The sequence below is a fragment of the Beta vulgaris genome, chromosome 7 (assembly GCF_026745355.1).
Source record: "Beta vulgaris subsp. vulgaris cultivar EL10 chromosome 7, EL10.2, whole genome shotgun sequence".
Classification (NCBI taxonomy): Eukaryota; Viridiplantae; Streptophyta; class Magnoliopsida; order Caryophyllales; family Amaranthaceae; genus Beta; species Beta vulgaris.
In genome coordinates, this window is record NC_079208.1 from 17,055,403 (window position 1) to 17,127,491 (window position 72,089).

The 72,089-nt window shown below is 32.5% G+C and overlaps 4 protein-coding genes and 1 pseudogene across 6 annotated transcripts; 3 read left to right on the top strand and 2 right to left on the bottom strand.

Annotated features, from left to right (window-relative positions):
• The first annotated feature begins 14,433 nt into the window (after positions 1-14,433).
• Positions 14,434-18,349, top strand: LOC125491823 (uncharacterized; annotated as a pseudogene).
• A 2,544-nt stretch (positions 18,350-20,893) lies between these two features.
• LOC130589477 (uncharacterized) lies at positions 20,894-28,032 on the top strand. The gene is made up of 8 exons (XM_057390746.1): positions 20,894-21,414; positions 23,100-23,207; positions 23,296-24,328; positions 24,923-25,250; positions 25,593-25,913; positions 26,198-26,337; positions 27,203-27,539; positions 27,998-28,032. Exons 3-8 carry the CDS (start codon positions 23,501-23,503, stop codon positions 28,030-28,032), a joined length of 1,989 nt encoding a protein of 662 aa, XP_057246729.1. The 5' UTR covers positions 20,894-21,414; positions 23,100-23,207; positions 23,296-23,500.
• LOC130592177 (uncharacterized) lies at positions 27,457-31,155 on the top strand. Its single transcript, XM_057396351.1, has 6 exons — positions 27,457-27,598; positions 27,947-28,643; positions 29,378-29,626; positions 29,837-29,983; positions 30,080-30,280; positions 30,691-31,155. The coding sequence occupies exons 2-6, from the start codon at positions 28,158-28,160 to the stop codon at positions 31,012-31,014; spliced, it is 1,407 nt and encodes a 468-aa protein (XP_057252334.1). The 5' UTR covers positions 27,457-27,598; positions 27,947-28,157; the 3' UTR covers positions 31,015-31,155.
• Positions 31,156-31,863: 708 nt separating this feature from the next.
• Positions 31,864-33,083, bottom strand: LOC130589427 (protein FAR-RED IMPAIRED RESPONSE 1-like). Of its 2 annotated transcripts, none has more exons than XM_057390675.1 (2): positions 32,671-33,083; positions 31,864-32,311 (listed from the first exon to the last, which is right to left on the bottom strand). In XM_057390675.1, exons 1-2 carry the CDS (start codon positions 32,945-32,947, stop codon positions 31,944-31,946), a joined length of 645 nt encoding a protein of 214 aa, XP_057246658.1. In that variant the 5' UTR covers positions 32,948-33,083; the 3' UTR covers positions 31,864-31,943. The 2 variants fall into 2 exon arrangements, with proteins under 2 accessions (XP_057246658.1, XP_057246659.1); XM_057390676.1 differs by having other exon boundaries at positions 31,864-32,308; positions 32,671-33,080.
• Positions 33,084-48,531: 15,448 nt separating this feature from the next.
• LOC104898849 (uncharacterized) lies at positions 48,532-53,692 on the bottom strand. Of its 2 annotated transcripts, none has more exons than XM_010685960.4 (5): positions 52,469-53,692; positions 49,512-49,793; positions 49,331-49,414; positions 49,162-49,233; positions 48,532-48,835 (listed from the first exon to the last, which is right to left on the bottom strand). In XM_010685960.4, exons 1-5 carry the CDS (start codon positions 52,580-52,582, stop codon positions 48,701-48,703), a joined length of 687 nt encoding a protein of 228 aa, XP_010684262.2. In that variant the 5' UTR covers positions 52,583-53,692; the 3' UTR covers positions 48,532-48,700. The 2 variants fall into 2 exon arrangements, with proteins under 2 accessions (XP_010684262.2, XP_010684261.2); XM_010685959.4 differs by having other exon boundaries at positions 49,512-49,796.
• Between the last annotated feature and the right edge of the window lie 18,397 nt (positions 53,693-72,089).

Genomic DNA, 72,089 nt, shown 5'->3' on the forward strand with positions numbered 1-72,089 from the left:
GGAAAGGATATCTTCTATTCATACCAATTTTCACACCTTCTTCTGCCTCGATTGACAAATACATTTTTCTAGGCTGTAAAATCTTTTCCTCCTTTTATGACCATGGGGTTGTTCATAGGTTCTAGAACAAACATAGGATAAATCAAATCCAAGGTTTATACCACAGACATGTTTCAAGATCATTTTTCCTTCATTTTTCTTATCTCCCCTTTACACTCATCTCACAACCTTCTTACTTTCTTTTTCATTTTCCTTTCTTTTCACCATTTTTATTACATGGAACAAAACAACGGAAAACTAATTTTGGAATTGTGCTTTCCATTGTAAATTGTTTGCCTTGAAAAGTATTTTACACCGAAAATGTTTTACACTCAACGAAACGGAGCCTTAGTGATGAATTATGCTATAAAGCTAGAAATGGCCAATGGTGAATATAGACTGGCAGTGTAAGTGCATTGTTTATTGGACATTGTGATCTTATTTTCGACAGATCAAGTGAGCTTTTATAGTTGCATTGCTTAAGTGATAATTAGTGTTAGGAAGTCCATAACTTTTCTTGAATCCTCTAGGGTATCTTCCACCATAAATGGGAATCAAGCTATAATTTCACCGACATTTAAACCATTGAAACATGTTTAGCTTCAGCAAATTACTATTTAGTGATTTTGGACCAAATTAATTGGGATTTTTACAAGAATAATCAGACTTTAGTTTGGTAACCTAACCGCTAATCTATTGTCAAATACATATCCTATTTTTATTTTCAAGAATAATCTTTTTGTAACACCTCGATAATTCTCTCTTTTCAAAATACTTTTTCAATATAAAACTTAGAGAATCATCAAAGCATTACCGCCCCGTGTGATAACTTATCGGCTTATTTAGAATTTTGCAACGGAAAACATATACTTAAACTTTAGAATTGTAATATAATATATAATCAAAGTAACTTCAAAACCAAACAATATTGTTAACTTTATTTCAAACCAAACTTAAATGTAAATGTATCTACTATAAAACAATAAATAGATCAATTTGTTATACAAGTTCTCCATTCACAAATCCCCATGATGCAACATATGCACACCTGTAGATGTCAATGCACTAAAGAATCTGCTCACAAGAATGAGTCATCACAGGATCAATAAGGCAAAGCCATGATCAACACATACAAATAAAACACGTAGTTAGCAAAGTTGAGTACTACATAATAATAAATAAACATCCCTAATATGATACTAATAACTAATAAGAAGGGATAAATAACAACATAACAATCTGCATGTAACTTTTACTGAACTAAACTTTTATAACCTTTTTATTACTTTAGTGGAATAGTCATTGGACCGAGTTGTCTAACTAAAAACCAGCCTTCACATAGGAAGACGAAATACGGGCGCGACTCTGTATTCCAAATGACCTACGATATCGAGAAATCTTTTAAATAAAAATTGGAACGGTGATCAATTATCCAATTCCCAAAAAACGTCATGGCACAACCACCATGAACCCCAACTCTTGATGGTCCAATTTCACACGTGCTCCAGTCTAAAGTTTATTACTATCCAAGTTTCACTTTACATGATTTACCAGTTATTACTTGTTATGACACACAAGCAACACATATAATATATAATCAAACATTCACAACTTTATTCCTTTTTATCATATGATTAAATAAGTGATCATACAACTTACAACCCAAGATTAATTCATTCTTTAATCAATTCCTTCTTATTTGTTGAACCTAGCCAACAACCAACTTACCTTTCAAAGGTAGATTTTATCAACTTACCAAATAAGGCTCACGGTCTTCATAGAGTAGTGAAAATAATAATATAAGGGAACACATGATTCAATCATGATCCAACTGATAAATATATTAATTTCCCCATGTGTATTAATAAATAAAGCTCCCAACCAAAATGCTTGCATCAATATTCCATACAAACATGACATTAATCTCATAATTAAATGTCATACTTAACATGTTAGCACACAAGCATAAAACATGAAAAATTCAATCATAATAGAAATCATATATGAACTCACAAAGTTCCTATACATGATATTACACAACTTTTCCTTCCTAGAATCTGATACTACATCAAACAATACATAGGTATGTATGTAGCTTGTGTAGACAAATTGACAGGCCACTTTTAACACTTTAGAAGTCGCCTACAGTGTAATCTCCACCTAAAACAACCAATAGAATTTATAATCAATACTCCAAATAAATTTCAGTAACTTTAAAACACTTTAAATTTCCTTTAAAGATATTTAAGGTTGTTTTTATCATTAAAACTTCAATTACTCATATTCCAAAACCCATAAAACTCCATTAATAACAACCTTTTTCTAAAATTTAGCAACTTATAAAATTATTAAAACTCTCTTTAAACATACTTAAACATGCTTGAATTCATAAGTTAAATCAATTTCATAGTTTATAACATGCTACTAGATTTTTCAATCTTTAACACCCAAAAACTCCATACTTTGATAATTAAAAATCCAATTAAACATAATAATCAAATTTGAATTTTTATTCTTTCAATATATAATTTATATAATCATGAATTCATCATTAAAACAGTAAATTAAAGCTTCTAATCATAATTAGTAGGGATGCAAATGAAAAGGCTACGTGTACTAATTATGATTAGACTAGGTGAAGAGGCTACATGTCAGAGGCTTTATATTAATTATAATAATGAAAAGCCTACTGCATATAATGGCCTACGTGTCAAGCCTATGACATTATTAACATATAAAGTAGGGATGCAAATAGTTCATTATTATCTAAAGTAAAATCCAAAAGCCTACGTGTCAAGCTCACATTAACCGAGCAATTCTAGAGCTTCTCACAATAAAACTCTCAATGAGAGTGTCCACGTGGCATTTCGGAATATAATGACCGAAAATTTAATGAAAAATGCAAAGGAATTCGAAAATTAATTGATTGATTTTTTAAATTAGGCAATTAATATCATGATCTCATATGAGATTTCCGAAAATCAAGGATATTCCATTTATATATTAATGTGATTGACGTTAATTATGGGTACAATTACGTAATTCAAAATTCAAATTAATATTGGTGTTGGCCGAAATTTTTAATTGCCATATTGGGTTTTTACGAATATTTTACTAACCAACTAAATACGTGAAGTAATTTAAATTATCAATCAATCTTAATTATTGCCTCGCTTAATGGTAATTGTCAATCAATCAGTTAATTTAAATTCATACTATCCGAAATTATATTACCAATCAATCAATAGTTATTCTGATTGTCAATCAACCATAATTTTGGATACTAAGTACCTAAATAACGTAAATTTTCAAAAAAAAATAAACGGAACATTTTTTAGTATAAATAGTGTCGTTTTCTCTTCAAACATCCCAACTCATTTTCGGATTTTCAATTTGCATATTGCTGTCAACTTCTTCCCCTATCTCTACATCGATATTATGTTCTCCTTTAAACATAATAGAAACCGAAAATCCATCAAAAATGACCCGCTAAAGTTGAATATTCGAATCTCTTAGATGTTGAATATATGGTTTTAACACTTTTTCGTGGAGATCATCTTTATTTCCACAATGTGTCCAGTATGTTTACATATCATTTTAATAAAAGCAATGATGTTTGGGCTTATGTTGAAGACGTTAAGACAACAATACATGGTTATCGTCCATATTTTGATTTTTCGAACATGATGTTATATGATCTACAATGCATTCCATCAAGAGCTTACAAGATTGATGATGAGTGTTTTGAAGATTTTGATTTAAACAATACGGAATGTTGTGGCGTTAACAACAAAGTATTAGTTGATTATCAATCAATTGATTAAAACGTAGTAATTAAAGTCACTATGTAGTTGTCATTACCATTTTTATTATCGATAACCTTATTTAATTTCTTTTGTTTCATATTTATTTTTTAGTACGTAGTTGTAATAAGATGATTTACATATCTTTATGCCCTTTATTTATGTACTTATTTCTCTTTTTCTCATATCATTTTCAATTTATTAACTATTTTGTCCAATGTATTGGTTTTGATGATGCATTGATATTTCAATTCAAATACTTTGACCCATATAAAGTCTCCACCATCATTTCAATAAAAACAATGACATACTAAATTTAATGCAAAAGTCACATCAAATGGCAATAAATTTTATACTCAACTACATATCCATCTCTTTATAGATAGTCTAGCTCTATTGTTTTTCAATTCACATAACAATATAATTTTCGGCTCTCTCCTTTTCTAAATAGAATAAGAAGGAATTGAAGTTGCCACATAAGAAGTAATGGAAACGGTTGAGTTTATGGAAAATCAAATGTAGACATTTTGTTGCTAGTTTTAGTTATCGGTAATTTAGATGAGAATTCTACCTACACCGTTGTAAGCACAACTAATGAGCAAAGTGTGATTGACAAGTGGATGGGACTTTACATAAAGATTGAGGTAATTACAACATGAACACAATTATTAGAAGAATTAAATTGAATGAATATTTAATAAGGTATATTCTTATATTAATTTTTGCTGTTTACGTATTTTCTTTTTCATAGCATGACTTATATATGAAGAAGCAAAATGAGGTGGAAAGTGTCAAAGATGGTGGAGAAGAGAAGGTATGTTGAAATTCAAATACGAAAATTTTTATGAATATAGTTTTTAATTATAATATTTAAATAATTTTGGTTATTTTCTTTTTCACATCTCATTCTCTAATTACCCAATGAACGTTTCATATTGTAATGTGCAACTTTTACTAGCATATTAATTTCGAATTTATAGGAATCTATAAATTCTGAAGGTGAATCATCGGCTTCTCAAATAACACCACAAAAACGACTTATCAAGTTGGAAAAAAATGGAGAGAATGATAATGACAAGTTGGAAAAGAGACTATTTCGTAGTAATTAAAGAATAAATTCCGGATTTTTGGATTATTTATTTCAAACCTTTTTTCAATAATTGCTCCGTTCATAAAGACCTATATTATTGTGTGGTTTAAAAATATTTATAATATTTCATATTGTGGTTTACTTGGATGCTATATTCATATTTTTTTTTTGTGTTAATTGATTGTCTAACTAACTGTTTTAAATATTTTCAGTAGAAATACATACATACTCATTAGTCTTCTTATATAATTGTCTCATAATAAATTATGTATATGAAAACATAATCACTTTAGATATATAATTTAAATAATAATTTTGATATATAATTTGTACAAGTTTGATAGGTTTCATATAGAATTATAGGACATGATTACTATTAATTGAATAAGTGTATTTAAATAAATGATTATGTGAGATATGTTTTCTTGATTTGTACTAAATGAAATATGGGGAAAATATGAATCAATCTATACTATAAACCAACATGTAACTAACAAAAATATTATTGGTTATCCGAATTTCATTTTAAATAATATATAGATAATACTTTCCTTATAAGAGTTATTAGAATAAGTTTAATTTTGGTAAAAAAAATTATACGTTTAACTTTAGGCCTTACGGAATTAACTATAAGTACATATACATATATTCTATTAGATCATATATTATTATCAAATATTTTTAGGAAAGTATATCTTTTCGAATATTCATTATTCCGAAAATTTATACACGAAAATCATGACCAATATATTTTGAGTTATATATAAATAAGTTCATTACACAATTTAATAGATTCAAAATTACCTCATCACTTTAGGTAAAACAAAAAACTCATTATTATTATGAAGCATAAGTTAGGAAAAAAAATGTATACTAAAATGTCTTCCCCAAGAAATTATTATAAACGTAATTTCACGTCTTGCAGCTATTTCTATTGCTGATTTATTTAGGTGCAAGATAAGGTACGTTATATGTTTAGCAATTGATTGATATTTTCGTAAATTACATATATATAACATCTACATAATTATTATTCTTTATTTCTAAATGTAGTTGCAAGACACTTAATGATATTTGTGACGATGAAAAAGTTCTACAAAAACTATCTATTATATATAACATCTATATAATTATTATTCTTTATTATTTCTAAATGTAGTTGCAAGACACTTAATGATATTCGTGGGATTACATTGATAAGATTGATGATTTGTTTGCACGATGTTTGGAGTGTAATAATTTTGAGGCTATTGTACGAGTTGGAATGGTAACTGTTTTTTGGTAAATTAATTATATACATCAGTTAAATTATTTGTATACATTATGTTGATAATTAATATTTTATTAATTCTTCCAGATGCAATATTTTACTCAAATGAAGATTAAAGAGGGTATTGCAAGTTTTAAAAAAGCATCAAATGGAGGCTATTTAGTTGCAACTTATTTATTGGGCCTAATAAATCTATGCAGTGAAGATGTGAATTCTAAGGAAGTTGGTTTTTTAATGATACTAGATACACTAATTAAGATGGGATTGGAAGGGATTATCCAATGTCGAAAGAAAATTCGGTATCATTTTTCTACAATATGGATAGAAAATAAAATTACTATTCAATCAGATTTATTTGTATGCTATAACAATATAAAATGTGAGGTGAAAAGGAACCTTTGGGAAGGTGATAATTACAACTATGAAGTTTCATATGAACCTATCATACCATGTAATGCTTGCAAATGTAATCGAGAACTTTATTCTTCCTATCATTTATGTCATAAAAATATTTAGATATTTATTTTTAATAAAGTTTATTATTATATTGTTTACGCATTGTCTCCATATTGTCTCATCAATAATAACGTAACTTTCAATTAAATTTATTAGTTAGTAAAAAAAATTTTAAATAGTTTAATATTTGATTTGATTAGTATCCGATTTTTTCTTTTTCTAAAACAAGTAAGTAAATGTAAAAAACATCTGTCAATTACAAATTGCCTTTTTCAAATTGATTTCGAATAAGTCATATATTTAGTTAACATAAGTATAATTGCACATTTTTTAAATTTCACATATGTTAGGATATATTTTATATAGGAAAAATCAAGATTCACAAAATCAAATCTTATGACAATGTATTTATTGCATAAAATATTGTGTAATATACGTTTAATAAGATTTCGTAAAAAGCAACATATATATAATGTCTTCTCGATTCCTAAATGTGTTGTACTTAAAAATAAGTTATTTATACAACTTATATGATTTAAAATTTTATAAAGCCAAACAGTATAAACTAAATCTTAGTATGAAGTCTGAAAATATATGTATAATAGAACGCCTTCCCACAGAAATTGTTGTTGATATTATATCACGTGTTGGAGCTAATTCTATCACAGATTTATTTAGGTGCAAAGTAAGGTACGAACCATGTTCAACTAATTATTCTTACGTTTTTACAATATCATTTATAAATAATGTGTTAAGATAATCATTCTTTTGATATAGTTGCAAGACACTCAATGTTATTTGTGAAGATAACAAAGTTCTACAAAAGTTATCAATAGAAAGCTTGCTAAGCGTATCTTGGGATTACATAGATAAGATGGATTTCTTATTTACACGATGTTTAGAGTGCAACAACGTTGAGGCTATTGTTCGAGTTTGAATGGTAATTTTTTCTACAAGAATTTATTCATAATATTTATAAATTGATAGGCCTTCACATTCACATTATAAAATAATTGTTATTTGATTTTTTTTTCAAGTATATTTTATATTGATTATTCATATATCTATATTTTTTTATAGGCATACTTTTTTACTGAATCGAGGATAGAAGATTGTATTGCATTTTTCGAGAAAGCATCAAATGAAGGATATTTAGTGGCAACTTATTTGTTGGGACTTATATATCTTTGTAGTCAAGAAGCGAGTTACAAGGAACTTGGTTTCAAAATGATACCAAGTACGTTGATGAAAATGGATTTTAAAGAGATTGTAGAATGTAGGAAGAAAATTCGTTCTAATTTTTCGGGAGTATGGATAGAAAATAAGATGTCTCTTGAATCAGGATTTTATTTATGTGATAGAGAACAAGCATGTAAGCTGGATAGAAATCTTTTTGAAGATCATGAATGCTACTACAAAGTTTCAGATGATCATAGAATATTATGTGATTCTTGCAATTGTAATCGAGAACTTATGTTCTTTTTATCATTTATGTATTAAGTATAATTATATGTTCGTACTTATAATATAATGATTTAATACATTAATAATTTGTGTCTCCAAAATTTATTATAGAGGAAGTATTTTTATTATTTAAAACGTTTTTACATAGTTTACGTTATATCCTCTCACCCCTTATTTCAATATAACTTTGAACTAATCATAAAATAATGTTTAGAGTCGACTAATATAATATATTGAGGACTAATTTCAATTATTTTAACGTAATATATATATATATATATATATATACGTTAGTAGTATTATCTATTTAATAAAGTTTAAAATTGTAAATGGTGTGTATTAACAGGAAGTATGTCTAATTTAAGGTAATATTATCTTATAATATCCATATTCTGATGTTGACAAATAAAAAAAAATATTAAGGTTGTAAACCTTCCATATAATTACATGATAATTTAACCTAATTGTAGCTAGGTAATATTTGATAACTAAAATTAAGGCTAAAATCAGGATTGAAATATTTGCCAACTATTCATAGATATGTATTCCTATTACATAATATATATTATGTATGTATATCAATTCTCATAGTTTATAATATTCATTCAAATAATATATTAAGATAGAGTATGATTATTCATTTTTAATATTTCAATTCATCCACCAATTCGAAATAAATAATGAAAATGATGATCCAAGTGCATCAAAACAATATCGTCATGTTAAGAAGGGAAGGAGTTCAAAACGACATGCATATCATACAGGTATGTATTCATCTAACCGTTTATAGTTAGGTTTTATATATGTATATATGATATTCCATCTTCTTCCCAATAAATACAATATAACTAATTACTCCCTCCGTTTCCTAAAGATCTTCCCACTTACTGTTCCTACAGATACCAAGGAAAATCAAGTTGTGTGGGGCATTAAGTGAGTAAAGTAGGAGAGAGAAAGGGGTTAAGATAAATAAACAAATAAAAAGGGGTTAAAGTAGAAGAGAGAAAGGGAGTAAAATTGAATTAATAATATAATGGTGGACCATATGATAGTGACATGAGAGGGTAAATAGGAAAATTTGTTTTGCCAAATAAGGAATAAAGCAAAAGAGGGAAGATCTTTTGGAAACACCCTTAAACGGAAAGTGGGAAGATCTTTAGGAAACGGAGGGAGTATTAAATTACAATTAAACTATAAACAAATTACAGTAACTAATTATTACATTTAACATTTTCACGATATTGATGGAAAATCAAATATTTCTCATAAAAACTAATTATAAACGGTTTAGTAATCATTTTTTAAAAGCAAAGAAAAATAATATATAAATAGTATAATATATAAGTATTAGGATTCTCACCTAAATTCTTCATATAGCTTGTGCGATGTGTTATAATTTGGCTGATTATACTAATGTTATTCGAATGCATATTCACATGAAAATAACAAAACAAATAAAATATTATTATTTCAATAAAACATTATATTTAAGACATTAATTACAATTGATGTAGTTGTTAACTTTCAGAAATAGCAAACACTATCTAATGTATATGTATTTTATTCCATGGCAATATGTACGTTTATTATTTATACAAGTATTCCTTCTACTAGATTATATTTTTGATTAGCAGACTTACTCGAAATCCAATCCCATACTTTGTCGCCAAGAGTAGAAGAGGATTTTACAAGTCAACGCTCTCATTTAAGCGATATTTCAAATGGTAAGATATTTATCATTATTTTATAACTTAAATTTCATCATTTTCTAATGTTTATAGTTGTGACAAGCTTTGAAATACAAGTGCAATCAAATGAAAATCCATATTCACCAATCATATATGCAAGGGGCAATACGCAAAGAGAGAAGTACAAATTAGCAAGGGAAAACAGAAATATATATTACATAAAAGCGTAACAAAATCATAACATGTTACATGGTATGTATTGTTCATTGTATTTGTCTATACATATTTGCTTCTAATATATCATTTAATTTTGTGGTTATGTGAAATATAACATTTTTTTGATTTTTTGCAGATAATGTTAGTCAAGAACAAGAACTACATTTTCATTCTCAAAGAAGTCAATAAGTTGTATTACTCAAAGAACTCCTTTATGCGACATATCTAATGGTATTTCTATTGCATAATATTCCCATTATAATGTTAAAATAGTTAAAAGCTCATGAATGTTGTTATTTTTTTACTACTCTATATTGTGATTATAGATGACATACAATATGTTATAGTAATAATAGATATCATATTTTTTTTTTGTTTTATTTATCGTTAGTTTGAAAACTAATAGAAACAACATTTTTATCAATTTACTGTAAATAAAAAAATTAATTTTGCTTCAGTCGTATGGAATAACATATTAATACATATCCTTAACAATTGATTCACATAATTTAAGTTGCATTTGAAAATAAAGTTAATCTAATTACAAAAGACACATAAATTTGATTAACAAAAATCTAGATTTTATTTGTATTGCACTAATATTTGTTTCTTCAAATTAAAATAGTTTATGTTAGATTATATTGTGCATATTTAAGTTTTTCCAATTTTAATTTAATCAAGAAACTATACATATGTGCATAAAAATACAAAATAAAGAAATTAATACCTTACATGTATTTTCTTGAAGTCTACTAAATCTCCTTTGCAACATACTGACATGCAACCCAGTTTTTAATTTTAACAATAAATATTATAATCAACCTTCGTTAAATATATATTTATGTACATAAATAAAAAACATTATATATAAAATTTTACCTGAAATTCAATTCAGTTGAACCGAATATAAAATATACCAACTTATTGTTGATTTTCCACCAACATCTATATATTTAAAACCAATAAAATCATATTATTATTCAATAGTACACTTTTTACATTTAAATTAAATTTATAAAAAATATTAGGACTTTATTTCTTATTTTCATTATGTTGAAGATAACATTTTAATTTAAAGAAATATTAACATGCCATCTAAATACTCAATCACATTTGTAATAATAACCAATAATATTAATAATCATAATGAAAATATTATGTAATTATAAATTCATCATGTATAATTATATGTTCGTACGAAAAAAAATTGTATATGCAAAATCTTTTGTTCACTTATTGAATTGACCCATAATTCACCAAATTTTTACATGCAAATCAATATAACAATATAATTTATTGTAGTTATTCATATCTTTTTAAGATCTCTCAATAAAAATTAAAAACTGCATATAAATATAATACAAACTATATCTACATAAACGAAAAAAAAACATGTTAAAATTACCAAAAATATTTGTTTCTTACTTTCATTATACTGAAGATAAGAATTTAATTTTCAATAAACATTAACATGCAATCTAACTACTCAATCATATTTGTATTAATAACCAGTAATATGAATAATTATAATTAAAGAAAAAATTTAATTATAGATTCATCATGTATACTATTATCGGAAGAAAAAAATTATAAACGAAATATTTTTGTCACTTACTATTAAACTTATTTAGCTTAAATTCACCCATTATTCATCATAATTTTACATGCAAATCAAATTTCGAATATTCATTATTGTATTTATTCATATTTTTATAAGCAAAAGCAAAAAAAATATAAAACTACATATCCACATAACATATACCATATAAACAAAAACGAAAAAAAAAGAATGTTAAAACTTACCAAAAATCTTTAATTTCCATCTTGAATATGTTGAGATGATGACATGCAACTACATTTTGCAAGTAATTCGTCCATAACTAATCAACATTTGAGAAATTCCCGAATTAAAACTTCTAAAAAATGGAAATATGTAGCATTTCCATATTATTTTCTACCGGATATATTTCGAACCAAATAAATCTGATTTATTTTTGTGTTGTCATGTTTGATGGTGAATTTGTGTATTTGATTTTGAAAATAAAAATTTTTTAGGACAAAATCGTGAGAAATGAAGAAGATTTTGAAATTTTTGGAGGAGTAGATGAAGAGATATTTGAAGAATCATAGAGAGAAGTTAGAGAGATAGAGAATAAAAGAAGTTGTTGCATGAGTTTGAGAAATGAAATGAAGTAAATGAGGAATGCATGTGAATCATCACAAATATAATAACAAAGGTTGCTTATAAATTTGTTTGACCGAAATATAATCACTACATGTTGGCTTATAATTTGATATTTTGTACATAGTCAAATGGTATGTTACTAATGTTATTTTATGTTTTTAAAAGAAAAAAAATAATATATAGGTCAATTTCATGAAAGCAGTCTATTTTAATGTCAAAAAAACATGAATTTTATAAGTAAACATATTATCTTTAACCCTCTCAATATTAATTTATTTGTGATACTATGAGTACTTAAGATATAGTCATAATAAAATATTATTATTCTAAATTTAATTAATTAGTATAATGACAAATTATCGTTTGTTTGGTTTTCATTTGGCAATTATATTATCGTTATATAACTTCACTTTTTGTATTGTATTGTTTTTGTTTTTTTGCAGTATCCTCAAGATCTCTAAATCAAGTTGTATCAAAACAAATTGAACAACGATGTGCAAGGCAAAAAAGAAAACTAATATTATTCAAAAGACGTGAAAAAGTTTCGGCCAATTTAGGGACGCAGCAATCCGTATTTAATTCCAATTTTTTTGTCGTTCATTGAACGGTATAGATATGTACTATAGAGGCTATTATTATATGAAATATTATCGTACGTTAAATATAAACTTATTTTATCTTTTCGTATTATATTCAGATGGATCCGTTGTTAATTCACCGTCAATAACCACAATATTCAATGATTCAAGTATTATTTGTACTACTCCATTGGGAAGTATAGGTAAATATATGATAAATTCCCTTTATATGGTAATTAAATTTTGATGTTGATATTAAGATAATTAATATACAAATTTTTATTTTCTAGATTTGCAATCATCATCTTCTAATTCGTCTTTTGAGGCACCGCTAAACACAGTTATTGCTAACAATAATCCTACCAGCATTGTTATTAATGGTATACGCTTTACATATATTTCAATATTTAATTATTATTATTTATATTAAACGATTAAATACAATTAATATGCAAAAACACATGAAGATATTTATTTGACATTTACTTTAGCCACACAATCTCCTTCTGATATTGCCAGAAGTAACAGAAAGCGGATTATGTTAGAAAAAAGAGCTCGAGGTATGCATTCTCTACTATTCATCAATGAACTGATTGTATTTGATAATTACATCGATTTTTTTTATTAACTAAAACGCAATAATTAATAGGCAGCTCTATGGTTTCTGGAGACATGTTGGAATCGGCACAATCTCATAGTAATGTTAGATCTAAGAGACATGTGGTTCGAAGTTCAAATATCCTTAAATCAGTTACACGGAGAATTATAAATGGTATTAATTTATTATTTACTTATAAAATAAAAGTATCTAATATTTGAAGTACTTTTCACATCATATCTAAAATGTATGATTTTTTATGACTGTTATATAAAGATGAAAATATTAAATCAAGTTCTCATGACCAATCAAATACTACCGTTCAAGATGAATGTGTTACAGAAGACGATAGTGACAACGACGTCAATTATATGGATATCGTTACAGGTTGACATATAATTTTTAATAACTATTGCAAATCATGCGAAATGTCGTACTTATTATTATGATTTATTGTGTTACTACTTATTTATGTTTATATCGCATATTTATTAATGATTTTGTTTTTTCACAGAGAGCTACTCAGATTTAGGAGACCCAACATATGTATGTGAGTTTTGTGTCGCGGAAATGTGGTTTGATGAGAGAGTCAACAAGAAAACCAAAAACATCAAGCCAAAGTTTTCGTTGTGTTGCATGCAAGGGAAGGTTCAGTTACCTCTGCTAAAACATCCACCTCAAATTATTTAATAGGTGGTCAACTAAAGGTCAAGGTCCATACAATTACAAAATTGGTGGTCAAAATCATCACTTAATAGGTACTTTATTGCCTGCTGATGGTGCACGACCAAAGTTTTCTCAACTTTACATATATGATACTGAAGATGAAATAAAGAACAGGAAACAGCTGCAAGGTACAACATAGTAAATGGATTTAAGTATCATTGTAACTTTAATTGTTTAATTTACATCTTCCTTTTCAAATCCTAACTTATTATTCATTATGTCTTACCAGTACGTCAAACCTAGACAAGTTTGAAGATCGCTTAGTCGCACAATTACAAGATATGTTAGATCATAATAACTCTTTAGCTCATAATTTTAGAATGGCTAGGGATAGGTTTGCATCTAACACGTGTGAGAATTTGAAATTAAAACTTATCGGCAAAAGAGATTCTGATGGAAGAACTTACAATTTGCCAACAACATCAGAAGTAGCTGCACTTATCATAGGAGATATTGATAGTGCCGACAAAAGAGATATAATTATCGAAACGAAGGGTGGAAAGCTACAACAAATTTCCGAACTTCATCCTTCTTACCTCGCTATGCAATATCCACTATTATTTCCATACGGAGAAGATGGATTTAGAACAGATATTATACAGGATAAGACTCCCACAGACGATTCAACAGGAAAGAGGTTTAAACTCACAATGCGTGAGCTTTTTGCATACAGAATACAAGACCGAGCTCTGGAGGCGGCAACAATACTATTATCTCGGAAGTTGTTACAACGATTCTTAGTGATGCTTACACAATGATTGAAGCTGAAAGGTTGTCTTTTCTTAGACACAACCAACAAGCTTGAGAGTGCAATGTCAAGAATTTAAGAGGTGCTGTCGAAGTGTAGAAGGTGAAACAGAGGGATCTTCGACTGGAAGTCGTATAGTATTGCCATCTTCCTTCACAGGAGGACATAGTTATATGAGAGAAAACTATCAAGATGCGATGGCTATTTGCAGATGGTATGGTTATCCAGATTTATTCATAACATTTACGTGTAATCCTAAGTGGCCTGAGATTACTAGATTTGTAAAAAAAAGAGGCCTAAGGCCAGAGGATAGGCCAGACATCATATGTCGAGTTTTTAAGATGAAACTAGACCAGCTGGTGAAAGATCTGAAAGATCGCAAAATATTTGGCAGGGTTAGGGCTGGTATGTTAGACATCGTCCTTATTTCTATTATTATTATATGTTATTTTTAATTGGATTGCTATCGTTATATATTGTATTTAACTTGAATATCAAAACTTATTTGATTGTCTGCTTATTTTCAGTGGTCTATACAGTTGAATTCCAAAAGCGTGGTTTGCCGCACGCTCATATTTTGTTGTTCATGCATCAGGGAGACAAATACCCTGTTGCTTCAGATATTGATAAGATTATTTGTGTGTGTTGCCCGATAAATTGAAGATCCAGAACTATATCAAGCAGTAAGCGAGTACATGATGCACGGTCCATGTGGCTCAGCAAATACAAATGCTCCGTGTATGATTGACAAGCAATGCAGTAAGCATTTTCCCAAGAGGTTTAATGAGGCAATAGGTAGATGATGAAGGATATCCAGTGTACAGACGAAGAGATAATGGATCTAAGTTGAGAAGAGTGGGGTTCACCTTGATAATCGGTATGTTGTCCTGTATAATGCTGAATTGCTTCGTAAATATCAAGGACACATAAAGTTGAATGGTGTAACAATCTAGATCAATTAAATATTTGTTCAAATATATAAACAAGGGATATGATAGGGTTACATGCGGCTTATCAAGATAAACAGAAAGAAGGTGAAGCTAAAGAAATAGATGAAATAAAGATGTACTATATTGCCGATATATTTCGGCGTGTGAAGCAATTTGGAGGATTTTTGGATTCAACATACATTATCGAACCCCTGCTGTTGAAAGATTAAGTTTTCATCTACCGGAGAACAAACCGTTTTGTTTAACGACCATATGTGGAATCGTACTAGACAGACCTCATATTGACAATACGAAATTCCTATCTTGGATGCAATGTAACCAAAAATATGAAGAAGCTAGGGAGCTTACTTATGTGGAGTTCCCTACAAAATTTGTTTGGAAACAGGCACAGAGAGAGTGGACACCAAGAGCTAAGGTGTCACAATAGGACGAATCTACCATGTCTCACCAGGATCTGGAGAGAAGTTCTACTTAGAACTTTATTAATTTTGTAAAAGGCGCGACATGCTACGAAGACATTAGAACGGTTGATGGTTTAGTGTATCCTACATTCAAGGAAGCTTGCTAGCAAGGGGTTACTTGATGATGACAAGGAATATGTCGATGCAATAACAGAAGCAAGTTTTAGAGAATCAGGGTATTATCTAAGACATTTGTTCTCTATGTTACTATTATCTGGTAGCATGTCGAAGCCGGAGGAAGTTTGGCATAAGACATGGCAGTTATTATCTGATGACATACTTTACAAGCAGCGTTGTCTTCAAAAAAAATAAAGGTAAATAACTACGAAAAGATTTTTTAGTCAAAAACCTTACTTTTTAGCAATTTGCATTCTTAATATAGGTTACTGTTTTTGTTTATATGTTTCAAAAGACCTATTTAACCGATGATCAAATCGAAGCTTTTGCATTGGCTGAGATTGAAACCATGCTCCAAAGTAATGGTAGCAGCTTGCGTAGATTCAGTGAAAGGTCGTTTCCTGATGAACTAATCATGTTTGAAGGACAAAACAAGCTTATAGCAGATGAGCTTTCATATGACATTGAGGAAATGACCTTGGAACACGACAAATTGTATAAAGGTTTAACTGATGAGCAGTCGATGATTTTTCGAGAAGTATTGGATGTCGTCTCGAGTGAAGAAAGAGGTGTATTTTTCGTTTACGGCTATGGAGGGACGGGTAAAACATATGTTTGGAAAACATTATGTGCTGCAATAAGAAAGAAGGGCGAAATTGTATTGCCAGTAGCTTCGAGTGGAATTGCTTCTCTCTCCTTCCACGTGGAAGAACAATCATTCTAGATTTGGTATCCCTTTGAATGTAAATGAAAATTCTACTTGCACCGGAATTCGCCCTGGGTCGGATTAGCTGCTCTTCTCATTAAGACAAAACTTATCATTTGGGATGAAGCTCCAATGATGCATAAGTATTGTTTTGAAGCACTTGATAGAAGTTTGAGGGACATAATGAGGTCTGTTGATAGGGATAACTTGCATCGACCATTTGGAGGTAAAGTGATAGTATTCGTGGTGATCTCAGGCAGATATTACCAGTTGTACCAAAGGGAACTAGGCAGGATATCGTGTTCGCCACCGTTAATTCGTCTTACTTATGGGATTCGTGTAAGGTCCTAAGACTTACTCGCAATATGAGATTACAATCAGGTTTTAATACCTCGAAATCTTCTGTTGATGAATTGCGAGAATTCTCAGAGTGGATACTAAGCGTAGGAGATGGAAATGCTGGCGGTCCTAATGATGGTGAAGCCGTCATCGAGATTGCAAAAGATATCCTTATAGATCACGGGGCCGATCCAATTTCAGCAATTGTTGAGAGCACGTATCCAGACCTACGGGAGCATATTTTGGAAGCTAAATATTTCCAAGAAAGAGCTATTTTGGCCCCAACAAATGAGATAGTGGAGATAGTAAATGATAATGTTCTATCTACTATTCCAGGAGAAGAGAGAGTCTATTTGAGTTCGGATGCTATAAGCAAAGAGGAAGGAAACTTTGGAGTCCACGAAATATACTCCACTGAATCCTCAATACAATAAAATGCTCTGGTCTCCCAAATCATAGCATACGATTAAAGGTTGGTGCTCCCGTTATGCTTCTACGTAATATTCATCAAATATATGGATTATGTAATTGCACGAGGTTAGTCGTCAATCATTTAGGTAATCGTGTTATTGAAGCTACTGTTATTTCCGGAAGTAATGTGGGTGCAAAAGTTTTTATCCCAAGAATGACATTGACGCCGTCGGACTCCACCAAGTTTCCTATCAGATTTCAGAGACGTCAATTTCCTTTAATGGTTTGTTTTGCTATGACTATAAATAAAAGTCAAGGACAATCTTTGTCTCATGTAGGCCTGTATCTCCCGAGACCTGTTTTTAGCCACGGCCAATTTTATGTTGCTGTTTCCAGAGTTACGAGCAAAAAAAAGGTCTGAAGATACTTCCTTTTGACAAAGAACACGGAGTGCATACAAGTACAACAAACGTAGTTTACAAGGAAGTGTTTTCAAACATATAGATTGCGTTAAAAAATCATTTGTGTAAATAACGATTTGACGCCTTCATATATGATTATTTAAATATGTTTTGTTATTTTGATTATTTTTATTGCTCATTAGTTATGCTATCAAGCAATTAATACTCCCGTACATCATGCACGGATCCTAAAACTAGTGATATTAATAAATTAAGTACTAATCTTCACGTATGTTGTAGGTAAAGCTATGAATGAAGTAATGGAAACAAATTAAACTCATCAATGATCATTATAGATCAAAGTCAAAGTGTGTGTTGTAGGATATTAAAAAAAATACATATAGGAGGGTTTTTTTTCTATCAAGGGTCATCATCTATATTGAATAACCACTAACGAGGAGCTCAAATCTTCCGCTCGTTATATATTTTGTACTTCCTCCGTAACAGAAAAAATGTAACATTTGTCATATTTAGATGTAACATAAAAAATACAACAATTGAAAACTTACTTAATTTAGTAAGAAAATTTCAACATATTTACAACAATGCCATTACTATAAAAAACCCAAAATTATCATTATCACTTCCCTAGGCCCTAACCTCACATGGGCAACAAACCCAATACTCCAAAAGCCCCCCTCCCCCTTTTTTCTCTCTCCTCCTTTTCACTAATTCACCCCTCTAATTACAATTATCAAATTTTGAATAGGAGTCTGTGTCGAGCCAAATTATTGCAATAATTTTGTTATGGAGGAAGTATACCAATTGTGTTACATTGAATTCTATTAGTTGATTTTAAAATTTAATTTTGAAATTTAATTATAGTAATAATGACTATTAAGAAAATATTGCCACATAGTGATACACAATAAATGGCACTCAAGATTTTAACTCCAAAATAAAGCATATAATCTATATGTTATAATCATAAACCACTCATCAAAGTTTAAAAATACAATTGTAAAATGTGTTCGTTGGCCGTTAGGTTTTGTTGTTAAGATCTATTTTATTTCCCGCAAAAGACCACTTACCAAACTATATTTTCTTTCACCGAAAAAAAAAACTATATTTTCTAGCTAACTAGGCAAATGTTGTTTGTCATTATTCTCTTTGTTTATAATACGGGTCGAGCTTAAAAAATTACAAAGCATTAAAAAAAAAGAAGTCAATCAACAGAAGATTGTAAACACATAGCATATATGCACATACATACACTGATACACACATGCATATGTATGTATGTGCACGTGCTTGACACACATGTCATGTATGCCCAACAGCCCAAATATATAGAACACCAATTAGGAGTATATAATAATAGGTGCAAGGGTGCAACTGCAATATATTAGAAAAGTCATTCTCCTATAATATAATGTAAGATACACAAGATTGGTTTACACATACCACATGTACATCTTCATGCTTGCATAGTTGCATGAAAGACAATAACACTATCGCACACCTCACACACATGCATCATGGATATACTCCATCCTTTTTTTTCATAGTTTACCCGCTTCTTTCGCACAAAATTTTAGGAGAAATAATATTATAGGACATAAAAATAAAGAAAAACTACTATTTTATATTGGGTAGTGTTATATGTAGCCCCATTTCTTTAAATGGAAACAGTTTAAGAATTCAAGACATATCTTCACATCAACTGAGGTAATAAATACTTGATTCAATACTTCATTTTCATTTTAAGCACCTTATACTAATAATAATAATAATAATAATAATAATAATAATAATAATAATAATAATAATAATAATAATAATAATAATAATAATAATGTAATTATAATAATAATAATAATAATAAAAATAATAATAATAATAATAATAATAACAACAATAATAATAATACTTAATAGTAATAATATAAAAATAATAATAATAATAATAATAATAATAATAAGAGTAATTAGTAAAATAAATTATACAAACATAATAATAATATTTAACAAAATGGTTATAAAAGAATGGAGCTGAACTGAACTGAGCTGAGCTGAACTGAACAGAAGTGAATTGAATTGATTGAAACTGAACTAAACTGAACTGAAAATAAGATGGGGAGAACATGCCCGAAATTAAAAAGAAATTGAGGGAGTATAAGATACCTATATCAAATAACTTTACAATTTACATGTCATTTTTCTCATTACCTGGGGTCTTTCATACATTCCATATGTACAAACATAGTAAAAGGCATAAAATATTAACAACGTGTAGCTAGCTATTAGGAATTGAACACATGACCTTTGAAATGAAATACGAGAACAATTCAACCATCAATCGACTATAATTTCAATGTTTAATACTCCAAATTAAGTAGAACATAATAAAGTCTTATAATAATATGTCACGATAACAACATACACGTTTTTTTATCTCTAACATTTTTATTATTAAGGGTTGCTTTTATCCTCAATTCCTCAGAAGTTTATTTTTTTCAAACAATTTATCATGTCATAAAATTCATTTTTCAATTTTGCACTAGATAGAGAAATTATGATAAGCTAATAAAATCAAGTGAAAGTATTGGGTCAGACCGTCTGACCCAATAGCTTCCGTCGGACGGGCCTGGCCATCAAAAACGCGCGGGCTTTCCTTTTTTTTTGTTGATCAGCAGTTTTGTTTATTTTTAGAAAAAACATATAACGGTTATTAGGTCATTATCTTTTTTCGATTTTGAAACTGTTTTTTGGATTTCTACTTGATTCTCGCTAGTTTTAAAACTGATTCTTCTTCATTTCAAAGAAACCGATATATTATTTACTGATTATTTCTAGAACTTTTCTGCTCCTCTGCTTCTCTGCTTCTCTGCTTCTCTGCTGTTGAAACTTAGTGTGTTTTTTTGTTCGTAATCCATTACGTTTGCATCGCAAATATGGTGAAGAGGATTAGGAATGATGATTCTAGGTATAATTTCGTTTGTTTTTGCTGCAATTTTTTTTTTGTTTTCAAAATTTGAGCGTTTTTGTTGTTGTAATTGTAATGTAGCCCGAAGTCGAAGAAGGTGAAGAGTCTTGGATCTTCAGGAAAAATTTTGGCAGTGTCTACTGCTGGGAAGAAGAAAGACAAAGATGGTGATTATGATCCAAGGTAGATTTCAAGTTCTTAGAGTAGTTTAGATATTTTTTTTTTTCTATTTTTGAATGTTTTCAGTTTATCAAAGTATTTATTTCATGTTTTTAGGGTTTGTGTTTCAGTTTTTGTTGTTTTATACACATGTTTTCAGTTGTTGTTGTTTTTCAGTTGATATTTATATATTCTTTCAGTTGATTATAATATTCTTTCAGTTGCTACTTGTATTCTTTTAGTTGATGTTGTTTTCAGTTGATATTTATATTCCTTCAGTTGATTCTTGTATTGTTTCAGTTGATTCTTATATTCTTTCAGTTGATTTTGTTTAGCAAATAAGTCTAACTGAAGAGAAATAAGTCTAAGTGAAGAGTTAATAAGTCTAACTGAAAAACTAAATAAGTTTAACTGAAAACTAAATAAGTCTAAGTGAATCAGTCTAACTGAAGAGTAAATAAGTCTAACTGAAGAGAAAATAAGTCTAACTGAAGTGTAAATAAGTTCTAACTGAACACTTAATAAGTCTAACTGAATCAGTCTAACTGAAGAGTAAATTAAGTCTAACGGAAGAGTAAATAAGTCTAACTGAAGCGTAAATTAGTCTAACTGAAGAGTTAATAAGCCAACTGAAAACTAAATAAGTCTAACTAAAATCTAAATAAGTCTAACTGAAAACTAAATAAGCCTAACTGAAAACTAAATAAGTCTATCTGAAAAACAAACAAGTCTATCTGAAGCACTATATAGACTAGGTGAAAAACGAACAAGTCTATCTGAAGCACTTTATATACTAGCTGAAAACGAACAAGTCTATCTGAAGCATTTCTATACTAGCTGAAAATCGAACAAGTCTATCTGAAGCACTTTATATACTAGCTGAAAACGAACAAGTCTATCTGAAGCACTTTATATACTAGCTGAAAACCAACAAGTTATCTGAAGCACTTTATATACTAGCTGAAAACCGAACAAGTGTATCTGAAGCACTATATTGACTAACTGATAAAAGAAACAAGTCTAACTGAAGTAATGTAAATTTTCAATGAAAATTTTAAGTGTAATTGGAATAGAATGAAATGAAAGAATAATTATACTAAATGAAATAATAAGGACTAGCTGATAAAGCAACAAGTTTAAGTGAAGCACAATAATGAAGTTACTTTGAATGACTGTAGAGACTATCTGAGAAACAAACAAGTCTAACTGAAGCACTATATAGACTATCTGAAAAATTAACAAGTCTAACTGAAGCACTATATAGACTAGCTGAAAAATAAACAAGTCTAACTGAAGCACTAATTAGACTATCTGAAAAACAAATAAGTCTAACTGAAGCACTATGTAGACTAGCTGAAAAATAAACAAGGCTACTTGAAGCACAACAAATACTAGCTGAAAAATAAAGAAGTTACTTTGAAGGACTGTAAAGAGTAACTGAAAAATAAACTAGTCTAACTGAAGCACAATCTATATAAGCTGAAATGCAAACAAGTCTAACTGAAGCACTATATAGACTATCTGAAACACAAAGAAGTCTAACTGAAGAACTATATAGACTACCTTAAAAATAATCTAGGCTATTGTTTCAGTTGATGGTGGTCTGCTTTTAGTTGATGTTGTATTCTTTCAGTTGATCTTTGTATTTTTTCAGTTGATGCTGTTTTTTTTTCAGTTTTTATTGTTTGATTAAACTTTGTTTCTTTCAGATGTGATAAATCCTTGTCTAAGAAGAAAGGCAAATCTGATTTATCACCAATCAAGTTTTCATTTTCAAGATCTAATCCCGATCAACAGAAAGACACATTTGATAGATCGTATGTTTTTTTCATTATTCTCGTTTTATATTATATGATTGTGTTTTTTTTTTTATGTTTTAAAGTTATTTTTGTTCACTTTTGTTAGGAATTTCACTGAGCAAGAAATAAAGTCAATTAATCTACAAGTATTGTCAGACTATTCCCATTTAAATGAAGTGGTTAGTAATTTGAGTGATGAGCAAAAAAGAGACATTAGGGATATTGGGTTTGGGAGTCTCTTAGATATTAGGATAAAGAAGTTTTGTCCTAATCTGAATTTGGAGGTGTTGTTAAATTACAATGCATCTGGAATGATGTTTTCAACAAAGAATGGTAAACTGATTTTTAATAAGTTTACCATTAGTGATGTTTTGGGGTTACCTGTGTCAGATAGAGCAGTAGAGGTTATAGATGATGACGCCTTTAGGAGGAAAGGTAGTCAGATAGAGGCTGGAAGTGCCAGGAAGGATTGGCATAGGTTTCTTGGTATTTCTGATCCCAAGAAGGTATATATTGGTAGAAAAAATTGGGATGATTTGTTTAAGAAATATGAATCCGGGGATGATTTCAAGAAGTTATTTGTTATCTTTTCGTTGTCCAAGCTTCTATGTCCTATAGCTGATTTAGGGCCTGTGCTGAAATGTGCCAAGAGTTTAGAAGATGTATCTGCAATTTCAAGTTATGACTGGTGTGGATATATATTGAGAAGTCTTTGTGCTGCTGTTTTGGACTGTCATCAGTCTATTATGATTAAGAAGATTGAGCTTGGACAGAAGAAAGTATCATTCAAGCTTCGGGGATGCGTCAGCGCTTTGACTCTTGCTGTTATTCACAACTTCAAGTGTCGTAATCTGGATTATTCAAATGTCAGTAAGCCATTTATCAGTTATTGGCAGGATGAGAAGGATTTGACTGATGTTGTGAAGCAGTTTGAGATCAACATGGATTTTATTCTGCCGGTGAAGCGTGAAAAACAGAAGGTTGAGTTTAAAACTCCCAGTGTTAGTGTTGCTAGTAGGAAGTCTGGTTCTCCTATAATTAAGGTGGTTGAGGGTCCATCACCTTCAACTAGGCAGCTTATCATGGATCTTCCTCATAGTTTGATGACTGATGAAGAAATAGATGCTCTTGATGTTCCTGTGAGTTTCATTTATGTTATGTTTTTATTTTTTTTACTCTTGAACTCTAAGTGAAGACTGTTGACCTCTAACTGAAATAATGTCAGTTCTAGCTGAAGAGCAAATAAGACTAACTTAAAAGTAAAGAAGTGTAACTTAGAAATAAAGAAGTCTAACTGAAACTATGTAACTGAAGAGTTAATAAGTTTAACTGAAAATTATATTAGTCTAACTGAAAACTTAATAAGTCTAACTTGGAAGTAAATAAGTCTAGCTGAGAAGTAAATAAGTCTAACTGAAAATTAAAGAAGTCTAACTGAAGAGTACATAAGTCTAACTGAAAACTAAAAAAGTCTAACTGAAGAGTACATAAGTCTAACTGAAGAGTACATAAGTCTAACTGAAAAGTAAATAAGTCTAACTGAAAACTAAATAAGTCTATCTGGAAACTAAATTAGTGTAACTGAAAACTAAATAAGTTTATTTATATTTCATTTAAGTTTTCATTTGATAGTTTGATTCTTTCAGATGGTCCTTATTTTTCTGTTTATGTTGTTTCTGTGTCATCATCATATTGATTTGTTTGTTTATTCTATTTTGCTCTTTTAATTGAAGGAATATGTGAAGAACATGCACAAGTTGAAGAGGAATGCGCTTGCATTCTGTCAAGTGAATTTGGAGATTGCCCAGAATATTCGGGAGGAAGGCGAGAAGCTGTCTCAAGACAGTATTTCTCTGGATGATAGTGAAGTATTTAACCCAGATTTTCTGAGTCAAATTGACGACATATGCAAGCGTCATTTGGAAGCGAAAGACAGTGCAAACAAAGTTGATCCTACAATTTCACTATTGGTGAAGCGGCCTGTTGAATTGGAGTTTGGAAGAATTGAAAATGTTCCTGATTTGGATTCTGGTGTTCATGGAGTTGATTTGAAAGAAGGAAGTAAGTTCCTTTCATTATATTATTTTCATGTTGTAGTTTTGTAATCTGGTTGGAATAAAAATTTTAGACTCTAAGTGAAAGAAATGTTTAACTGAAGAAGTGAAATAGCTAACTTTGATACTCTAACTGAAAGAATAAAATGACCAACTGAAAACTTTGACAGTCTAACTGAAATAATATGAGCACCAGCTGAAAATGAGATGAATACTAAATGAATTTTTTCAATTCACTTAAGTTTTCATTTGATTGCTGGATTTTTTCAGTTTATTTTTTTTTTTCATCTGTTGGAAACATTGTTTCAGTTTATGTGTATTTAGTTGTTTTTTTATGTTTTGAATGAAGATGATGAAAAAGAAGGAGAGGAGGATGAGAAGAAGATGAATGCTGATGATGATCAGCATAAAGAAGATGATGATGATGATGATGATGATGATGGTGATGATAAGGATCACCAGAATTATAATGAGAGAAAGGATGATGATGCTGATGATAATGGTGATCCTGGTCTTCAAGGAGATGAAGACAAAGGAGTAGATAAGGATGCTGGTCTTCATGGAGATGAAGACAAAGGAGGAGATAATGGTGATCCTGGTCTTCAAGGAGATGAAGACAAAGTAGGAGATAAGGATGCTGGTCTTCATGGAGATGGAGAGGAAGGTGGAAGTAAGTTCTTCTTATTGTATTGTTTTAGTTTGCTTAAATGAAAAAGTTAAATAGCTAACTGAAAGAATAAAAAGACCAACTGAAAAGTTTGATATTCTAACTGAAATAATATTAATACTAGCTGAATATCATATAAATACCAAATGAAACTTTTTGTATTTGTTTTTATTTAATCTGGTGGAAAAATAGTTTTAGTTTGTCAATGAATTTATTCATTTCTGATTTTGTGTTTTTCAGTTATTGTGTATTTATTTTTTTTTTATTGTTTTTGTTTTTGAATGAAGATAATGAGAAAGAACCGAAGGAAGATGATAATAAGAAGACTGGCAATGCTGATGATGATTGTGGTCTTCAAGGAGATAAAGAGGAAGGAGGAAATAAGGATTTGGATGCTGGGGTTCTACAGAAGGAGAGAAAGGAGGAAGTAAGTTTCTTTCATGTTATTCCTAATTGAAAGAATTCAAAGACCAACTGAAAAATGTGATGCTCTAAAGGAAATAATATCTTATAAATAGCAACTGAAATACTGTTTTAGTTTGTAACAATATGAAAACGAACTAAAAATAAATAGGAAGTAAGCACTATAAAGATTACTTGAACAATAATTGATGAAGTATTATAAAGTGTAGCTGAAAATGATTGTAATAGTATCAAATAAAAGAATAATTATACTAAATGAAATAAATTCAGGACCAACTGAAAAGAAAATAAGTCTAACTGAAAACTAAATAAGTCTAACTGAAAAGTATATCAACTAAAAACTAAATTAGTCTAACTGAATCAGTCTAACTGAAGAGCAAATAAGTCTAACTGAAGAGTAAATACGTCTAACTGAAGAGGTAATAAGTCTAACTGAAAACTAAATAAGTCTAACTGAAAACTAAGTTAGTCTAACTGAAGAGTAAGTAAGTCTAACTGAAGAGAAAATAAGTCTAACTGAAGTGTAAATAAGCCTAACTGAAGAGTTAAAAGTCTAACTGAAAACTAAATTACTCTATCTGAACACTTAATAAGTCTAACTTAATCAGTGTAACTGAAGAGTAAATAAGTCTAACGGAAGATTAAATAAGTCTAACTGAAGTATTATAAAGACTAGCTGAAAAAATAAACAAGTCTAACTGAAGGACTATAAAGACTACCTGAACAATAAACAAGTCAAACTGAAAGAATATTCAGACCAACTGAAAATTTTGATATCTAACTGAAATAGTCTTAATACCAACTGAATATCATATAAATATCAAATGGAACTTTTTATATTTTTTTTTTTTTTTTGTTTTTGAATTAAGATGTTGAGAAAGAACAACCAAAGGAAGCTGATAGGAAGAGGAGGAATGCTGATGATGATCAAGTCAAAGGGGCTAAGGATAAGGATAAGTGTAAAATTTCTACACACGTCCCTACTCGCACCGCTGCTGGTATTGATATTGTTGATCTTCGTACTCCAACTCCTCCTCCTCCTCCTCCTCCTGTTGTTGAAGCAGTTGAGAATGTATATAGCAGAAAGTCTTGGAGAGTTGATTCTTCTGCTAAAAGAGAAAAACATTGCTGATTTCGATGCCCCTTCATTCCAACTATTAACTCCTAGTCCTGTTGTTGAGGATCTTCCATACAGTGCAGAGAGTGGTGAGGGTGTTGGAAGTTCAATTCCAATCATCACTCCAGTAAATGTAAAATATCCTCGAGTAAGTATAGTTTTAGTTTCTGTTTTTTTATTTTTCTGTTTCAGTTAGTGTATGTTTCTTGTCATTTAGTATATCTTTTATTTCAGTTAGTGTATGTTGTTTGTTGTCAGTTAGTATCAGTTTATGTTTGAGTTAGTGTAAGTTTCATGTCAGTTAGTGTTTCTTTTTTGTCAGTTAGTATTATGTTATGTTTCAGTTAGTGTATCATTCTTGTCAGTTAGTAATTGTTTAATTTTCATTTGGTTTATGTTTCTTGTCATTTAGTATCTGTTTTATTTTCAGTTAGTGTATGTTTATCTTTCAGTTAGTATATCTGTCATCCTTTTTTAATATTTTAATTGAATGCAGGGTGATGGCTCTTATTCTGATCAATCATCATACAAATCCTACAAACCTCAGAAACAATTAAAGTCAGAAATCCCTTCAACACCTGAATTATTGAAGGGGTGGGACTATGACCCTTCTTCAGAGAAAGTTGGGAAAGTTGTGAGAGTTAAGGAACCAGGTGATGATTATGACGATGAAGGTTTGGAGGACCTGATTGATAGGATTGCTGATCATGGAGTTGAATCATCATCTCACAAGGCTAAAAAAAGAGGATGAGAATGAAGCTGGTGTTGTTTCATCTTCTACGCCTGGTTTGCATGCTGTTCCTGTCAACAACCATGGCATAATATTATGTCGAAGTTTGCAGCATTATAATAGATATTTGAGTGATCTGTCTCCTGACCAGAGGTTGCTGGTTGATTATCTATTTTACAATGAGTATGAAGATGTTGCATATATGTCATTGGATACAGATTCTGAGGAAGTGAAGATGAAAAATGACATTATGCAAAGTGAACTTACAAGTGATCTCATTGTGGATTTTGATAATCCTCATAGCAACTATGCGGTTCAGCTGTACAAATTCGACTTAATTAGCATGCCTCGTCAAGGTTGGCTGACAAGTGGAGTTATTGACGGATGCGTCTTCATGTTCAATAGGCAAGAAGAGGAATCACCTTCTGCAACAAGGAGATTTTGGTTTAATATTATGCCTTTTGTAAGTGTTGTTATTGCTTAGTTTTATATGTTTGTTTTCATTTGGTCATATTATTTTGTCAGTTGGTCATCTTCTGTTTTTCAGTTTGTCATGTTATGTTTTTCAGTTGGTCATATTATGTTTTCAGTCTAATAAAAAGTAAATAAGTGTAACTGAAAACTTAATAAGTCTAGCTGAATAATAAATAAGTGTAACTGAAAAATAAAGAAGTCTAACTGAAAACTAAATGAGTCTAACTGAAAAGTAAATTACTCTAACTGAGAAGTAAATAAGTCTAACTGAAAGCTTAATAAGTCTAACTGAAAGCTTAATGAGTCTAACTGAAAACTTAATGAGTCTAACTGAAAACTTAATGAGTCTTACTGAAAACTAAATGAGTCTAACTGAAAAGTAAATTTGTCTAACTGAGAAGAAAATAAGTCTCACTGAAAACTTAATGAGTCTCACTGAGAACTTAATGAGTCTTACTGAAAACTTAATAAGTCTAACTGAAAACTAAATGAGTCTAACTGAAAAGTAAATTTGTCTAACTGAGAAGTAAATAAGTCTCACTGAAAACTTAATGAGTCTCACTGAGAACTTAATGAGTCTAACTGAAAACTTAATGAGTCTAACTGAAAACTAAATAAGTCTAACTGAAAAGTAAATAAATCTAACTGACATTTTAAAAAGTCTAACTGAAAACTAAACTTAATGTTTCAGTTTGTCATAATATCTATTTTCTTTTGTTGTAGAACTATATCAATTGGTTGTGTGCTGAGAAGGTAAAAAAGGTTCAGTTTGAGAGTGAGATTGCTGAAAATGAGATTATTTTGAAGAACCTGGAGGGCACTAGGCAGTATGATCAGAAGTTTAAGGAATGGGAAGAAAACAAGAAAAAGCTTATTACAAAAGATGATGATTTATTCTACAAGAAATGTAAGGAAGCTATTTCTTCATGGGTGAAATCATTTCCACGCAATGATATTCGAGAAGCTGAACTGGTTAGTTGTATTATTGTTAACTATTTTTTTATTTGTTCAGTTAGTGTAATTTTCTCTTTCAGTTAGTGTATGTTACTTGTCAGTTAGTCCTAGTTTATGTTTTCAGTTAGTGTATGTTTTTAGTTCAGCTAGTGTTTTTAGTATTTCATTTTGTTTTTTGTTCTCTGTCAGGTAGACTTATTGCTTTTGCATCTTATGTTTATCTTCCAGATTTTTGTTCCTGTTCACAAGGATGATCATTATACTGTCTTGGTGCTGAACAAGAAAGCAAAAAGGATTGAAAATATTGACAATCGTACAGACATGAAGGACATTGATAGATATAAGCATGAGGAATTTAACGGTCTTACATACTTTGTAAGTACCTTTTTATGAGCATTTGTATTTTTTTTTTTGTTCCATTTTATTACTTGTTTTTTAATTGTTGTTTTTTTTTTTGATCTTCAAATGCAGTGTCGTGCTTTTGATTCTTTTATGAAAGAGACTATGAGATGTCGTGATTTTGATCGTCTCCACCATTGGCAAACATCAACTCTTTACTTCCCTTGGAGAAGCAAGGACAACAATTTTGATTGTGGTGTCTATGCAATCAAAACCATGGAGCTGTATGACGGTCAAAATACTAACCATGCTGCACTTGTTGACCTTAAAAGGGTATGATTACTTTATTTTGCTTGTTACATTTCTGTTTTTGAAAGTTTTTTAATAGAAAAAGGTATGATAGCCAGTTAGTGAAGGACTTGAAAGACTAGCTGAAAAACAAAGATGTCTAACTGAAGCATTATAAAGACTAGCTGAGAAATAATGAAGTCTAACTGAAGCACTGTAAAGACTAGCTTAGAAATAAACAAGTCTAACTGAAACATAATAAATACTAGCTGAAAAACAATCAAGTCTAACTGAAACACAATCATTACTAGCTGAAAGCATTATAAGGACTACCTGAAAAACAATGAAGCACTATAAAGACTAGTTGATGTTGTTGTTTATTTTCAGTTAGTTTTATTTTGTAATTGTTACATTTTTGAACCTTTTTTAATAGTTTTGATTTTTTTATTTTTTAGGCAGCCACCAAAAACCTTGAGCGGTGTAGGCTTGCTCTTCGTCTTGTGGACCATCCTTTAAACAAACTGAGAGAGAAAGTGAAGCATGACTGTTATGTTTGGTCTGCAAAGAAACCTGAACTGATGGCAAGACAGAAGATAAGGAAGGATAAAGAGGCTGTTCTAGATAAATTAGCATTTAATCGATCAAAGAAGACGAATAGAAAAGAAGCACACATTTTACGGCGAAGGAGGGATCATGAGGCGAAAGTAGAAGATGTGTTGAATAATAATTTTGGAGACAAAGTGAAAATAGAGCAACTGTTGAAATTTCATTATTGTTAGGTGCCAAACTTTTTTTTATTATTATTATAATGTACAGTAGAAATAGAAACCATTGAATTTTGCAATGTACAGTACAAATAGCACAGAACTCATTTTACATTTTATATCTGTGTTCTTTAATGAATTGTACATTTACACTTACTTTGAATGGAATACATTTGTGTAAAAATGTAGTTGTTTGAAAATTAATTGGAAAAATACAAATACCAACTGAAAAATGAAAAATCTAACTCATAATAATAAGTGTATGACATATATTTGTAAATATAAATTTTAAGTCTAACTTATACACTGTAAATAGTAGCTGAAAAACAAACAAGTCTAACTGAAGAGTTGTTAAGTCTAACTGAAAAATAAACAAGTCTAACTGAAGCTCTATAAACACTAGCTGAAAAATAAAGAAGTCTAGCTGAAGCACAATTAATACTAGCTGAAAAATAAATAAGTCTGACTGAAGGAAATTTAACACTAGCTGAAAACTACACAAGTCTAACTGAAGCGTAATTAATAGAGGCTGAAAATCAAATAAGTCTAACTGAAGCAGAAATATACACAAGTCTAATTGAAGTACAATTAATACAAGCTGAAAAATAAATACGTCTAACTGAAGCATCATTAAGACTAGCTGAAAAAGACACAAGTCTAACTGAAGCAGTATAAAGATAAGCTGAGAAATAAATAAGTCTAACTGAAGCATCATTAAGACTAGCTGAAAAAGACACAAGTCTAACTGAAACTGAATTAATATAAGCTTAAAAGTAAACACGTCTAAGTGAAGCACTAGAAAGACTAGCTGAAAAATAAACAAGTCTAACTGAAGGTCAATAAATACTAATATTATGAATTTCGAGTAGCTTAGGAATAAACAAGTGTAAATTTCAATACAATTACTGAGTGGAATACAATTGAAAACTAATATTATTTGAACACTATTCAACTTGAGGTACATTTGGGGTTTTTGTTCCATATTCGTTCGGATGCCTTGTCTTCATTTTACGCTTCTCAAAATGTCCTTTTACTCTCTTGTTTCCCTTTGGTGGTCTTCCTTTTGTCTTTATCACTTCAGGATTTTCAACTGTTTGTCTTCGTAGTTCTTCATCTTCGATTTCTTGTTGTTTTTGTTGATCAGTCTTGAAAACTTCTTTCACTGATTTGTATAATTCCTTCAACGACTTGTCACATAATGTTCTTGCATCCTCATTTGATTGACATATTGACACTAGGTTGTAGAAATTCTTGGTTATTGCATGTCTCCATGGTGTCCACAACTGTGCATTTTGGCTTTGGTCCTTGTCTGCTTTAATAAATGTTTCTTAGTCAATTAGTTCATTTGACTAACTAAAATTTTCAGATAGCTTAGAAATTCTTTCAGGTGGTGTGTTAATTGTTTCAGTTAGTTAAGTGTTAAACCCCACACCCCCAAAACCCCCAATACTAATATTCCCCCTCCCACACACAAAGAAAACCCCCAATTAATGTTCTGGTAGTAACATTAATTTATCAGTTAGTTATAGTAATGTTTCAGCTGGAGCCTTTTTTTTTCAGTTCACTAATTAAATCTTTCAGGTGATCAGTTAATTGTTTCAGTTGGAGTCTTCAGTTTTTCAGTTAGTTGCTTTCATTTGTCAGTTAGTCATATTGATTTATTTCACTAACCTTGAACATTCTCCCATACTGCTGACTTTGCAAGTCTTGTCCATCTCTTAAGGATATATTGTTGTGGTATTTGAAATATGCTGAACATGTGCATGACCCTTATTATGTGAAAGCAAAGCATCCCCGTCTCTGTGAAGCATTGACATGAGCACACTAATTCTGTTGTCGCCTCATCGTATGCTACTGTATGTGAATTGCTGAAATCTTCTTCTGGTGAGACTTCAAACAACTTCAGCTGTGAGTTTTCTGTTGCAAATGCTCGTAAAAATGATGCCATTGCCCACTCATACTCTGTTTCAAAGTCATTATATAGTGCTAGTGTGTATACATCAGCTGCATGTTTCAGAAGCTTTGATTTGGATTTGACGGCTTTGGGACGTTCAGTTCTGTTCCGGAATTGTCACTAGTTTCATTGCTTCTCCATCGTTTCACTGTTTGCTCAAATATATGATAGAATTCAAACAGGTTTGTTGTTGCTTTTGCATTGAATGATATTGCCTTATTTGTGACTTCACTTCTTTGTGATGATAAGATTCCAGCTGAAAACATATCCCTGTTTAATGCGGTGCACCACTTGTGTCTCTGATCATATACTTGCTCGAACCATTTTTTTTCTCGTGTCCATACAATTCCATCATTTTCGCCCACAATTCTTCAAAGCCTGATTCATTTTGACACCCCATCAAACAGTTCTTGAACATGTTCTTGAAGTCTTCATTGGTCTTGAGGGATCCGAAGTGGCTTACAAAGTTCTTCTCTATATGCCAAAGGCAAAGCCTATGTCTTGTATTTGGGAAAACCTGATTTAAGATAGTACATATTATGCTAGAAATCACTTTCATTTGAATGCTTGTGAATCTAATTTAAAAGGTAAAGAAATAATATGAAGACCAACTGAAAAATTAAGAAGTCTAACTGAAAACAGTGTAAATGCTAACTGAAAATTTCATTAGACAAAAAGAAGTAATATGAAGCCCAAATAAAAACTAAATGAGTCTAACTGAAAACTAAATAAGTCTAACTGAAAACTAAATAAGTCTAATTGAAAAGTAAATTTGTCTAACTGAAAAGTAAATAAGTGTAACTGACAACTAAATAAGTCTAACTGAAAATTAACTAAGTCTACCTGAATAATCAAGACGTCTAACTGAAAAAGAAAGAAGTCTAACTGAAATAGTGGAAATAAATGAGTCTAACTGAAAACTCAATGAGTCTAACTGACAACTAAATGAGTCTAACTGACAACTAAATGAGTCTAACTTAAAACTCAATGAGTCTAACTAACAACTAAATTAGCTAACTGAAAACTAAATAAGTCTAACTGAAAACTCAATGAGTCTAACTTAAAACTAAATACGTCTAACTGAAAACTCAATGAGTCTAACTGAAAAGTAAATTAGTCTAACTGAGAAGTAAATTAGTGTAACTAAAAAGTAAATAAGGCTATCTGAAAAATTAATGAGTCTAAATGAAAACTAAATAGGTCTAACTGAATTATAAATAATTAACTCAAACTGAAGACTAATAATTCTAACTGAAAACTAAATAATTCTAACTGAAAAATACCTTTTCAATTGCATTGCCCATTGCCTTATCTTGATCAGTGAAAATTGTCTTTGGCTCTTGTTGGCACATTGCTCTCTTGAATGTTTCTAGTAGCCATTCAAAGCTCTCTTCCTTTTCATTAGTTATGAAAGCACATGCAAACATTTTGTTTTCCAATGGCAATTTATGCCAACAAATGGTGCACATATCAGTCCATATTTGTTTGTCCTATATGTTGTGTCAAATATCATAACATCTCCATATGCTTTGAAGTCCTCCAACATCATTGAATCTCGCCAAAAGTAGCTGACGATGTTGTTATGTTCCCCAAATTTCAGCCTGTAGAAGAATGCAGGATCATCATCCGCTCTTTGCTGAAGTAAGTCCAACACACTCTGCATATCCTTTCCTTCAACCAATCTTGTTCTGTACTGTGTGATATAGTTTAGATGGTCCCTTTTTGTGTGGCCCACTACTTCTTCTGATCCAGCCTCATGACACAAAAAGTTGTATGCATGCATTGGCTTTATGCCAGATTCAACCATTGTTTGTATTAGTTGTCCTTTTTGTTCAGTTATCTTCCTTTCTGATTTCAGATGATGTATTTCTTGTTGTATTACCAACTCATGGTTGTGCTGCAACTCATGAGCTACTACAACAAAGTCTTCACCAGGTTTTTCTTGCTTAAATCTGACCATGGCTTTGCATGCTGTTCTTGTTTCATTGACTACTCTTTCCTTTCTTTTGTTGGTTGGCTGCTCAACATCTGGTATCTGAACAGGTTTTTCTTGTTGTGTGTCTTTTTCTTTTGGTTCTGTTATTTTGTTTGTTGATTTTGAGCCTCCTTCCTTTGAGCAAACCAAGTAGAATTCGTATATTGAATTATCAATTCTCCTCCTCCTTAGAGTTTGTTTCCTAATACTAAATCCTAATGCTCTTGAGTGTGCTTGATACAAGTTGTAACCATCTTTGTGATCTGTAACATGTCTCCCTATTAAACTGCTACTGATATTTTCGTCATTGATGTACTTGAGATATTCATGTTCAGCTGTTGAGTTCATTGCAAAAAATAAGGCACTAACTTAAAGAACAAAAGCACTAACTGAAAACTAAACAAGTGTAGCTGAAATGATTGTAATAGTATCAAATGAAAGAATAATTATACTAAATGAAATAAATTAAGGACCAACTGAAAAGAAAATAAGTCTAACTGAAAACTAAATAAGTCTAACTGAAAACTGAATCAGTCTAACTGAAAACTAAATTAGTGTAACTGAATATGTCTAACTGAAGAGCAAATAAGTCTAACTGAAAACTAAATAAGTCTAACTGAAGAGTTGAAAAGTCTAACTGAAAACTAAAAAAGTCTAACTGAAAACTAAATTAGTCTAAATGAATCAGTCTATGAATCAGTCTAACTGAAGAGCAAATAAGGCTAACTGAAAAGAAAATAAGTCTAACTGAAGAGTTAATAAGTCTAACTGAAAACTAACTAAGTCTAACTGAAAACTAACTAAGTCTAACTGAAAACTAAATTAGTCTAACTGAATCAGTCTAACTGAATCAGTCTAACTGAAATGTAAATAAGTCTAACTGAAGAGTTAATAAGTCTAACTGAAAACTAAGTTACTCTAACTGAACACTTAATAAGTCTAACTGAAGAGTAAATAAGTCTAACTGAAAACTAAATTACTCTAACTGAACACTTAATAAGTCTATCTGAATCAGTCTAACTGAAGAGTAAATAAGTCTAACGGAAGAGTATATAAGTCTAACTGAAGCGTAAATAAGTTTAACTGAAGAGGTAATAAGTCCAACTGAAAACTAATTAAGTCTAACTGAAAACTATATTAACTGAAAACTAAAGTACTCTAACTGAACACTTAATAAGTCTAACTGAAAACTAATTAAGTCTAACTGAAAAAGAAGTTAATGAGTGAAAAATAGACTTTTGTTGCAATGTAAAAGGTAATTTTATGCATACTAACTGATACAATCAAAATTATAACTGAAAATGAGTAAATGCAATTGAAAATAAATTTAGACATACACATGTTACTTTGTCTTGTATTCCAGCTGATTCTTCATGTAATTTCTTTCTTTTTTTTTCTGATGTGATATCTGTGTTACGGTTTTCATTGTTTAGTTCAATTTGTAATGTGAGATCTCTTTGAGTATTCTCATTGCCCAGATCAATTTGTAACGAACTTGCGATTTGTGAATTCAAATCTTCGGCTGACATTCTTGTTCAATTTGTAACGAACTAGATTTCAGTAGTGGAACTAGATTTGTAGTGAGAAAGTAGAAGTGTTGGATATGTTTTTGTTCTTGAACAATGGCGGATGAAGCGGATGAAGGGGATGAAAGTGTTTTCTTGTTTTTTTTGTTTTTTTTATTTTTTCGGTCTTTAATAAGTCGCGCGCGTTGCGTTGTTGCTCGTCCGATGAGAGTGTTGTGTCGGACGAGTCCGACACAATACGTTCTCTAAAATCAATTATAAAACTTAGGAAAAAGCTAAATGCAGCCCTAAGGGCTGCATATAAGAAGCTAAAAATGGAAAAAAACAATCATTAACTAATCATTTATTACATAGATTTAATGCAAACTTTTGTCATGAATTTACAACTAAATTCCATTTTAAGCAATGTATTTATGTCTTATATGCAGCCCTTAGGGCTGCATATAGCATAACCCATAAAACTTATGATTATAACATATTTGATAATCTCTATTATATAAACCAAGGGATGAGATACAATGTCCTTCTGTAAAATTACTTTTATATCCTTCATTGATCAAAAAATGCTAATTATAAAATATTCAATTCCTTCTTGATTTATATTTATATCATTTATTTGATAGATGAACGAGTTAAATATTTTCACCCTGATCTTAGAGGAAATACTCCCGTGCATTATGTACGGGTATTAATACTAGTTGTGTTGTTAATAGTAATAGGCCTCGTGGAAGTTTTCTCTTCTAAAAAAAACACTCATAGGTCCATCTGTCATCTCTAGCCTAGGTTTTATTATATGGACAATATTTAAATCATAACACGACGTTTACACTCCTCCCTCCTCACCCCTCCTTTCTCCCTTCATAACAAAAATAACAAAAAAAAATCACAGTCCATCCATCAACCTGTCAACAGATATAGAGATGACCACATATCCACAGCCGAGAACACTCCTCTTAGGCTCTTATCACTAACCTCACTAACCGTATGAACTCCGCTAACCCTCGAGAGAAGATGTCGAATTTTATCCAAACTTTGGTTTCTCATCAACGTTATGCCGCAGCTTTGGAGTACTACGTGGAAAATCGAGGAAAATCGTTCGATAAGAGGCAAATGGTTTTTTGTGAAAAATTTTCGTTTTCTGAAATTCGGCAAGAAGAAAACCAAGTATCTGGCATTTCAAACTGACCATATGGTCGGCGGACATCCATGACCAAGACAACTGCTTTTTTTCTCGGTCCTGCGACTATCTATCCACCCGGACCGACGAGAATTTCGACGAGCTTTTTGATTTTCTGACCAAAGATGTCGTCAACACGTGCGGGTGGGTCGTCGGAGGTATTCTTTTTACTTTATTACTCTCGAAATTACTGGTGTTTTAAGTCGTGATTTTCATATATGTATATATTTATTTTTTTTATTCCTAACTTTTATATCATCTATTTGATAGATGAACGAGTTAAATATTTTCACCCTAATTTTAGGAAAAATACTCCAGTGCATTATGTACGGGTCTTAATACTAGTTGTGTTGTTAATAGTAATAGGCCTCGTGGGAAGTTTTCTCTCTAAAAAAACACTCACGGGCCCATTAGTCATCTCTACCCTAGGTTTCATTATATGGACAATATTTAAATCATAACCCGACGTTTACACTCTTCACTCCTCCCTCCTTTATCGTCACCCCCTCCCTTCTCCCTTCAAAACAAAAATAACAAAAAAAGATCACAGTCCATCCATCAACATGTCAATAGATATAGAGATGACCACATATCCACAGCCGAAAACACTCATCCTCTTAGGCTCTTATCAGCCTAGGGATGACACTGGGGCGGGTCAAGTAGGAGACCAGCCCCATCCCCGCCCAATTGGGGCAGGGATTGGTCTAGGTTTGACGGGGATGGGGTGGGGATTGGGATTAAAATTGTACCTGCAAGGGTTGGTGGAGTGGGTGTGGATTTTATGTTATACCCGCCCCACCCCCGCTCGCCCCGCCCCACCCCCGCCCGCCCCGCCCCACCCCCGCCCGCCCGGCATATTTATTATTACAATTCTATTTATATACATATATTACTAATGTATTTGAAGACATTTTTGAAATGTAATAAAATATTTGCCTTTCTTAATGTATTTTAACTTTTCTTTTACTATATTATATTGTGATTTTGTGAAGTATACAACTATAATGGACTTATGACAGATTTTTTGGTGGATTTTTTGCGAGGATGAAGTGGGTATGACGCGGGTGTGGGGGTGGGGCGGGGGTGGGTCTAGAATTTCCCTCCGCGATGGGTGGTGAGGCGGGCATGGGGATGGAATCTTCCCCCGCAATGGGTGGTGGTGCGGGGATGGGGATGAGAATTTAATGCGGGTGCGGGTGTGGAGGTATCATCCTCCGCACCCTCCCCGCCCTATTGTCATCCCTACTCCTATCATTAACCTCACTAACCGCATTAATCCCGCTAACCCTAAGGTGGAGATGTCGGATTTGGTTTCTCATCAACGTAATGCCGCAGTTTTGGAGTAATATGTGGAAAATCGAGGAAAACCGTTCGGTAAGAGGCGAATGTTTTTTTTTTTGAAAAATTTCCATTTTATGAAATTCGGCAAGAAGAAAACCAAGTATCTGACATTTCTAGCTGACCATGTGGTCGACGGACATCTAGAACCAAAACAGCCGACTCGCTTTTTTTTATTGGTCCCGCGACTATCTATCCACCCGGAGCGACGAGGCTTTTGATTTTCTTACCAAATATGTCGTCAACACATGTGGGTGGGTCGTCGGAGGTACTATTTGGACTTTATACACTCTCGGAATTACTGGTGTTTTGACTCGTGATTTACATATATGTATATACTTATTTTTTGTATTCCAAACTTTTATATCATCTATTTGGTAGATGAAAAAGTTAAACATTTTCACCCTCATTTTAGGGGAAATACTCCCGTGCATTATGTACGGGTCTTAATACTAGTTGTGTTGTTAATAATAATAGGCATCGTGGGATGTTTTATCTCTAAAAAAACACACTCATGGGACCATTAGTCATCTCCAGCCTAGGTTTTATCGACATTTACGTTCCTCACTCTTCACTCCTCCCTCCTCCCTCCTCCCTCCCCCTCCTCACCCCTCCCTCCTCCCTTCAAAACAAAAATAACAAAAAAAAAATCAATGTTCATCCATCAGCATGTCAATAGATATAGAGATGACCACATATCCACAACCGAAAACACTCCTCTTACGCTCTTATCACTAACCTCACTAATCGCACTAACCTTGCTAACCATAGGGAGGAGATTTCGGATTTTCTCCACACTTTCCAAGTATCTGGCATTTCTAGCTGACCATGTGGTCGGCAGACATCTAGAACCAAAATAGCCGGCTCGCTTTTTTTCTTTAGTTAAACCTAAATGTTATTGGAACAATATTGTAGTTTTTTTTTTTAGTTAAATTGAAAGGTTACCAGAACAATATTGTAGTTAATCTTTTTATTTTTATTTTTAGTTAAACCGAAATGTTACCGGAACAATATATTTATGAGTTCTGAGTTTGAATGTTGAATACACTCTTACATGTTTAAAAATTTTATTATGATGTTTGTTTGTTTTTTTGTATATATCTTTGGCAAAGCCTCTTTTGAAAATCGTGATGTCATTTTTGGAGTCTTGAAAGATTTTCGTTAGAGCATTCTTGAGAGAGGTAAACAAACACTATATTATGGAGAACACTTTAAATCGAATACTGAAAATCAAAATTTCAAAAAATGCGGACCAAATTTTTTTTCGGTCTGGACCAAAAAAAAAAATTCAAAAACTTGGACCTAATTAGGACCCTAATATGTAGGTTCGCCATTAAGTTTATTTAAGTCTTTATTATAAGCTCACCTTTCTAAAGTAGTGTAGCTAAACTTCTATTCCGTACTTGTTAAAAGAAGTTATAATCAGCTAAATATCTCTTATTAAGCAAAAAGGTTTACAATAATGAATTCAACCTCTTAAATTCCTTACGTATTAAATATAATGTGGCTGTCTATATAAATGAAAACATCTTGTAACCTGGTCTTCAATTCACAATACACTTGATCTTTCTTTCTTCTTTTTCATTCAAAATCATTCCCTCTTCTTTTTCATTTTTTATTTTTTTGAAAAAAATCATGACTATCAAATCTTGAAAAAATGTCATTAGATGTTGTAGTCGATGATCAAGTGAAGAGGGATCAAAATCCCTTGACGGGACAAGATTACACAACATTCTTTCATGAGAAATTCAACCAATATTATATAAGGCATTACAAGGTCACTGCATTCATCTTCTTTTATACACCAAATTTATCTCCCTCACCTCTTCATTATCTCTCACGTATAAAAAAATATAGCTATTAATAATATAATAATAATTTTTTGGTATAATATCCATAAAAATACATTAAAATATTGTAAAATTAAGTTTTCAATAGAAATTATCTAAAAGCCGATTATTTGCAATTTAGACTGAAAATCAAAATTTAAAAAATGTAGACCAAATTTTTTTTTGGTCTGCACCAAAAATCAAACATTCAAAAAAACCTTGACCTAATTAGGGCCCTAATATGTAGGTTCGCCCTTAAGTTTATTTGAGTCTCTATTACAAGCTCACCCTTCCAAATTCTATTATAAATATTTTTCGTTGGGCTTGAAATAATTTGAATATTTTTCATAAATACATAATATTTATTTTTGCTTGTTCGTTTTGGTTAATTTAGGTAAGATATTAGATTATAAAATGTGGATTAAGAAATATATGATGTATATCTGTTTAATTTATGTATATATGTACTCTTGATAAACGGGTCAATAGACGGATCATGTAACCCATATATAAACAGTCATGGTTGTTGTTCATCCGTTTAATAAACGGATCGGGTTAAGGTTGAGATGCTCAACCCGTTTATCGTTGGACTCGATACGACCGGTTTACCAACTCTAATTTTGTGGGATGTGGGTATTCAATTTTTTTTTTTGTTGCTGATAAAGGAGGGGGCCAAGCCCAGTAAACAAAAGAGAGTATATGCATCCATTTTTTCTGTTTTATTTGGGTTTAATTTTACTCGAAAATAGTACATATTTTTAAGATTTACTGAACATAGAGAGTTCACTCATGGTACACCCGGATGTACCATGAGCATGGTACACCCAGGGGTATTTTTGTAATAAATTAGAACTTCATGTGCTCATTTGAGACCAAATTTGCTCATATGGGCATTTTGCTCATTTACTCCTTTGCTCATTTTGCTCATTTTGCTCATTTACTCATTTGCTCATTTTGCTCATTTTGCTCATTTTTTAATAAAATTGTTTGCTCATTTTGTAATAAAATTGTTTGCTCATTTTCTTAAATGAATAGAAATGTTTGCTCATTTGTTCATTTTGCTCATTTGCTCATTCGCTCATTTTACTCATTTGGAGAAAATAGTCTTGGGTGTATCATGAGCATGGTACACCCAGGTGTACTGTAAAATATTCTCGAACATTGAATAGCACACATAATTTTATTTTCAATAACGAACTGCATACCTGATTAACGATAAAGAATCGGCAAATTTCAGAGTTTTGTATTTGAGCATGTCGTGAAACTCCAATCTATGAATATAACTGATTTTTTTTTTGTTTCGAGTTTGTGTTTGTAATTGAGTTTGTGTTTTCGAAAAATTGATTTGAGAAGATGTTATGTCGTGTAATTTTTTATGTTATTGTATGTAATATTAACGTTTGGTAAGTTCTTGATTATGAATCTTTTTTATTGGCAAGTTTATATGGTTGAATCTCATATGAGTTGATTGGGTTTAAATTTGATTTGATTGATATTTTTATTTTGCCAAGTTTATGCATGAAATTGAGGTTGATTAGGTGGTCAGAAGGGCATTTAAGTAAATTTCAAGGGGGCACCATTGCTACCCTTGGCTTATATAACACTAGCTTTTTATACAAGCGATGCGTGCGATGACATTTTTAGGCCTAATTATTACTAAGTAGTAAACAAAAAGAAAATGCAAGTTAGTATTTAAGTTCACCTCCATTTTGTGAATAAGATTATTTGAAATACAATCAAACAGTATTTAAAAACACTTTAATAAATAAGTATAAGTAATTAAATTGCATTTGTAACTATTTTTTTTGTTGACTTTAACTAATTTTCTTGAAAATTTACGCACACTCATCAGCCCATTCAACTTCAAATATGTAATCAACGGTGTGGAACTGATTAATCTCCATGGTCTTATTTGGTGGATGTAAATTGGTGAAGAGTGAGATTAAATTGGTGAAGTGTGAGAGTGAACTGAAGACCATCAGATTTCAGTACATTTCTAACTATTCATTCTCTCTCTCCTCTCACTACAAAGTACAAATCTACAACCTATATTTTGAAGGAACATAGTTCACCCAGTTCATCAAAGTATGCAATATACAATAACAAAATCAGAAAATTTTCGAACAACATCAAAAAAATACATGCAACAGTAGATTTTCAAGTCAACGTCAAATAACAACATCAAAAAAATCAAGCATTTCAATTCAAGTCTCATGAAGCATCAGATCTAATTGGGTCGATTTTGTAACAAAGAAAGGTCATTTCTTAAATCATGGATTTTAGTAATTTTGTAAACGAAAAGTATAATACAATTTTAGTTTTTTTTTTCTTCTTTTCGAAATGTTAACACTTTGAGTTTCAATTATATATGAAATAAAATTTTAAATTTTTCATACACAATCTGATTTTGCATAAAATGGTCATTTTAATTTTTCTCCTTTTCTAAATTTTAACACTTTGAGTTTGAATTATATTTGAAATGAAATTTTAAGTTTTTCATACACAATCTACTTTCGCATGAAATGGTCATTTTTAATTTTTCTCCTTTTAAAAATTTTAACACTTTAAGTTTCAATTATATTTGAAATGAAATTTTAAAATTTTCATACACAATCTGATTTCGCAAGTTAATGTAATTTTATTTTTCTAAAAATGGATTTTTGAAAAAGTTGTTCGCAAAAAGAGGGTCTGATGCTTCAGTTTCTAATTTCCTTTGTCTATTTCTATTTTCTTTTTCCTTTTTTTTTTCCTTTTGTTTTTACTCTTTTTGGCTTTTGCTATACTCTTGGGTTTTCTCTTTTTTTGTTTTGTTTTGTTTTCGTTTTCCTTTTTATTTTCTCCCACTTTTTACTTCTTTTATTTTTAATTTTCCCTTAATCTTTCATTTCCTTTTATTAATACTTTATACTTTTTGCAAAATTATTCTTAATCCTCGTTTTCGAGAGGAAGCAGTTTTTAGAGCCAAGTTATTATTCACCTCTCTTAATTAAGAATAGTATTTACGGTCCGAAGAGTACTGACCCCCTTTAACTGAACATGGATATTTTGCAAAAGTTTCGGGCACAAATTTTATATAAGAATTTTAATAAAAAAGAACTAAAATTGTTACTATTTATTAGTGTCATAAATGAATCAAATTTCATACACATCTTGTTTTCTGATTTTATATGAAAATGAATCAAATTATATAAAAGCCCTACTCAACTAATTGCTATTATCCATTTTTTCAATTACATAACAATCGACTAATGTGAAATAACTTTGAAGATTAAAAGAATTATGTACCCGTTTGAAGATTTGTTAGTGAATTTTGAGAATGTTTTGTATGTATTGACGTTCAACTATATTAGTTTTAGTTTGTAAGTTAATTTTCAGTTTTTTGTGAAGTTTCTGATCATGTGAATGATTTTCGTGATTTCTTCAATGTGATTTTCTCATTTGTAAAGTTTCCTGATATAAGTGATTTGTGAGTGATGTTAAAATTAAATTTCTAGTGGCTTTGTTTGAACCCCCATTTTGACATTGATATTCTTTTTGTAATTTAGAAAGGGAAGGGGGGCAAAATAATCCGTTCAAAAGAGGACACCCCCCTTCCCTTATGTAATAAATATATATATATATATATAATATTATATATATATATATATATATATATATATATATATATATATATATATATAATATATATATATATTATATTATATATAATATATATATATTATATATAATATGATAATTGTAACTTAAGCGGGGCATTGTCCTGTCTAAAATACTACTTCATCCGTTCTATAATATAGTGCTTATGAATATAACATATCCAATAATTGTAACTTAAGCAGGGCATTGCTCTGTCTAAAATACTACTCCATCCGTCCCATAATATAGTGCTTGTTTTCTTTTTGCATGGTCTCTAAGATAAAGCTTTGACCTTCAATATCTTCGATTCCGTATCAATAGAAAATATAAAAAGTTGATATTATGAAAGTACACAATAAAATAAACCTACCAAGATCCTAAGTGAATATTTCTTTTGTATATATTAATGAGAATATTTAGCGAAAAATTTTAAATATTGACCTTAAGAGAGGTAAACAAACACTATATTATGGAGATCTAGTCTTATGTGGACCTGGTCCACACTAACATTATTGTGGACCAAAACACTTATATAACAAAGTGATCCTTTATTTTAGTATAATAGCATTTTAAAATGGGATACACTGATCAATTATTGTTTAATATAGAGATAAATTTTTTTTATATAGTTACCACTTCTTACATTAGTTTATCATAATGAGTTTTTCATTCTATAACATAGTAATTTTTTTCTCACACAGACATGCTTTACAATCTACACCTACTCCTCTTTTATGTATATACAGTATATATTTTAGACATAATGACTTTTTTTTAATAAATCACATGTATTAACATTAGGTCCACACTAATTTAGTGAATACCATATAATAATTTTATTATTATTATTATGGGACAAATGGAGTAATTTCTATTGACAGTTTGAAATAGTGGTGTCAATCTGGGTCACTTGGTAGGTTTGGGTTGACCCAACCTGGATCTGAGTGATTTGGGTCGAAATAATCTGGGTGAGAGTGCGCCATGGGTCGAAGCTGGGTGGGTTTAAGTTAACTTGGGTTGGGTTCAACTAGGTGAGGGATTCTTGGAACCGATGACGTGATTATTTGGTCCAAACTACGTTATGATTATTTATCTTTTAACGTGGTTTTCCAAATATGGAACGCTTAATACTAACGTGGTTTTCCAAATACTAACGTGATTATTTATCTGCCAACCTATAATCGTAACATGCTTTTCTAAATATGGACCGCTTGATAATATCGCCTCCTATGTTAGTATGTTACTATCTTTTAAGATCAACAACCGAAACATCACCGATCTTCATCCTCCACTAATATGATTGGTATTAACTATGATCTACTTTCATAGTTTCATCCTCTACTGATATGATTATGTATCATCTTGATCACAATTATCATCTTCATATTCGATTAACGTTGATTATTGTTACTTGTTCCATGAACGATGAAAGTCGAACAATTTTACATCTAATATTTTAATCTCATATTTTCGTATCTTAATTTCCAATTCTTTAATTCATCTCATCTTTTAACTAATTTTATTGCTTTAGTGACTCAGTGAGAGTGAGTAAGTCACTAACTAACCAAATATTTAAGTTTAATAGTTTATTGACTATAATTAATAATCAGCATGGACTTATGTCTTAACACTTATGGTTGTTAATTGAATACTTGTTAGACATGGTAGTTGTCACAAATGACAAATCCAAACTAGTAGTTCCAACTCTAAGTATTAATCATGTGATCATCCATTCATTTGATGATTGATATTTGAATATTTGATATTTTGATCATTAGTCTAGCTTTAATGATTAAATTCAATAACTTTAAGCGAAGGTATTGTGTCAAATTGGTCTGACACAATAGAAGTGGTTGGACCAGCCTCACCAACAACCAACTGAAATAACAAAAGAACCAACTGAAAGAAAAAAAGAACTAACTGAAAGAATAAAAAAAACCAACTGAAAGAATAAATTAACCAACTGAAAGGATAAACCAACCAATTGAAAGAATAGACCAATGAACTAAAATAATAAATCAATTAACTAAAACTGTAAAAAACAAGTTAAAGACATCAACTGAAACATTATAAGCATTAACTGAAATCTGTTCCAAACCTATCTGCATCACACTCACAGATCTCGTCTTCTGAAGAACATACCTCAGAGTCCACATTTCTGGCCCTTAAGAGTTTATTCAGAGGTAGCAAAACGAAGCTTGATCAATGCGTGGGATCGAATATTTGAAGAAACAGTTGATCAAATACAAAGTGTTCAAGTCAATGGCTTCGGCATTGATGTCAATTAAAGAGGTTGTGGGAGACAACGCAAGAACTACAAATGATGGGTTATAATGTAGTACCATCAAGAAGAAGATTGGTTGAGCTCTCAGATGTAATGAAACAGATAAAGAAGCATAGGTTCAAGAAATTGAGAATGAAGAGCGAGGCTGAGCAACATATTATGGAGAAAAACAAGTTGGAATTTGAAATTGTGAAGCTCAAAGCTAAGGTTGAGGCAGAGAAGGCGAGTTTCGAAGATGTCATGGCTAAAGTGACTAAGATGGATGATGAGATGCCAAGCTTCAATGCTTTGATTGAATTCTTGTGAAAAAACGACAAATAGTGGAGGATGAAGATGATGGAAAGCTTGGAATTAGAGTAACAATTGGTGAAGAGGGGTACTCGCTATGTAAAGAAAGCAAAAATAAACAAACTAAAATTGTACAGTATTGGGTTCAACCCGTCTGACAATATGCATTGGGTCAGACGGTCTGACCCAATATTTTCACTAACTTTAAATCTTTAATGTGTATGTAATAAAACAATTATGCAAATATGCAATCATGAATAAGAATAACCCGATGGACAATAGCCAATAATATAACTATATAAATTATAAGTTTTAGTTCAGTAACTTTTTAAACTAGTAATATAAGTCTCAATGTACTATCACAAAATTCACAATGACTCAATGACAATATTAGTATATATATCACTATATCACATGTTAATTGTTATAACTTTCAACTTCGTAACTTGATGTATATATAATATAATATGAAAACGCCAAAACAACAATTGTAAACATCAGGCTCTCCAAGAGTCCAAGTCCGTCCGAAAAACGGCTAGAGCTAAACAAACTCCACCTAAGTTATAATGAAAGCCAATTTAAGCCGACCCAATCATACTCGATGCCGCCTTGTTCCGAGAGACGATTCATTCCGACCCAAGTCATTCAGAGAGCCGATTTGTTCCGACCCAAGTCAATACGCCGCCGATTTGAGGCTTCAACCGACTCAAGTCATATCGAGAGCCGATTTATTCCGGCCTAAGTCATTCCGAAACTCGATTTCTTCCTACCCAAGTCATTCCAAAAGATGATTTATTCCGACCCAACTCATTCCGATACTGATTTCTTCCGATGCAAGTCATTTCGAAAGCCGATTTATTCCGACTAAGTCATTCCGAAAGTCGATTTCTTCCGATCCAAGTCATTCTGAAAGCCGATTTCTTCCAACCCAAGTCATTCTGAAAGCCGATTTATTTCGTCCCAAGTTATTCCGAAAGCCGATTTATTTCGTCCCAAGTTATTCCGAAAGCCGATTTGGGCCGACTTCACCTTATTCCATTTCGACCCAAATTAACCCCACCCAAATACATGTTGATCCAATCTCAACCGATCTAGCTCCGACCCAGTTCCGAAAGCCTCTTCACCTAGTTTAATTTTCATTATTATAATTAATATAATGCCATAGATGAGAACACCTACGTCAAAAACATATAAAGCCTACGTGTCAAGCTCGCATTAACCGAGCAAATAGTTCATTATTATCTAAAGTAGACCATTATATGCCGTAGGCTTTTCATTATTATAATTAATACAAAGCCTCTGACACGTAGCCTTTTCACCTAGTCTAATCATAATTAGTACTAAAACAAAACATAAAAACATAGTCTTTAATCAAAACTTGGTTAACTTGAATATCCCCAAACTCGAAAAGCAAGAGACAGTTTGAGTTTGGAGAATAAGAGCTGATGAACTATTTGCATCCCTACTTTCCTTCAATATGTACCCTGTCAAATGATGTAGTTTCTGGCCATGATGGAAATTGGGATAATAACTAGTGAAGGATCAAATATCCAATGCACCATAAAACCACAGGAGATACAATATCAATTTACAAAGGCCAAATGTCACAGAGCAAAATATGGAGATCAGTTGTCATTACATTCTTTAGCTGAATATTTTCCAAATCTAACTTACCCACTCTTCTTCTTCTTCTTCTAGTTAAGTCCTTCAAATTCCTCATTGTCATTGTCAGGAGGGCCATGCTTTGGAGCCGAAAGATTTTCATTTACTCTAGATAAACTTGCGATTACAGCCATAACTTCTGAAAACATATTGCTTTGCCTCTCATACTACAACAACAAAAAATGCAGCCAACTTGTAAGCACCTAATGAAAATAACATTTGAAGGCCTAACATAAAACAAACTCAAAATTTCAGTAAAACCTCATTGCAACTTTTTGCGTTAATGAATCTGTGTACTGATTACTGAAAACCAAGTTGTACTAATACCTATATTACCAGATCAAGCGATGAACCATCAAGTTCGATATATGTTTCACATGAATAAATCATTTAAAAGCAAAGAGCCTTAGTGACAAAAGTGCATACTGAATAAAGAATGCTGATTACAATTGGCAATACAGTAAACTAAATTAAGCCACGAGTTAGCACATACCACATAGATCTTTCCATTAGCAAGCTCCAAGGCTTTACTCAATTTCTTATTCTCCTCTAGTAAATCCTCAATCTGAGAACTTCCACATAGTTAATATGAATAAATTCAGTCACAAGAAATGATATCCAAAAGATATTGGCAGAATATCCCACGCTTACATGGCTATTACCTTAGTTTTGTAACACGTGTACATGGTTTTGTACCGAACATCTGCTGCACCACGATTATCCTTCTTAGAAGATCCTTCAATTTCCTGCCATAAAATAAAGAATAGCTTAAATCAGTAAGAGTTTACCAAAAAGCTAATAATAGAACCAATCAGTCAAGAAAAAGAAAACCATGATCATTACATCAGAAGACTGCTCAGTGGTTTTATTCTCTTCATGTCGCAGTGGTCCATCGTCATCTTTCTGACTTCCACAGATCATAATCTCTTCAATAACAGGTTCTGATTCTTGGTTGTCGACAGTGTTCTGGATCCGTGCAGATCTTCTAATCATGGCAGTTGGAATTCTCCTTTTTTTCTTAACAGGATGTGAGGAGTCAGCAAGATGAGGGTCAGACTTTGTGTTAACAAAAATGCCTCTAGCAGCACTTATTTGCAGTTCAGACAGAGATTTGAGAGCTGGTGTCTGCTAGAATATTTGAGTATGAGATCAGTTTAATAAATTAACAAATAGATTATCCACAAGCAACATGACAATTCATCCAGCTGCAAAATGCGAGCTGCAAAAAAGGAAGCTCTTCATTACTTTTTTGGCAACTACTAACAAAGCTACCTAGTATATTTCCTTCTCTCGGAAGTTAAAGATTTTGAGGCAAGCTAATATGTGCTTTAAAGGAATTTGGCTAGTCAATGACAAAAAGCTCAACAAGATGCATTCAGAAATACATGCTCAGACCAATTGGAATGGGGACACATATGTCTCGCCGGTAGCCGCAATGCATCTGGTATGAAATCAGGTCACTCTGAAAGTAATACTTGGTCTATTTATTTTATAGTTTTATCTAATGATTTGAAATGTTTGCAACACAACTTTGAGCATACATATTATTGGATAATATTATATGTAAAAGGGATAATATTATATTGTAAAGGGTAGAATGGTACTTTCATAGTCATAGGTCTGTATTGTAAACACTATATATATTGAATGTCAGGTTAACCTACAACAGGTTAACACAATTATTTCCCACACTTGTACACATATATTCTATTATTTACAAGTTCAAATTGTAAGAAAATCTTTTGAAAATATATGTTGAAATTAATCTAAAAAGATGTCACATGACTATATTTTTCCTTATGTGTAAATAATATAGGATGGTGAAAGTGAATTTTGTGAATGTCAAAAATTAATATGGTACAACTAAAAAGATGGAGGGAGTAATCAATTAGATCAAAATGTGCTTCTATCTACAAGTGATCATGCACATGGTAAAACGTGTCTTTGAAGTCCCGTATTAAGTATTAACAGCATGGGCATCTGGATAATAGTAATCAGTATGCAATTATCAATGGTTCATCAATTAAGACCTCTACACTCCAAATCCTCAAGAAGTGTGTTCCACCTAGGGGTGATAATGAGTCTGACAAGCTCGCGAACAGCTCAGGCTCGGCTCGATCAAAGCTTGGCTCATTGTGACTCGGCTCAACTTCGGACTCGGCTCGAGACTTAAACGAGCCGAGCTAAGCTAATCAAAGCTCGTATCTAAAATTCGTGAACAACTCGATTATTATTTTATACTAAAAAAAAAATTATATTAAAAAAAATTGATATTAAAAAAAATATTTTATATTAATAATTATTTATATATATATTAAAAATTATATTAAGTGCCCATAACGAGCTCGAGTCCATAATTGAGCCCGAGCTCGGGCCGGAAAACGAGCTCGAACCTAGTCGAGCTCACGAGCGGAGCTTGAGCAGCAAACACTAATCATGAGCTCGAGCGGAGCTTGGCTCCTCCAGGCTCGTCGTGCTTACGAGTCAAGCCAAGCCCATGAAAAGTTAAACAAACTCGAGCCGAGCCTAGTGTTATTCAGGCTCGGCTCATTCGATAAGCACCCTTAGTTCCACCTATAACAACGACTGACTATTCAGATGTAAATACACAATCTAAAGCACATTTATCACAAGAGAGGTCCAGATGAAAAATGACTCATATATAGATGTAGGATGAATTAGAAACAGTGTTACTAAATCCCTAATTCCCACACTAATTGCAAATTGAGAAAAGCAAATTATGATCAATTCTGTTTCATTTTTAGCCCATTTTGGGCAAATTGGCGAATTCAAAAGGCAAATTAGATAGTGAATTAGTTAAGACTGGTTTGGTTAGAAAGAATAAAAAGGCTGAAGTTAGAGTTGCAGGGGACTTTATGAAAATAAGAAAAGCAAATGAGTACAACAAAAATTAACCTTTGCCTCCTTAATTAGGCCTTATAGCGGGCAATTTTGAAATTCCATTAACATATAACAGTGATGGTCCATTTTTAGACTCTACCACTTGATGATACCAAATTAGCATTCTTGTATAGCACTATGAAAAACTGTACCAACAATAAGTATATTGTACACAGAATTACAGATCTCATAGTATAATGTATCAAATTGCCAAAAACCTTTATAGTAGTACCAATGTACATGATTGGTATTCCAAATGTTTCAATGAATCGTCAATAATCCCGTAGTAACCAAAAGTGTGTAATTAGTACCAAACTACCAATGCAATGTGTTTTTAACAATTCTCGCCACTAACCATCCCCGTCTCCACCGCCAACGACTTTATAATTTTTGGTTGTATGAATATAAAAGTTGTTATAACATAAGGGATATAATACTCTTAAAATTAATCATCCTCATATTAAACATGGCAATTCTAAAAACCAACAACATGACTTGGAAAAAATAAATTCTGATTTCCATTTTTTTGGTTTTCCAAAAAATTAAAAAGTAGAAACAGAAGCCGAAAAAGAACAAGCACTAACTAACTTACTATTTCCTCTGTATTTTTTTTTACTTGTAACTTTTCTCATTTTAAAATATCGCATATTACTTGCAACATTGCAAATTTTGGCTAGATATTCTCCCTCCCTCTCTTCCAGCACGTATTCATGTCAAATATTGCAAGTAAAAAGAAAAAAAACAGAGGAAGTACACGATTTAAACAAACATGCACAATTAATCTGCAATTTACCTCTCTAAAATTCTACATCCATCTTTAAGCGACACATGCACTATGAAAACAAAAACAAAAAACAAATTCTCTAGGAAAATAAAAAAGAAAAAAGAGAGAATTGTACCTTTGTTGCTCGGGCTTTTCTGCCCATTTTGTTGATCTCTTCAATGGGCGTTCTGGTGCTCACAAGTTTTGAAAAAAGGAGTGAAATTTGGGACTTTGTTAGAAAGGAGTTCATGCAGGTTCATTTAAAGTACATCAATTAAAACGATGACTATTGAGAAATGAGACGTCTAATCATCTTCAGAGCTTCAGTCCAAGTTGTTTAATCATACCCTGTTCCAGCTAATACCCCGTATTTATTTCACTTTTTCTTTAATTAGAGTATTCCATTTTTATAAATGCTACATAGAAAAATGGAAAGTTTTTAATAAAAGTAGAGAGAGAAAGTGTGGGACCATCACTTTTTGAATAAAAGAAGGTTTCTTAAAGAAAAAGTATGGGTATCTATAAATTTTTATTTTATACTACCTCCGTTCTTTTTTAGTTGCAACGTTTGACAAATTGCACTATTCATGTTCTCTTATTTGGCCACATTTATTGATTTATATGTTAAACAAAATATAGTCATGTGGGGTCTTGTTTGATTCGTTTCGATGTAAGCTTTCATAATATCAAATTTTTATAATTTTTACTTACATACAATTAGAGATAAAACGATTTGAAATTGTACATTGGCAAGCGTGAAAGTCAAAATGTTGCAACTAAATAAAAACAGAGGTAGTATTGAAAGAGGGGTAAGAGTTAAGACACCAAAATATTAGAAACTTCATTTTACCCTTATTACAACTCTATCCTAACTGCTTACTTTAATTTAAAAATAAAAAATTTAAAAATAAAAAAGGAAACTACCTAATTAATTTAAAAAATAAAAAAAGACATTACAAAAAGAAAACCATCAACAATTTAGATATCCCTAATTTATTAATTATAATTAACAATTAATTTAATTTTCTACATTCCCTAAAAAAATTTCTACGTATTTTCGCACGCATCGCGTGCATATAAAAATAAAAACTACTCCCTCCGTCCCAAAATATAGTTCCCATTTCCATTTTGGGTGTCCCAAAATATAGTTCCCATTTCCATATTTATTTCCACATTTTTTCGTAATTTGTCTACAAAAACCATGTCCCATCATTTATTTGTTTCTTGAATTTTGTTTTTTCCTTTGTTTATTCAACCAAAATATTACAATTAATGCTCTTTTACCAATTATTCTCCACTCTCTCTCCTAAAATCATCTTTTCCCCTACAACATTTATTTAAATAAACAAAAAATATTTACTATCCCTCTTATATTCTACTTGCATAAATTACCGTGAAAAAAGAGAAATGGGAACTATATTTTGGGACGGAGGGAGTAGTATATTAAAAGGCGTGCGTGATACTGTATACAAGCCACATGGCACCCTGTTACTCCACTAGGATTGTCCAATGTGTACATAAATCATGTCAATTAACAAAAGTAAAATTAGCTTGCAACAAGATTTAAACCCATGACCTCTTGCTATTATACATCTATTATACATGACACAATTACCATCTCAACCAACTTTTAATAATCATACTTTAAGTATCCACATTATTATATTGTACATTTTAAATGTTGAGTTTTTTTTAATATTTTAATGGGAATGGAAAAATACATGTCAAGTTCCGAAAACAATACCAATCCGGGACAATGCCCGAGCCCAAATACTAGTTTTAGATGAAAAAGTGAAGGGACCACCAACTTTTTATTAGTATTTTAAAATTTTTATGGTGAAAATAAAGTGATCCATTTATGATATGTATCATCTATTATCACATTTCCATTTAAGGAAAATATAACATTTATTAAAAAACAGAGGAAGTAGTTTTTTTTTACTCAGATTATGTACCACGTAATTATAATTTTCATTTATTAATATATTACTTTAAAATTATAGTACCAAACCTTACTTGCTTTAATAGTTAAGACTTTGGTATTTATTGCATGTTTGGTTAGGGGTATTAAATTCTGGTCATGGTAATGTTTTTTAGTTTAAATTTGTGAATACATTCTAATGTGCACATCCATGATAAGGAAACTTGATGTCAAAACATGTGTTTTCCTTCACAAATTTTCATTACCACCCAATACCACCTTCCCAAATGGTAATGGATGGTAATGAAAGTTTAGGAAGAAAATAGGTGTTTGTAGATAAGGTAACATTACCATGAGGCATGAGAATGTCTTCACAAATTTGCACTAAAAACCATTACCACTAAGGTCGAAGTATGGAATCAAATCTTATATCATGCACTTTCTAATATTTTTTATTGTATGTGGAGCATATGAAATAAACGCTGTAAAAAATAGTGTTATGTGGCACAGTTTTCTGTTTAGGAACGCGTTTTAATATATATATTAATTTAGATTACTTCTATTTCTTTCCAATAAGGGTTCTTTCTTTTCAACTTATTGGCCCTGAACTTATCTGAATTGAACTTATTGAACCGGAATTGAACTAATTGGAACTTATTAAACCTGATTGGACCTGATTCAGCTTATTGGACCTGATTGAACCTGATTGGAACTTATTGGACCTGATTGAAACTCATTAGACCTTATTGGCCCTAATTGAAACTTATTAGACCTTATTGGACCTGATTGAAACTTATTTGACCTTATTAGACAAAAAAATTGACGAGTAATAATATAAATATTACCTCTAACGTAAATACTACCCCTAAAAATTTACTTTGAAGTAATAATTATTGAAAATTTTAAGATTTTTACTTATAGATGTAATATTTTTATTTTTGGTAAAATTTTTGGGACAACTTGATCTCTTTACCCTCACTTTACCTAGTCTTGAACTAGCATTATGGGAAATTGGATCTAATATTTTTTTTTTCTCTCCTTTGTTCTTAATATATGTGTCAAAAAATAAATATTGCCTCTAAAAAAGTAGCACCCATGTACGACTATCGAGGTTCTGACACGGGTTTTTAAGGTGAAATGAGGAGAAAGTAAATATTAATTTCAAACTAGAGATTCCACTTGAAACATTTTTCAAATACAAAAGCTCAGTATCTTCCCACGAATTAATGAATCAAACAGGATCCTTTTATTTTTTTTGAATTGAAAACAGCAGGTCAATTTTCCGAAAAGTTATTAATTCATAGAATCTTAGTATGACAAAATTTCGTAATTAGGAAACACGGAATACTCTAAAAATGAAGAGAGATAAAGTCAAAAAGCAGCCTAAAGACAAATCTTTTCAATCCGTCCTTAAATTAGGAGGGTTCGCAAAGAGTTTAACTCTTAATTTCCTTTCCCATGTGAAGTTTAGGCCTATACCTGCAAAATCAAGTAGGGTGGTTAACCATAGTTGCAAAGTCTGGGGATATAAGCCTCATAATCTATTAATTCTCGATAATTAATTTCTGAATTTTCTAGAAATCCATTAAAGAGGTATAGGTGGATTCAATTTCTAAATTTCAAGTGCAAAAAATAAAGTCAGGGTTCTAGGTTTTCTCTCAGGGGTTGGAAAAATTCATTACTCCCCTTTTTTTAGAGTGGTTATCTTCAATTCATTTGGCCTTAAGATCATGATTACTGGTGGCGTGGAGGCTTATGTTTGAAATTTGCAGAGTTCGAAGGAAAGTCTTGGAAGTTTTCCCATTACTTCACTTTTCAATCATTTAATGCGAAAGTAAGTTTAAATCAGTTAACTCAAATGCAGCTATTTAGGGGTGTAATTTGCCCTAATTTCTTGAACTATATAAACAATCAAACTCAAGTAATAATTTTTTATCATCTTGCAATTTTCAATTCCTCTTTAGTCTTATTTTATACAAATTAACAAGTGAAATATTTTATTACATGTGCTTAGTGTGCTGGTTTAATTGGCTTCATAGAAAATCCTAAGTCATTCAAGGATGCTATCCTTGAAACTGGTATTTCTTCTAGTGATGCATATTAATCATGCAGTTCGTATTTCTCAGGCTGAATGTGAGTTGTTTAATATTAGTAATACTCGTGTTTCTACTATGAATCATGCTCTTGAATCCCCTAGTCCCCGACCTACTTTTCTTGAGTCCATAGTGTTAGATGATCTACCTCAAGTGCAAAAAGATAATGAAGATTTAATTAAAACTTGTTTAGTTGGTAAAATGCTTGGTGGTTCAGTTGACCTAAGAGTTATCATAGCAAGAACTAAAGCAGATTGGAAGTTTTGTAATTTGGATGTAAACTATCTTGAAATGGGAAATGGATGGGTGCTAATTAGGTTTGCCAACACTGGTGATTTGTTCTTAGTCTGGCCAGAAAAACATTTGCATGTCTAAGGGGAGTTATTTGTGGTCTATCCTTGGAGGGACAACTTTGATTAGTATGTGGAAGAAATTAAAATGGTTGATTTGTGGGTGAGAATTCCCAGGTTTCCAATTGAGTTGCTCAATTTTGACTCAGTTGCAAACCTGTTAGATGTTAATCATGTGGGTGCTTTAATAAAACTTGATCTCAGGTCAGTTCACTAGTAGAATAAATGCTTATTGCTGCAATCAAAAAGTGGCCTATTGCTACGATTTTGGGCGCGCAACAATTAAGGGGGCAACAATAGGTAAATAATATATTGCTGCGGTTTTTAACCGCAGCAATATTTCAACATATTGCTGTGGTTTCTAGCACAAAACCGCAGCAATATTATCATTTTATATCAGAAAAAATCCAGTATATTGCTGCGATTTCTGGCCAAAACTGCAGCAATATGACCCGGTACAGAATTTTTTTTTTTTTTTTGCATTTGCCAATTAAATTTGAAATATTAAGACCAAACAATTAACATATTCACTATCCATTAAATTTGCAGACAAATTGAAGATAAAATGTTCATTAATATATAAAGATGAAAAATCTAATTACATCAATATTACGAAAAAATAAAATGTAAAATAGAAAAGCAAAATTAAAAAAACAATTACCAGTAAATGACTAATAAAATCAAATAATACTAAAAAAATAAAAACTGAAAATAAAAAAGAAATCTAGCTACATACCAAACTTAAGAAACGAAAAAAAAGGAAAATAAAAACCAAAAAAACAGAAAATTCTAAAAACAAAAAAAAAAACGAAAATGTATAATTTCGTTTCACTTCTCTTCTGTATAATTTCAGAAAATGTGAGATTATGAGTAAAATGTCAAAAAAACATTTTTTTTTATTTTATTTTTTTGGTAGGAAGGGCTGCGCTTTTTAGGTAAAAGCGCAGCCCTTCGTTGTGAAGGGCTGCGCTTTTCTAGCGTAGCCCTACTTAAAAAGTGAAGGGTTGTTGTCAAAAAGCGCATCCCTACAGGCCTTTTTCAGCGCATCCCTTCTTTATTTTTCCACTAGTGGAAGAACTAAGCTTTGAAATCAGAAAATTTAAACCCACAAAAATCACAAACTCTTCTCCTCTCACTCTTCCTCTTCACGGCACCACCTGGCCACCACCATTGAGGGCACCACCACTCTGCACACCACCTCCCTCTGACCGACAAATTCGCGTCAGTCCTCGCCGGCGACCCACGTCACAACTGCAGCCATCAATGCTGCTCACCCCTTTCCTCTTTCATTCGCTTCCCCTCTCTCTTCTGCTTCGTTCGCTCGCTGCTGCTGCTCCACCAACGAACACCACCTTCTTCCGCCGTAGTGCGCTGCCGAGCCTCGCCGGGGCCCCCTCTGCTCGTCGGAGCACAGCTTCCCTTCCCTGCCGCCTCAGTTTCGTCCCTGCTTCAAGTGAGCAGATGTACTATACCCCCTTCCCTCCTTTCATTTCCTTTTAAAATCTGATATCAAATGTTAAAGCCCAATATTCACATTGTTAGATGCTTTAGTTATGGGCTTAAAAGGACTGATTTGCTTAGTAAATTAATCTAGTTGAGTTTGTTGCTTCCATTTGATGGGATTAAGTTAGATTTCTATAAGGGATAACTAAAGTTATTTTTTTAATTAGTCTACATGGGCCTAGAACCTGATTTGCAACTCAATTCTATTATTGCATGTGTATTAGTTGGGCTGAAATATGATTTTCTTATAATGTTAGTGATGTTACTTTTAATTATTGGGCTAATGGAGTTAAATTAAAGCTGATTTAGTGCTTTATTAGGCTATGTTAGTTTAATTTATTAAGTCAAACATAATATTGGGCTTATAATCTGATTTACATTAGTTAAACCAACTCTATTCCATTGTTGCATGTATAGTATGTGGGCCTAAATCTGATTTTTATAATGTTCATGGAGCCACTTATTTAATTGTTGGGCTATTAGAGTTTAACTAAAACTGATTTGCCTAATTAAACTACCTAGTTTATTTTATTCTTTCACTTGTTAGGCTAATGAAAGACTAAATTGATTTAATTCGTTTAATTAAGACACTTAGTCGAATTCTTTTAATTTGGTTACTTTATTCTCATGATTAAGTGATGCTATACTAAATATTCTTAGTATAGGAAATGGTTATAAATGGTTTATGTTAGATAATTTCATTAATCAATGTTGATGGCATTATGTTAAACTTAAGGTGGATTTATTAACTATGTCAGGTTATCACTATATTTAGTAAGTTGGAAAGCTATGTGCATCATTGGGCTAATATGAAGATTATTGAGAGTTCGAATTATGTTTAAAGACGATAGTCAGTTATGTGAGCTATATCCTTAATAAGCTTGTACATGGATATGAATGATTATGGAATAAATATGTCTTTCGTTTCGTAAGTGAACATAACGTGTGAAAAGATGACTTTGGTTCTCATGAATGACGCATATGAAATGTTTACTATGATGAATGTTCATGTATTCTGAATATGCAAAGTATGCCTTTTACTTCTAAAATAATTAGAAAGTATGAATGACTCTCAAATAATATGAAGTATGAAAAGACAACTATGCCTTTGTTATGCTTTTGCTATGATTCTAGAAAAACGTATAAAGTTAGGAGGTGTCCTTATAAATTCCCGAATTATGCAAAGGTCTATGTTATGATCGTTCTGAAACGAACTAAAGGTATAGGATGTATGACTCTAATATGAAATAGTTCTTATGTGAATGATATTTATCAAATGATTTTTGGCTACATGATGATGATCATGATGTTATAAACATATGTGTATGATGACACTATGATGTTAGTGATGTTTCATGATTATGATTACAATGATGTAATGTAATTATGATATGTATAAGGAACGGAACATGATAAAGTAAAGTGAAAGATGGTTCTTGGCAGTATGATACGGGTACCGCAAGTGTCACCTTTGTTGTGGCCACCCGACAGATTACGGGTACCGCAAGTGTCACCTTTGTTGTGGCCACCCGACAGATTACGGGTACCGCAAGTGTCACCTTTGTTGTGGCCACCCGACAGTTTACGGGCACCGCAAGTGTCACCTTTGTTGTGACTGCCCGACGGATAAATGATACTTGCCAAGTTACCAATGTGAATAAGTAAGATGGAAAGATAAGGATAAATCTTATGATATAATATGAAATATTGTGATGATTCTTATATGTGTTGATGCTATGAAGTATGATGACCCTAATGTTATGACAATGTGATTATGAATGTAATTATGTGTAATGATTTCACGCACGATGTTATCGATGTATGAAGTAAAAGTTATGTGATGACTTATGCATATAATGATTTCGATCAATAATATCATGGGTGATCCTAAAAGTATATGTTTAAGAATGGTATATGTTATGTGTAACCTTCATGTTTAGCAATTATGCATGCTCGTATATGTTATGTGAAATGATGAGTTCGAATGTGTATATATGACTTTGTAATGATATGACTATGTGATGCTATGACTGGATAAATGCTTATGAATGTTATGAATAAGCATGTTTATGAAGTATGGTTATATGAATTATGAATCTATTATGATTTATGGGTATTGTACGGAAATATGAATATATGCAAGTTTGTAAAAGTGGATGGTTCTGCTGACTTGGCATTATGAACTGAACTGGCAAATGGGTAAGTTACAGGTGGAGGAATTATGTGATATACAAATGAAACGGACCAACATGGTCATATGAGAATGTTTATTAATGCTATGTCCAAAACCTGTGCTTGCCAATGAACTATGATCACGCAAATGTTCCTTGTCATCAGACTATTCAACGATGACGTTTTCTGATAGTATTTCCGAACAATTACCTATACAATGTATGATTTATGATACCCTTTTTTTATGTTACACATATGCTCTCGCCTGTTATATAGAATGTGGACATTAATTAAGCTACAAAATGAGGTGTTGTGTTAATTGTAGTAAGTTATGTGTGATATTATGAGTTGTTAAACATCACAGCGACAAAGCTGCAGAACATTATCATGTTATCTTAAATTCCTGATAAGGAGTCGATATGTGAAAGTCATTATGAAATGTACTAAATACTTATATAAAGGATTAAAGATAGTTATGTGATTCTCCCATGCTAAGTTGGATTAAGGTGTAGAAGTTGTATCAATTAAAAGATGAATGGATAAAAGAATAAAGATGGATTAATGTGTGCATCGATGTTGATATTGCTATGTGGTTGTAATATGGTTATGAACGTTGTGAACATGATGATGATTATATGAGAGTCGTAGACACCAAAGCATGTGTTAAGAATGTTTTATGGGTTAGTACTCAGCGTTGTGCTGATATGTGTCAAATATTTTGTTTTGTCACTACTGTGGCCTGTCACTTTGGTGGGTGGCAGTGTTACAATGGTTTCAGGTTGAAGTTATGGAGCACTCCTTCCAAGGTAAAAGCAGTTACATGCTAAGAGTTCAACTATGCTGATTTTATGTTTCTTTTGAGGCGAGGACGTTCCACTTTGTATTAGATAATAATAAATGAGTTAGTTTTATTTCTAGTGCGGGATGAGCAACATTGCTCCTGTTTCACTTTAGCTGTACTCCGCAGAAGCATTGAGTTAAGGATTTGGGAATGTTTTATTTGTAACAAGTTTCTCAAGCATTTTTCCCATTTTGGGGTTGTCCAATTTACAAAGGATACTCTGCCGAAATTTCTAGTGAATATTAGACTATTATTAAAGTGTTTCTTTAAAGAATGTCAAATCTAAGTAATGTCCCTGTAAGTTAGTGATAAATGTTGCCTTGTATTTTCCCTTAGTGGAAAGTACGGCGGTAACGCGCCGACTAAGTTAAGTTTTCCGCTGCTTAACTTGATTAGTTGACTTAATAAGAATGTATGAAAGTCGGGGCGTTACACAAATGACGGTGGTGGAGACGAAGATGGCGAACGAATTTGGTGGAGACGGTGATAAGTGGAGACGAACGAATGTTGGCGATAAGTGGAGAAGAGAAGGGACGGAAACGAGGAGGGAAAAAAGAGAGGAGATGAGGGAAGGAGATGAAGAGAAGGGGTTGTAAACCACGCAGATCTGTGGCGACGGGCGACGGAGATTTCAGACGCCGATTGCTGTAAACCACGGAGATTTGTAGGAAATGGGAGAGTAGAGAGAGAAGAGTGAGAATTATTTTTTGGCCTAAACGGTTGACGAGGAGGAAACGAAAGAGAGACAAATTTTTTTTACTTAAACGGCTGATGAAGAGGAACAAAACCCTAATCGGGGCGAGTCAATTTTTACTTAAAAAGCTTATTGCTACGATTTTTTGAAGAACCGCAGCAATAAGTTTAAATATTAATAAAAAAAAGTAATATTTTAATATATTGTTGCGGTTCTGGCTGGAAACCGCAACAATAGAGCTGGTCAAAAAGTCAGCTTAAGTTTGAAAATTTTCCCGTTGAAATATATTGTTGCAGTTTCTAGTTGACAACAATGTGTCTATTTTATATTTTTCTTTTCTTTTTACGTGATATATTGGTGCGTATGGGTAAACCACAGCAATAAACAATTATCCTACTAGTGAGTGTGGCTGATTGTGACTTGTCAATTAAGAAAATGATTACCACAATCAGTTAATGGATTTCAAGAAGCCTCTCTTTTCCTAGTAGAACATAGCTTGTAAACTCTGTCTTACTTAGCTACATAGTTATTGGGCTCAAATCTTCATATTGCCCAAGATGGTTATTCAAAAGATTAATGATGTGTGTAGATTTTATTTGCGGAGTGGCAATGCTATTGGGGGGGACATTGGGCATGTAAACTGGACAAATGTTTCTAAATAGAAAAAAATATGTGGGCTTGGACTTAATAATGTTCATTTATGAAACATTGCATCAGTGGGTAAGCTAGTGTGGCAGATTGGCTGTGGCAAGGATGACTTATGGGTCAAGTGGGTTCATGCAATCTACATTAGAGATACTGATTGGTGGAGTTACCATGCTCCAGTAAGGGCCAGTTGGGTAATTAAATACCTCAGCAAAGTGAAAGATGAGTTGCAGCAAATAAGTATGAGAAACTGGAGTGCTGACAATCATTACTCGATTAAAAATTCTATGAGCAGCTTCAAGGGGACATGCCTCAGGTGAATTGGGCTGAAGGACTTTGGAATAGGTTTTCATTACCTAAACAGATTCATTGCCTGGCTTGACATTCGAAGCAGACTTAGAACAAAAGACAAATTGTTCCAGTACAACATTATCAGTACTGATAATCTATGTTGTCTTTGTGGTAATAGTCCTGAAACTCACACTCATTTGTTCTTTGAATGTGTGTTTAACAAAGTACTTATGTCCAACATGCTCCATTGGATTGGTGTGCAGTATAGGAGCAAATCTCTACAACAATGGCTGAATTGGGTTAGAAGATCTTATCATGGTACCAAGATAAGAAAGCAAATAGTTTACATTGTTATAGTAATTGTTGTGTTACCAAGTCTGAAAGGAGAGAAACGAAGCTCTTTGGAACCTTAAAGTACATAAGATTGATTGTATAGCTAAAGAGATACAATGCATAGTGAATTGTGGAAGTAATCTATGCAACTCTTCCAAATGGAATGCTATAGATAAAGAGTGGATAGAATCTTTGTAAATATGGTCGTCTGTGACCATGCATGTTTTTTTGTCTTCCTTTGTGAGGGATTGCTTGTTTGTTTGTGAAAGCGCAATATAATTTTACTTACTTACCAAAAAAATTCTCCCACTACTAGATTTGGTAATATTTTCCGACAATTGCGAGAGGTGGAAGGAAAAATAAAAAGTGTCCAAGAAAAATTATTACTTTTGAATAATTTCCCCGATCATATAGAGAATCAAAATAAATTATTGTCTAAACAAACAAAGGTGTTGGAATTGCAAGATGTCTATTGGAAAACAAAAGTTAAATCAAACCATTTAAAATTAAGTGATGTCAATACTAGCTATTATCGTGCTTGTGGTGCCATTAGAAAAAACAGTAATTTAATAACGCTGATAAGTGCGTTTCAAACTTACTTTATGGACTTATTTTAACTCATTTTGATCCTCTTTCTCCCCTTTCTTCCTTCTTTCTTCTCCCTTTCTCCTTCTATTTAATTCACTTGATCATACTTGATCATAGTGACGTTTTGCTAGATTTTTAGTCATTTTTGACCGAATTTCTAGTACATTTGCTTTCACCTTGTTTTGCCATGTTCTTGATATAGGTGAAACTACTAAGATGGCTACAATTTGTAGAGTTGGAAAAGGTAGCAATGGAAACAAAGCACACATTGAGAAATGGTGTGCTTGCACCATTCTCCATGTCCGCTTGCACAAAGGATCACATTGCACAATAGAATATTGAACAGAGAACTTCAAATGCACATAACTTCCAAACCACAAATTGGATGAAGGTAATTCCAGCTGGAGGTGAAAGCTCGTTTCGATATCTTTCCAACGACTGGTCATAAACTTGATTTGGATATAAAACGAAGAAGTTATGCTCATTTTATGTTGAACTGTCCAAGTTTGAGGCAGACGAGTTAGGTGCGCCCGCACCTGATGTTGGTGCGCCCACACCTCATCATGGTGCGCCCGCACCTGTCGTTTCCGGAAAATGAAGCTCGTGGCTTCATTAAACGACGTTTTTGGTTTTAGAAAAAAGACGGATGCTTTATTCTAGTTTTTTACACAATATTCTAGGGTTTTGTATTAGAGAGAAAACACTTTAGTTTCCATTGAGAATTGAGATTAGTGATCATAGTTTGTGATTCCATTGACATTCAAGGTACTTTTCGTTCACCTTAATTTAAAGTTTCAGTTTTTAATTCATTCTCTTGGTGTTTGTTTATGCTCTTAGATTATTTTAGATCTTCATTCTCTTAGTTTAATACTTGTGATTTCTATTAGTTTAATAATTTCTTAAACATGTTTAGCCTTAGATTAGTCACAGATTTTATGTTTAATTGCTTAAACTCTATGATTAGTGAGTAGTTTCATATCTAGGGTTAGGGTGAAAGTATGAATTAGGGTTTTAAATGTGTTGTTGATGTAATTGTGATGTATGGAGAAGTTATGCATTGATCTTGGTGTTTTGAGACCTTAGGATAGATATTGATCACATTTATACTTTGGTATTTTGATTTCAAATGTTCTTAAATCGAATTTTGAACTCTTTTATCATCCCCAAGAATCAACTTAATTTCTATGCCAAGATATTGGATAGAAATTAAGGTGATTCTTCATTAGACTTATTGAATCTCTTAATCAATTAACTAAAGACCATTATTCGAGAGAGGATTTAGTTGATTGATTAAGTGATTACCCTTGAGGACCATTCGAGAGAGGACTCGAGTATTTTAGAGGAAACTAAACCTTGCATAATCGTCTTCGTTGCTTCACAATCGCATTAACAATCATTATCTGTTCTTATTCATACTAGTAACCTTAACTCTAATGTCTTTTATTTGATATTTAAACTCTTGATATTTTCTTGTTATTATTATTAGTTAGTCTTAGTTGTTACAAAACCTTTTTCAAACCTCCAAATACCTTTCAATTAGGTAGCCTAGACTTGATAGACTTTAACCAATCCCTGTTTTCCTGTGGATCGACCCTTGGCTTGCCCTTACTATTCTCTTAGTAATTGCTTGTTAGGACTATAAATATTGTTTGGAAAGCGGTCTTTGGTGCCTTAATGACACACTAAAAGCCTCTTATCAAAATGAGTTTGATAAGTGCGTTTCTAACGCACTTTATGACTTTCTTTAGGCTTGTTTTGGTCCTCTTTATTCCTCTTTCTTCTCTCTTTTTCCTCACTTTTCCCCTTCTACTTCATTCACTTGATCATACTTGATAATAGTGACATTTCGCTAGATTTTTGATCTATTTTGAACGAATTTCTAGCACATATGCTTTCACCATGTTTGCTCGTGTTTTTATTGCAGGTATGGTCCTTTTCGGGGCCGAGTTACGCGAGACATGGCTTAAGTGGCCGAGCTAGAGGATGTGAGAGACCATCAGGTGCGCCTAGAGTTCCCCCGCACACGTAGGTGCGCCCGCACATATCACTGGTGCGCCCGCACCATCAGCCGAATTGGGAGAAAAATACAGAACGCACAGGTGCGCCCGCACCCAGCACATGGTGCCCGCGCACCTGTGCCTGGTGCGCCCGCACCAGCTGCCTGTGCGCCCGCACATTATGACGGAAGAATTCAGTCTGAGGCAGAAGACACAGGTGCGCCCGCACCTGACATGTGGTGCGCCCGCACCTGTGCATGGTGCGCCCCCACCATGTGATTCCGGAAAATAATCTTCGCTTCATTAAACCTTCTTTCTTTTAGTTTTGGGACTTACGTTTTATTCTAGTTTTTCACACAACATTTATTAGAGAGAAAACACTTTAGTTTGATTGAGATTTGAGAATTGTTAATCATAGTTTGTGATTTCCAATACATTCAAGGTACTTTTTATTCAATTTAATTCAAAGTTTTAGTTTTTATTTCATTTTTCCGTATTTGTTCTTGCTTTTGGTTATTCTAGATCTTCATTCTCTTAGTTTCATAATTGCGATTTCCATTAGTTTAATCATTACTGAATCATGTTTAGCCTTAGATTAGTCATAGATTTATTATTTAATTGCTTTAACTCCATGATTAGTGATTAGGGTTTAAATGTGTTGTTGATGTGATTGTGATGTTTAGAGAAGTTTATGCATTGATCTTGGTGTTTTGAAACCTTAGGATAGATATTGATCACATTTATACTTTGGTATTTTGATTTCAAATGTTCTTAAATCGAATTTTGAACTCTTTTATCATCCCCAAGAATCAACTTAATTTCTAGGCCAAGATATTGGGTAGAAATTAAGGGGATCCTTTATTAGGGGTTTTCCGAACTTATTGAATCTCTTAATCAATTAACTAAAGACCATGCGAGAGAGGATTTAGTTGATTGATTAAGTGATTATTCTTGAGGACCATTCGAGAGAGGACTCAAGTAATTTAGAGGGAAACTAAACCTTGCATAATCATCTCCGTACATCACAATCGCGTTAGCATTAATTGGCTATTCTTATTCATACTAGTAACCTTAACTCTAGTGTCTTTTAATTGATATTTAAACTCTTGATATTTGCTTGTTCTTGTTATTAGTTAGTCTTAATTGTTACCAAACCTCTTTCAAACCCCCAAATACCTTTCAATTAGGTAGTCTAGACTAGATAGACTTTAACCAATCCCTGTTTCCCTGTGGATTGACCCTTGACTTGCCCTTACTATTCTCTTACTAATTGCTTGTTAGGACTTATAAATATTGTTTGGAAAGCGGTTCTTGGTGCCTTAACGACACACCAAAAACCTCTTATCAAAATGGCGCCGTTGCCGGGGAAATTATGCTATTGATTGAAGTTTTCTTAAGCTTGAAATTGCTTAATTGATTTTTTTTTAACTTTTCTTTATTGGTTTTTTTTTATCTTATCTTTTTTTTTAAAATTTTTTTAAGAGAATTCTAAAAAATGACAAACTTCTTTTTTCCTCAATATGAGAATGAACCATTTTGGAATTATTATCAGAGATTTGAGAACACTCTTCTAACTAAGTATAGACTTGAGATTTGGGAGATGTGTGAGGTGATATATGATGGTTTGAATATAAATACAAGAGAAATGGTGGAGTCTGTGTTTAATGGTGAATTTCGATCCCAACACTTTGATGAAGCATGGAGTTTCTTTGGGTGGTTGTCTAGAGACACTTATGAGTGGGACCATCAAAATACCACTTTCTCAAATTTAGAAGATGTCTCTAGCTGTGAACGCCATGTTTATTCTGAAATTCTTGATTCACTCGAAGAAAATATGGCATTGTTAAAGAGATGTGATTCTATGATGGATAACATTGTCGAATATAGCAAAATATCAATCGAAACATTGGGTCAAATTATCAATAATCAAAATCACTCTTGTATGAATATAACCAATGAAGATGATGATTGGGATATGGCTGAGAATCCAAGAGTAGAGGAAGCATTTGTTGAGAAAGCTTACACTATAAAGTCTAATAATGTTGAAAAAGTAGTTGATGAGACTTTTGTTTCTACTCGTTCTCTTCATATTCCTTTTTCAAGGAAAATCGACTTAGTTCCTTCTTTTCCCATCTTATTCCCTCTCCTCAAAGTTTCACCATTGGAAGAACCTTTGACCTCTTTAAACCTTCAGAAGACCCAAATGAAAGTCATCGAGGATAGGACTGAGCTTAAAATTTACAAGGATCATCAAAAGGAGAACTCATTGTTTTCTTCTTTTTATTTGAATTTTAATGTTTGTTCTTCATACTTTCCAGGATTCTCTTGGAAATTTCATTATTTCCGACACTCATTACTTGGTAAGCATATAGACGCATTGAAATTTGTGCATGCTCTTTATCTATATCATACCTGTTTATTCTAAAATTTATCACTCACGACGAAATTAAAGTTTGGGACGATTCAACCAGATTATGTTAAAGATGACACGACAAAAAAGTACAAAGGGGATCAAAGGGGATGAACACACAAAAATGATGACGCGGAAAACCCCAATGATGACATTGACAGTATTTGGTTGAATTTTGCTTCCATGATTGAAGCATCAAAGTTAATGTAATAATTAGTGAATTTATTTTTATATTCGTTGAGAAAAAGCCAAGGAAAAAAGAAGGCATATAAAAGAGAGAAAGAGGTCATTAACGAGTTTTTTTACGCACCAAATACTGTCAATGTCATCATTGGGGTTTTCCGCGTCATCATTTTTATGTGTTCATCCCCTTTGATCCCCTTTGCACTTTTTTGTCGTGTCATCTTTAACATAATCTGGTTGAATCGTCCAAAACTTTAATTTTGTCGTGAGTGATAAATTTTAGCATAAACAATTTGGCGCCCACCGTGGGGCACAACCAGACCATCTACTATTCAAAATCCATCAAATGGGAGAAACACCTAACCTCGAGGAAATGCAGAGACAGTATGAGCAAATGAGCGCAGAAATGCTCGAAATGAAACAAGCCAATGAGCGACTAGCTACCGACTTCACGACGTCGCAAGAGAGAATCCAGAAATTGCAAGAAGAATTAGTGTCATCTAAAGATTTGAAGGTCCGACGTCGCACTGATTTGAACGACATTCCTTTCATGGGGAAACGTTCCGAGTCAGATAATGAGGAACCTGAAAATGACAAAGAGCCTGAAGAGGAAGAGCCCTTGAACAATGAAGACAACAACCAAGGCGAAGGAGAAGCGAATCCTATGGCAAAGCGCCTGGTCCAGATCGAGAAGCAGAATAAGCGCTTAATGAAGCTCATGTCTCAGCTCCCCGGGGCACCCGACGCCAAGCATCGTGGATCATCCAGACGGTTATGCGGAGTCGCCGTTCGTCGATAGGATCGCGAAGGCCGCGCTTCCCAAAAAGCTCAACCTGCCTACCCCCGCTGCTAATTATGATGGTTCAACCGATCCAGGTGAGCATGTCGCCCAATACAAGCAGCGGATGTGGCAAGCGTCAATTCCTTGGCATTTGGTAGAGGCCTGCATGTGCAAGTCCTTTGGAGCTACGCTCACCAGACCCGCTCTCAAATGGCTCAGATCTCTCAGACCAGGCAGCATCGGAAATTTTTCCACTCTAGTCAACAAGTTCTATGAGAAGTTCGAAGGCAGTCGCAACCTGGAAAAGCAGACGAGCGACCTATATGGCGTCGTCCAAGGGCCTAAAGAATCCGTTCGCGATTATTATAATCGCTTTAATAAAGAAATGATTAGCATTAAGGATCTTGATACTAAGACTGCTATTGAATGTTTCAGGAAAGGATTAATCTTGCGATCAAAGCTATACAATCGTTTGACGAAGTATCCGTGCCAGACGTTTGAGGAAGTCAAATCGCGAGCGTTAGCACAGATGAGATTGGAGGAAGATGATGCCATCCTTAACACTATATCAACGCGACGAGCGCCAGAGACTTCTGCTGACCGGAAGGCTTTCGTCCCCAAAAAGAACAATTGGCGAAGCCACCCATATGGTCGCTCAAATCAGGTAAACAATGTTACTGATGTTGTCGAGAATGCAAATAATGACGCAAGGACGGAGTCGCCGGTCTTCCCGGACCTAGATTCATATGGATTCTCCGTCGATGTCGGAGGCGTCGTGAATGCCTTGACCAAAATCAAAGCGCCTGTCCGTTGGCCAAAGGTGAGCGACCGGCCAGATGCGCAAAAAGATCAGACGAGATGGTGTCAGTTCCATCATGACCATGGCCATAAAACGGAAGAGTGCATTGCGTTGCGACGAGAGGTTGCGTTCATGCTCAATAAGGGGCACCTTAAGGATCTCCTGAGAGACAAAGGTAAAGCGTCTTTCAATGTTATTTCTGGTGGATCTGATGTATGTGGAATAACGTATTCCGCAGCCAAGAGGCTAGCAAAAGAGGGCACTCCCTCGTCCGCCGTTTTTAAATCTTGCAGGTCAGCTGAAGAACGCAAGCTCGAAGCAATGGCGATCACCTTTGATGACAACGATGTTTGCGACGTAGAGCATCACGATGGACTGGTCATATCCCTGACTGTCAGTAATTGCTTGTTGAAGCGGGTGTTAGTCGATGGGGGCAGCTCAGCTAATATCATATTCAAAAGCGCCCTCGAAGATATGGGTTTGTGTAACAAGGATATTACGAAAAAATCTACTGTTTTGGTAGGATTCAGTGGAGAGGCCCAACACACTGTCGGAGAGGTCACGCTGCCGACATTGGCCAAAGGCGTCAACTTGCCAACCAAATTCAACGTTGTGGATTGCCTGTCAGCATATAACATCATCCTCGGCACCCCATGGATCCATAAAATGAAGGTCGTCCCCTCAACTTATCATCAATCGCTGAAGTTTCCAACCAAGTGGGGCGTCCAAGAAATAAAGGGCGAGCAGAAATCTGCAAGAGAATGCTATAGTTCGTCGCTCAAACCCCCGAAAGCGTCCATCTAGCAATTAAAGGATGGGTCAGCGCCCGACGCGCCCAGCGAGCAGGACGTGGATGAAGTGATGCTCGATCCATCCATCCCCGATCGTGTCGTCCGAATCGGAGCGACGTTGTCGCCAGAAATACGAGGTCAGTTAATTGATTTTTTGAAAGTTAACCAAGATTGTTTTGCTTGGTCCCATGAAGATATGACAGGAATCAGTCCTGATGTCATCACGCATAAGCTCAACGTCGACCCCGGTCATAAGCCCGTGAAGCAGAAAAGACGCAAATTTGCACCTGAAAGGAATAAAGTCATCAATGACGAGGTTCAAAAGCTGATCGAAACCAGAAAGATCCGTGAGGTAAAGTATCCAGATTGGTTAGCCAATGTCGTGGTGGTCAGCAAAAAGAACGGGAAGTGGAGAGTCTGCATCGACTTCACATATATAAACAAAGCGTGTCCCAAGGATCCATTCCCTCTCCCTCATATCGATGCAATGGTCGACACAACGGCTGGTCACGAGTTTTTAACGTTTATGGACGCGTACTCCGGGTACAACCAAATATTGATGCATCCGGACGACCAGGAAAAGATCGCGTTTGTCACTGGTAAAGGTATATATTGTTATAAGGTTATGCCTTTTGGCTTGAAAAATGCAGGAGCCACTTATCAGCGATTGGTCAACCAAATGTTTAAAGACCAAGTGGGCGACACCATGGAAGTATACATAGATGACATGCTCGTTAAATCCAAGCGAGCAGGCGATCACATTCAGCATCTGTCGGAGGCTTTCGAAGTCCTGCGAAGGTATAACATGAAGTTAAATCCTACTAAATGCACATTCGGAGTATCTGCAGGAAAATTCTTAGGGTACGTCGTTACGCAACGAGGAATCGAAGCCAGCCCGGACCAAATAAAAGCTATTGTCAACATCCAATCTCCGCGAAGCATCAAGGAGGTGCAAAAGTTGACCGGTTGTGTAGCCGCGTTGAATCGCTTCATATCCCGGTCATCTGAAAAATGCCATTTATTTTATGATGTCCTAAGGAAGAATAAGTGTTTCGACTGGTCACAGCAACACGAAGACGCGCTGCAGAAAGTTAAAAGCTATTTAGCGTCACCGCCATTGCTGTCGAAACCAAGCGTCGGCGAAACATTGCAGCTTTATCTAGCAGTAAGCAACGTGTCCGTCAGCGTCCTCCTAACGCGGGAAGCAGAAAGCCAACAACTACCAATCTATTATGTCAGTAAGTCTCTACTAGACGCGGAGACCAGGTATTCTTCTTTAGAGAAGCTTATTTTAGCCATAGTCGTAGCTGTTAAAAAGCTTAGGCACTATTTTGAAACACATACCGTTATCGTTATGACTAACTA

What these genes read in the sequence shown, in the direction of transcription:
- LOC130592177 (XM_057396351.1), top strand. Translation starts at nt 28,158, where the DNA reads ATGGAGTTGAATCATCATCTCACAAGGCTAAAAAAAGAGGATGAGAAT. An exon ending in GGTTTAATATTATGCCTTTT is followed by an intron (nt 28,644 to 29,377) that starts GTAAGTGTTGTT and finishes CTTTTGTTGTAG; the next exon opens with AACTATATCAATTGGTTGTG. An exon ending in CACTTGTTGACCTTAAAAGG is followed by an intron (nt 30,281 to 30,690) that starts GTATGATTACTT and finishes TTTATTTTTTAG; the next exon opens with GCAGCCACCAAAAACCTTGA.
- LOC104898849 (XM_010685959.4), bottom strand. Translation starts at nt 52,582, where the DNA reads ATGAACTCCTTTCTAACAAAGTCCCAAATTTCACTCCTTTTTTCAAAA. An exon ending in GAAAAGCCCGAGCAACAAAG is followed by an intron (nt 49,797 to 52,468) that starts GTACAATTCTCT and finishes CAAATATTCTAG; the next exon opens with CAGACACCAGCTCTCAAATC. An exon ending in CTAATGGAAAGATCTATGTG is followed by an intron (nt 48,836 to 49,161) that starts GTATGTGCTAAC and finishes TTGTTGTTGTAG; the next exon opens with TATGAGAGGCAAAGCAATAT.
- LOC130589477 (XM_057390746.1), top strand. Translation starts at nt 23,501, where the DNA reads ATGATGTTTTCAACAAAGAATGGTAAACTGATTTTTAATAAGTTTACC. An exon ending in TAGATGCTCTTGATGTTCCT is followed by an intron (nt 24,329 to 24,922) that starts GTGAGTTTCATT and finishes TTTTAATTGAAG; the next exon opens with GAATATGTGAAGAACATGCA. An exon ending in AGATGGAGAGGAAGGTGGAA is followed by an intron (nt 25,914 to 26,197) that starts GTAAGTTCTTCT and finishes TTTTGAATGAAG; the next exon opens with ATAATGAGAAAGAACCGAAG.
- LOC130589427 (XM_057390675.1), bottom strand. Translation starts at nt 32,947, where the DNA reads ATGGCATCATTTTTACGAGCATTTGCAACAGAAAACTCACAGCTGAAG. An exon ending in AGTATGGGAGAATGTTCAAG is followed by an intron (nt 32,312 to 32,670) that starts GTTAGTGAAATA and finishes CATTTATTAAAG; the next exon opens with CAGACAAGGACCAAAGCCAA.